General features: G+C 35.8%; 6 protein-coding genes across 6 annotated transcripts in view; 3 read left to right on the top strand and 3 right to left on the bottom strand.

Annotated features, from left to right (window-relative positions):
* Window positions 1–5,073, bottom strand: part of LOC123660781 (REST corepressor) — a 6,860-nt gene extending 1,787 nt beyond the window's left edge. The window contains exons 1-8 of the mRNA XM_045595816.1: window positions 4,788–5,073; window positions 4,330–4,482; window positions 4,043–4,257; window positions 3,778–3,966; window positions 3,306–3,389; window positions 2,183–2,295; window positions 1,183–1,417; window positions 384–537 (exon numbers count right to left, since the gene is read on the bottom strand). Of these exons, the coding sequence (XP_045451772.1) occupies window positions 384–537; window positions 1,183–1,417; window positions 2,183–2,295; window positions 3,306–3,389; window positions 3,778–3,966; window positions 4,043–4,257; window positions 4,330–4,482; window positions 4,788–4,893 (1,249 nt within the window). The 5' untranslated portion in view covers window positions 4,894–5,073. The remainder of the gene's footprint in view (window positions 1–383; window positions 538–1,182; window positions 1,418–2,182; window positions 2,296–3,305; window positions 3,390–3,777; window positions 3,967–4,042; window positions 4,258–4,329; window positions 4,483–4,787) is intronic.
* A 12,461-nt stretch (window positions 5,074–17,534) lies between these two features.
* Window positions 17,535–31,088, top strand: LOC123660776 (diphthine--ammonia ligase). The gene is made up of 14 exons (XM_045595811.1): window positions 17,535–17,956; window positions 18,232–18,416; window positions 19,007–19,080; window positions 20,293–20,398; window positions 21,253–21,422; window positions 21,564–22,051; window positions 25,309–25,493; window positions 25,967–26,098; window positions 27,684–27,845; window positions 28,160–28,325; window positions 28,739–28,840; window positions 28,981–29,162; window positions 29,480–29,637; window positions 30,929–31,088. The coding sequence occupies exons 1-13, from the start codon at window positions 17,842–17,844 to the stop codon at window positions 29,633–29,635; spliced, it is 2,223 nt and encodes a 740-aa protein (XP_045451767.1). The 5' UTR covers window positions 17,535–17,841; the 3' UTR covers window positions 29,636–29,637; window positions 30,929–31,088.
* Window positions 31,089–32,861: 1,773 nt separating this feature from the next.
* On the bottom strand, window positions 32,862–59,947 carry LOC123660798. Its single transcript, XM_045595834.1, has 14 exons — window positions 54,517–59,947; window positions 53,943–54,429; window positions 53,442–53,545; window positions 53,264–53,365; window positions 52,276–52,351; window positions 51,383–51,533; window positions 48,751–48,983; window positions 44,708–44,934; window positions 43,807–43,942; window positions 42,448–42,613; window positions 38,863–39,051; window positions 38,260–38,461; window positions 34,806–34,915; window positions 32,862–33,331 (listed from the first exon to the last, which is right to left on the bottom strand). The coding sequence occupies exons 1-14, from the start codon at window positions 59,439–59,441 to the stop codon at window positions 33,129–33,131; spliced, it is 7,311 nt and encodes a 2,436-aa protein (XP_045451790.1). The 5' UTR covers window positions 59,442–59,947; the 3' UTR covers window positions 32,862–33,128.
* Window positions 59,948–63,688: 3,741 nt separating this feature from the next.
* On the top strand, window positions 63,689–65,655 carry LOC123660803 (N-alpha-acetyltransferase 20). Its single transcript, XM_045595838.1, has 5 exons — window positions 63,689–63,917; window positions 63,988–64,103; window positions 64,658–64,787; window positions 65,279–65,415; window positions 65,525–65,655. Exons 1-5 carry the CDS (start codon window positions 63,865–63,867, stop codon window positions 65,608–65,610), a joined length of 522 nt encoding a protein of 173 aa, XP_045451794.1. The 5' UTR covers window positions 63,689–63,864; the 3' UTR covers window positions 65,611–65,655.
* LOC123660802 (protein crooked neck) lies at window positions 65,640–67,701 on the bottom strand. The gene is made up of 2 exons (XM_045595837.1): window positions 67,530–67,701; window positions 65,640–67,349 (listed from the first exon to the last, which is right to left on the bottom strand). The coding sequence occupies exons 1-2, from the start codon at window positions 67,668–67,670 to the stop codon at window positions 65,739–65,741; spliced, it is 1,752 nt and encodes a 583-aa protein (XP_045451793.1). The 5' UTR covers window positions 67,671–67,701; the 3' UTR covers window positions 65,640–65,738.
* A 1,342-nt stretch (window positions 67,702–69,043) lies between these two features.
* Window positions 69,044–72,089, top strand: part of LOC123660926 (mitochondrial ribonuclease P catalytic subunit) — a 3,071-nt gene continuing 25 nt past the window's right edge. The window contains exons 1-5 of the mRNA XM_045595945.1: window positions 69,044–69,077; window positions 69,187–69,976; window positions 70,242–70,622; window positions 70,923–71,112; window positions 71,877–72,089. The exon at window positions 71,877–72,089 is cut by the window's right edge and continues 25 nt beyond it. Coding sequence (XP_045451901.1) covers window positions 69,044–69,077; window positions 69,187–69,976; window positions 70,242–70,622; window positions 70,923–71,112; window positions 71,877–72,026 — 1,545 coding nt within the window. The 3' untranslated portion in view covers window positions 72,027–72,089. The remainder of the gene's footprint in view (window positions 69,078–69,186; window positions 69,977–70,241; window positions 70,623–70,922; window positions 71,113–71,876) is intronic.

The following is a 72,089-nucleotide window of genomic DNA, read 5'->3' as shown; positions in this document are numbered from 1 at the left end:
ACATAAGACTGTCTTATATTTTTTTAAGCTATTTCTAATATCTAATCTTGTTTTTTGTGTCCAAGTATAGGAAATGACATGAAAACAGTAACAATCCTAAATAAAAAATTAAGTTCAAAATATTTGCATTAATATTCTTGAAAAATCAATTTTAATTTTAGTTTACTAAAATGCTACATAGATGACGATTTTGAGGTTGTTTGATATCACAACTAATATGGTGTGGTGTGGTTTGATTCCCGGGAGGATATTTGTATTTCTAAAAATATCTTTTAACGGTCTGGTTTTCTTTCTTTGTGGCTCAGAGAGATGCTTCAGAGAGCCAATCAAAATCAAACATAGGATATATCAACAAAATAAAATTTTGAAATATTTGTACAAACCATATTTTCGAACAGCCGTGACTGCCATCAGTAATTCGTCATTAGTCCAGCGCGAATTAATTTTTGCGGGGGGCTCACCCGGTCGCAACTCTTCCACACCTGCGTCCCCTACTTTGCGCTTCATAGCACTTAGTTGCTGCTTATTTTGTTGAACCTAAACAAAAAAGTTCCTTAAATTTTTGTCCATGCATGCAAAAAGCAAGCAATTAAATTCATCATTATAAGCTAATGCTAGGCAGGATAAGGGTGTGCATATCTGGATTATCCAAAATAACATTAATCAATACTCGCAGGACTCTAACTGCTTCAAACAAGACAGATTTTTTTTAAACTACATAATAAACCAAATAATAAAGTATGAGGGCAAGTGTGCAGAATATATTGTTAAGTCGCCTAATGCAATCATTGAAAAAAATTGCTAAAACAATCGATCGTAATCAGTTTCAATCACATTCTCCACGTTACATCACACAATTAGTAACATCCAGGTTAGATTAATTTACAATAGTTGATTTATGCCTTTGCCAAACCGAATGAGTACTTAGCATTGCACTATGATGTTAAAATGGTACTCTAGAAGTCTAGAGTATGTTTCGATCAAAAGCGTCGTACTATTGTAATACAACTACAAGTCGCGATATAGCTTTAACACAGCATTAGAGCAGGTATACAGTTTGTGCCTCTACAGACGTGAAACGCACCCCATTTGACCAAGGCATCAAATCTCGGTCGCAAGCGTCGGTTGCAACGTAATGGTGAGAATGTGAACTACATAGCGTCATGGCGGGTTGCATCTTACTTGTCTCTTGAGCGAGATAATCTCCCTGTCCATGGCTCTGAGCATAGCTTCGCCCTGGTTGACCACCCCCGGCTGGTTGGTTGAAGGCTCGCCGGGTTGAGGGCCGGTCGCCATGGCCACGAGATCGTCGTGATTGATGTAAATACCGCGCGGCAGGCGGTGCTTGTACCGCTGCTGTTTGCCGGGCCCGCGCCGCCCCGCCGGCCCACACAGCGGCCTCATCGTGCCCGTGCGTCTGCCATATCACCAGGGGCGGATTTAGGGTCGTCCGGGGCTTCAATCCCGAGGCTCACAAAAGAGGGCCCCCCCATAAGAGTTGGGAAAGTCTCAAATTCGCACGAGTAAACAACTTATCCTTGGACATTTCTTTTTTCGCTGGTTTACCTACACCTGAATACTACTATACATAGTATTATACATACTACATACTATATATAGTACTTTGTACAAACATGAATATATTGTTAATAAATAAAATAAAATAAAAAAACGATTCTTTTATTATTTAAAAACTTGAATGAAAAGAAAATTTTTTGAGAAAATAATTTGTGCGGGGGGGCTCCATTCTTTTGTTGCCCCAAAACCTGCAGACCTCTAAATCCGGTACACCGCCAACTTCAATTTCCGATTTTTATCTTCCCTCTCGGGCATTTATTTCCCTTTGTACGAAAATTTCTCTAAGCTTACGCTCGAGTAATGCCAAAAAGTGACACTACATGAAGAGCTATCGTCGCTGTGCCTTTAAAATCGTAAGGTAAGCTTTTTTTTTACATTCTTTCATTGGTACGAAAACCTACGGTAATATCTTTATTATACGACTAAAAAACTAATTAAACGTATATTTTCAAAAAATATCGATTGCTTTTCGTTATATAGTTTAAAGAAATAAAAATAAATAGTCAAGCCACTTAATAAAAAAAATTTTTTTTTTTTTTTCGAATAACGAAAACGTTATTCGCGATAATGATGGATAGAGAATTCAAAGGGAATGTTTGTTTACCTGGCGTGCACGAGGCATGCCTGACACAACTTGTGCGAGTTGTGTTGCGTGGTCTGCGAACAGAGAATGCCGCACACGGTGCACCACTTGCCCGCCTCACCGCCTCCCTCGCCCTAAACCCCAATCAATATTTTACTCATCCTGATCAATCCTAGACCACCCTACGCTCAAAATTCTCACATACTTCTTTTAAAAACCCTTCGTTTATAACACTATATTCTGCACACATTTAAGACAAAGACCTTTGGGGCTATTAAAGGAAGCATGCGGGAATGCTGATTGGGTGAATCGGGAATGGATAGGAGTGCTAATTCAGTTTTTCTTATATAGCTAAAAATGAGCACCGAATGAAACCATGCTAGAACATTATCAAAATATTTGCCAATACTGTTTTTATTGATTTTTTATATATCAGTATTCTCCTGTTTTAAAGAGATATAAATATTGTTTTAAAGATATATTTATCTGATGATTTATTATCTCAGCAAATTTTTATCTTATTGTACTTGTTAAAACTTGTTATTATAATGACAGAAGATTATCCTTCTGTATCTAATGATACATTTTTAGGATGGATTTGTTAAAAATGGGCATGAATATGATAATAATAAGTTTGTAAATAAAAATGCAGAGCAGTTAAACTAAAAAAATAAGCATAGTAGAAAGCGGGCAAATAAAGTTTAATTATGAAAATAAAACAATATGTAGCTATTTGAACTGTTTTTATACATATAAATGATATAATATAAATTGTCATCCATCTATTTTACTAAGATGATACAAGTTTCGACAATTTTTTTTATTTATATTTATGGTTCAAATAACTTGTTATATATATGTAATGATGTAAATGAAAAATATTTTATGATATGTCAAGCAGACATGAAGCAGATGCTATCAAAATGAAATGCAAATATTTTAATTTCTATGACTAGTGCATCTATGAAACAGCGTGTAAAAGTAATTTTGGGAATTCGGGAATTACGAGAAACAATCTCAACAAGGTTTTCAGACATCGATTTATGAATGACAACACACCAATAACAGACAGTGGTAGAACGGAAGAAGACACTGAACATCCAATATTGTACCAACAATTTCATACGCTTTAAGACGAACCCACCTCGCCTTGCTGACCGGCACGGAGCGAGCCGCCGCCCGGCAGAGGCCTGCCTCCGCGGACTATACCACGGTGTAAAGTCCACTTCTGTCATTACCAACACATATTACATCCAACAATAGAGCTACCCACTCTACATAAAATACTTATATGGATTTGTTCAACTGCATTGGGACAAAATTGATTCTATTTCTCTATGTCTAGTAGGTTTTGTGTTTTCCTGTGTATTGTTTATGAATGTTTTCTATTCATAAAAAGGAATACACTCTGCATTTCTATTTACTAAGCCACCAAAGTTTTTTTCTAAAGTAATGGATAAAAGATAATCCAGATATGTATTGAATTTGCAAACCAAGAAGTTCTTCAAATTTATTGTCATGACCAAAATAATGATAAATCTGCATACTAAATGAGAAAGACCAAACATTTAACAAAAGCAATACAAACAATATTGATGAAATTACAACATACATACCTTCTCATCATTATCGGAATCTTTATCTGAACCACCTGGTTCAGAGCCAGCATTGGATTCTCTTTTCCCACTACCAGAGCCAGTTGGATTACGACCTTCACTTACAACATCCATTAGAGATGTACGAGCTCTGGTTTTTTTCCACGAGTAGTAATATTTTACCAGGGATGCAATAGACTTATCCGGCAGCTATAACCAAACATTCATATAATTATCAAAAATAATTATAATGGCTCAGCAATAACAAAATCTCAATTAAACAAACCATTTGTCTTATTCTGTGAAAACTTTTTCCATGAAACTGAAAAGCTTGTTCAAAGAGCACTTTATCCTCTACTGTCCATTCGTCAGGGAAAGGAGTAAAATTTGCAAGGTCGATTGACGCACGATTAAGATCATGTTTATGCCAGAATAGCATACCAAGAGCTTGTTCACCATTGTAACCATATTTTTCTTTAGCTATAGTTATGTACTCGTCCACTAAAATTAAATAGACATATGTTAGTAACATAAAGAACTCTTACTTAGCAGCTTGTAATAAAGATTACTTACATTTGATATCTGAAATATCAGACGTAGGCGACCACACAAGTAGAGCTCTATCAGATATTAGATCTGGTTTCCTTTGCTCCAAGGGTTCCAACTCAGGACACACTGCCTGGTAATCTCGGCCCACTCTAATTTTTTCAGCTGCAAATGGCACTACTGCTTGGTTTTGGATGTAACATTTGATGGGATGAACGCAGCATGAAGGCAGATGAAGGGAAGCATAAAAATAAAGCATGATATGAGTTTGTTAGTCATTAATTATCACGGCGATTAGACAAATATAAGCTGTTTATTAAATAACTTGACGTATAATCTTTAAGCGTATGTATGTGTAAACTGCAACATTTTGAAATTGGTAAACGTTGGTAACGTATGCTGAATAAAGCCCCATGTTATATTTATATTTAATAAAATACATAAATTATATTTAACCACCTATCTGAAAAATACTAAAGACTTACCGTTTTCATCTTCCGAACTCGAGTCAGGGCTACCATGACCATTCGGGCTTGGCCCTCTCGAACGCTTCCCGTTCCGTACATCATTACTCCTTTCAGCCAAAACCATGATTACTAATTTTACACACAATCACACCTTTTTCACTAATTATACACCTAACTTAAAGGTCCATTGGTTAATAATTATTACCGAACCTAATCAAGGATAAAAAAATTACACGCAAAGCTTCGCACTTCAATTCAAACGTGATTCAAACCACCGCATCAATAGTCTGACAAACCAGCCATAGGACGTACTAGTTCATTTAATGACGTCTGTACCTTGGGCATTCACTTTTAAACATATTTAAAGAAATATTCTCATTTTGGCAATAAAAGCCTAGAATTTTATTCAACAAAAGGCACTTAAATGAGATGGTAAAAAAATTAAATAAACCACTTAATTAAGTATTTTAGTGAAATATAAAATATTATTTACGTATATTATTTTCAGTTATAGCAACATTTTTACTACAGACTCTTAAAAATGAATTGTAAAACATCGATATGTTATCTATCATATTTTATTCTTTATATACTACGCTATCTTCCTTGTAATAATAGTTGTTCCTCTATTATTGTGTGCAATGTTTTTTTTTTTTAATATTTTTGTCTTAAATTGACTATTAATGTAGTGTTAATGTTAACATATTACGAAAGCAATATTATTGTATTCTTTCGAGTAAGAGATGGCGCTTTGAGCTACTTTAGTTTTTAAATAACTAGGCGTCCCACGTGGTTTCCCCACAGTCCATTGTTTTTTTTCTTTTTTTAATCTGCCATATTGTAGAATTTCTCGTTATTATTTCTCAACTCCAATGAGTAATTTCATGATTTATTATACCTTGTTATAATAATAATAATAATATAGCTATAGCATTTCTTACAGAAATATAAATTTATATATAATTTAGTAGTGCCTTTAATTAAACAAAGACCTCCCTAAATACCACGCAACTAAAAAGGCCTGCAGTCAACTTTCGCTCATGCTCCTACTTTGCTCCTAATGCTCTTATCATAAGTATGGTACTTAATACGTATATGGACTAGGTATACCGTTTCCGTTTTTCGCAAAGTAACTGTATTATTTGTTGTTTTTTGACAGCTTTTTTCTTTCAGGATTTTTTATTATTTCATTTAGGTACGTACCTAAGTTTTTTGAAATATAAATATAAATATTTTTGAACATAATATCGAGAAGCCTACGCTGCTAATGTTCTTGTGTCATTTACGTAGTTTTTCGCTTAGGGTGTGTTGTCCAAGAGGTAACCACGTAATTTTATGATCACAATAGCGCTTACCTAAGTAAATAATAATTCAAAATGTATCAAATCTGTCAAAGGTCAAAGTAGTGTTTTTTTGGGCACATTGCATTTAAGAAATGTTGAATTTACTTCAGGTTTTTTTGCAAATATAAGTTTTAAAAAAAGGGAATTGGCTAAGTTTCACATCATTAGTTATTTTCAAGAAATTCAAAATTAAACGATCTCAAATTAAATCAAATAAAAAATAACTTTATTCAAATAAGTAGGCTTCAAATCGTCATCTTAAAAATTAATATTTTAATTATCGTTAAAAGTGAAGCTACCACAAATTAATGTAGATTTGCAAAGAATCGGCAAAAATTTCGCAGTTAATTTAAAAAAAAAAATACTGTGTTTTAATACAAAAGTAGTAATATTTTGCATGAAATAGGTACAGCGTCACTTAATCCACCCATATTTATCATTAACATAATCCTGCACCGAATAATAAGTTTTAGCTATTAATTAATTTTTAATAAAAAAAAAACTTAGATCTACAATTTTGTTATTCCTTCTCGTGTTAATACTATAATTTTTACTATTTATACGAAAACAAACAATTTTGTGGATATAGGTACATAATATTGTTATAAATATACTCGTATTGTGACGCAATATTTAATGCATATGTCACAGCCTCAACTTAAAACTTATTCTAAAATTAGTAGTGTTACTACGTTTAGGTAAATATTTAAAATAATTATCAATATATACGTATTTTAAACATAAACTGAAGTATATTAACAAGAAATAAACAAATATCTGAATCTTTAACCTAACTTAGATTGTCACAGCATTAGTTATTCTCAGCATCATAATATTTAATCCTGAACTAGTAGGTAAGTACATAAAATTTCTAATGATTCCTATTATTGTGTACTCATCAAAAGGCTTACATTTTTTTTTCACAAGCTTTATTTCTATTTCCTCATAGCATCTTCAGTTTGTCCTTCTCATTTTTTAACTTGTTTTAATCTACCGTTTCATCTGTAGGTACCTGATTGAAATAAGCAGGGTAGCTTTTACCACCAGTTCCTACACAATTAGCCATGGTTTATTAAACATATGAATATGGCTAATTGTAGAACATCCCTCAACGTAAAGCGTTTGAACACTTTCACTTTAATATTATTCATACAATTGAAACCAAGCGTACCTATGATAATAAATGCACAAAAAGTATATTTACGGTCAACATATACCGATTTTTGTAATATACGTTTATACGTTGTACATACTTTTTTATGTTTTGGCACTGATTTTTAATAATTTGCCCATAACACAACCGTTAAACGTGATAACGCGCCGCAATTTGGGGAGCAGGGAAAGTGAAGGAGGCTGGCTTAAATGTCATTTACATACGTAGCGTGTTTTTGTCCGAATGGAACGGGACACGAAGTTTTGGAAATATCGTTTCCTAGAGAAAGTTTAGAGTGAAAGGGAATACGTCACGGAACCACAGACGGGACAGGGCACGCGCGAGACGGAACGTGCTAAACATCGTCGCCGACGATGTTTTTCACACCCCGTGCGTTTGTGTGTGATTTCGCTGTTTATGCAGTCGTCCGTCCGGAGTAGTAGGTAGGTAGGTAAAGTAGTGAAGCACGTGCATTCACCTAATGTTACTGATTATTGTCATGGTGCGTATCCAAAAAGACCGAGTATACTTTAGCCAACACTACTGAAGTAAAATTTACGAAAAGCAACTCTGTCTCTTTCTTTTTCCACTAACTAAAAACCTCTGTCTCCGTTCCGTTCACATTACAGATGCAGCGGCCTTTACTGTTTCGGCATCGAAATTTCCAGTACGCACAGGTCGGCACTGTCACATTAAAAAAAAACGAGTGTACTTTAGGGCACATGACTAAAGTAAAACTTCCATCTTCACAAACTTATATCTCCCTCTCAAAATCCGTTCGTCTCACCCAATCACACTTTTCGTAACATTCTCGAAACGCATTCAACAGCTTACTCCTCACCAAAATGGGCGTGAAAAACTGTGTACGGGTACGGCTAACATTTGGACCAACACAGTTTCAGTTTCTTCAAATCGAATAAGCTTAAAAAATAAAATAAACAAACGAACAATCTTTTCTCTTTATAACATTAGTACAGATAAACGCATAAATTATAAAATTTTCATGGTCACTGACACTTATTAAGACGCAAAAAGTTACAAGAACTTCCCATTCTAGTCTACGTCTTAATAATAAAAAAGATAAGTAAAGAAATAATTTTTTATAGATATAAACTAGTGACACGCCCCGGCTTTGCATGGTTACAAAAACCATCGGTGTTCCTCTACTATAATATGCATGTATTATACATACTTATAAACCTTCCTCTGGAATCACTCTATTTACAAAAGATAACCGCATAAAAATCCGCTGCATAGCGTTTTATATATCTAAGCATACAGACAGCGGGAAGCGACTTTGTTTTATACTATGTAATGATTACGCGACACGTTGTTTGTCCGCGATGGACTCCTAAACTACTTAACCGATTTTGCAGTGTGATCCAACTTGAAAAACAGGCTATGTTTTATTTTGATATATGTAATTATAATATTTAAGAAAAATAAAAAGGTGGCATGAAGTTCGCCAAGTCAGCTTGTATCAATATATAATAAAGAATTTAATATACATAAAAAGATAAATTAACACATTTTTTATAAACTTTTTATATCAGAATAATAATTAATCAAACCTCATTTTATGTTTTTATATTTTTTATAAAAATATTTTTGATATTTTCTTTAAAACGGTTTCTCGTTGAGTTTTAGATACCGTTATTAAATAGCTTAAATACCACAGTTAAGCTGGTGACCCCGACGTGATATGAGCACGGAACTTTATTGGATATTCTACCTATATTATTATTACATCTCGAGCACACTACCCCCGTGACCCCGTGGCCAAACTTCAAGAAGAACAATTTTCTCTTCGGAAGGCAAAAGAAAGACTCTGAAATTTACTGCGACGTCAGTACACCGACGCCCATGCCTCTCCTCCAAACAAGCAAATCGCAGCCAAAAATAAAAAATAGAGCATTTGGGCATCACTAACACTTTAAACTACAGGTTCATCTTCAGCAAGGCATGAGGCGAATATCGCGCTACCCCACGATAAAGACTGCACCTCAACAAGAAGGAGCGGAATAAATGCATTACAGCCAACAAATCAAGAGAGCATCTGGAGATCGTTAATATGTTGAACGACAGGTTCATCATCAGTAAAGGCATGAAGTGGACATCGTGCTGCCCTACAGCCAGGACATGCACCTCAATAGGAAGAATGCAACAAACGTATCACAGGTTAATAAAGAAAATAACACTTTTTATGCCCAACGGACATCCTGAATGAAGTAGGCGCTAACTCCCAGGTCCACTTATGAATATAAATCTTTCAGCGAACGGTCTTTAACGCTGACATCCACCAGGATACCACGCCAGAGGCGTGGCCCAGGAGTGTGGTAGTGCTGTTCTATAAAAGATGCAATAAGTATCTCTTTAAGAATCTCAAGATCAAAGATCGATCTCACTTCTGAGCCATGTCTATTAGCTGTTTACGAACCGTCTCGCCACAAGACTTGATGAATTTCAACCACTGGAGCAGGATGGATTTCGAAACGGCTATAGCACTGTTCGGCAGATTATACAAAACTCTGAAGAGTATAATCAGCCGGTGTGTATGGCATTTGTTGATTAGTTACAACAAAGCCTTTGACTCTGTCGAGACCTGAGCTATCCTGAATGCTTGAAGACAAAAGTCTTCGAGTGCGTGTCTGCGTCTTTTCTGTGTTAATGACATGGACACTGACGTAGGAACTGGTCCACAGGTTCAAAGTCGATCAACATGTAATGGAAAGGGCTATACTTGGGGTTTCTCTCAAAGATAGGAAGGATTAGAAATGAGACTATCTGCGTGAAACGAAAATAAATGGCATAGCCCATAGAATTGGCAAGTTGAAGTGGCAGTGGGCTGGTCACCTGTGTCGCAGGACCTACGGGCCATTAGAGCAGACGTGTCCTGGAATGGAGACCGCCTATTGGCAAACGCAGTATGGGACGTCCTCCGCCAGCTGGATCGACGATCTACGTAAGATTACCACTGTAAGCTGGATGAGGATTGCGGAAAACCGGGATGTCTGGCGCGAACTTGGGGAGGCCTGTGTCCAGCAGTGAACTGCAATAAGCTGAACTGACTAACTGACTGACAGCGAACACTCAATCAAGAAGTTTTCATCAAAATCAGTCCAACTCTTTAGGAATAGTTTAGTACAAATACAAGTACAGAAGAATTATATGTGGTACCTATAGTACCTATATAAGAACGCCTTATGTACGTACTTAATATCGTCTCAACGCTATTATAAGGATAGTTATATGAAAAATGTAAATATCGCATAATAATAAAAACAAAAGTATCTCTTGAATGTTTTGTTCCGTATTAAAAATCTGCATAACAAATTTTATGTTACCAAATAGTTAAAACATATTCATATTTCTACTTAGGTAGATAATATTTGTTTTCAAATCGAAATGCGTAAGCTTGAATTTTAACAGAAAAATTTAGGTATAGTAGCTAATAAACAACAAAAAAAACATACGTACTAAATATATAATGTTAGATAACAATGTAGGTATATACATGTACTGAAATACGAACCCGGCCCTGATTTTGAGTTACTGATATTCTGTTTCTTTTTTTATTTTTTATTCTACTAGCATTATTATTTATCAATCAATACTAATTACTAACCACGTGATTTATAAGCATAATAGATACCTATGTACAATGTACAAGACCTATGACAGTCCTGTGAATAGAAGTTATGAGTCGATAGGTACCAGATTATCATAATTTAATACCGAGGCTAACACCGTAGAGTTTTATTAAGTAGATTTTAAGTACTATTAAAATTCACTACGGCGGTAATAAAGTTGAATATTGTAGTTTGTAGTTGAATATTATAAAAGTAGTTTGAAAGAAAATCATAAGCGTCAATATCCATTAAACTTGATTAAACTGTAGTAGTGTAACTTGTACATACGTGGTGAACTGAACTCCAGTCCTTAGGGGAAAATTTGACTAATAATACCTATTTTAATTAATAATAAGTTTATAAGAATTGTGACTTTATTATGACTTGTAACGTTAGATCTTCACATAATTTACATGATTAGAGAGAGAGTTAGAGTTAGGAGAATATGGGACTGTAGTATGGAATTATATAATTATCCATGAGTTTATTGATGATGTCAGCTCAGTTGTATCCGTTCTTCCCAAACATTGACTACAATAAATATGTATTGATTTTCTTAGAAAATTAGCGTTTTATTTAATTTTGTAAACTGATAATAAAACAAGCTATTATCCTGCATACTTATTAAAATGATGACTTGTACTAGAAAAAAATACTTTTACGTCCGCAAAGTTAATTATTTAATATTTTGCAATATTTAATTAAAGTTATGTTGCAAGAAATGATTCTCAGTCAAAATCGTTTTAAATTTAATTTCGATGATTATACTATACTTATATATATATATATATATATATATATATATATATATATACTTTATTTAAAGTATTTTTTAGGAATTACAACAGTTATTACTGCCTTGGCTTGCCTGGCTAAAATGAAGTACTATCTATTTACTACATATAATAAAATGGTAGGAACGTCAAAACTGTACATTGAATATTTTTTTAAAAGAATACTTGGGGTGTGATCTACAATCGATACCGAAGCCAAAAATATTATATAATTATTAGATTTTTTGTCTGTTTGTCTGTTTCTCCGTTTGTCTGTATGTTCGGGATAAACTCAAAAAGTACTGCATGGATTTACTTCATATTATCACCCTATCACCTACGGGGAACGAGCAGTGAACCTTTATTTCTTTAACGCATTCTTTACTAGCGTGTAATCTAACGACGCATATTTGAATGTTGTTGTTATTATGTTAATAACCATGCTATAAGCCAGCTTCACACTATAAATAAAGACATTCTGTAGTATATTTAGTATCAGCATTGCACCCGTGCGAGCCGGGGCGAGCCACTAGTTATAGAAATAATATTGATACACTGTGCAAATTGTTCATGGGTTAAATATACCCGGCCGGGTTAAACGAAAGTTACTATTTGGCTACGAGTGCGACATGATTATGCCATCTAAAATATTTTGAAAATTTAGAAGAAAGGAGTTAACATTTAGGATATCTTCGAACTCCCTCATTCCGGGGTAGTTCAATGGGCGCGTTCCATCTAAAGCCTACAACGCCATTGATCACGACCGTTAAAATTGCCGTTCCACTAACGTAAACAACGCCGCGGGTGTTATAGGCGAATTTTATAACTCGAACGCATAGCGAGCACATGAGCGCTGTCAGGGATTAGCTGTGTGCTCGCAATATGGCGGCATGGTGAAAACATGCAGCTGTGAGGGTTGTGAGTGATCATTTCGCATGGATTGGAGTAAAACTTAATTCAACATGGATTCACGGTAATTTATCGTTGCGTTTTTGCAAAATCGAGATCGAGAGATAACATTCACAGTTTGATGTTGACAGTTGTTTTTTTAAAATTAGCGCCACGTTTTAATGAAAGCCAACTTTTATATCTACCAAATTTTTTGGGCTATGTGGTCGCGAATAGTGACGTCGTCTATGACATGGAGCAATCGCTCGCGAAGACCTCGAGCCTTAGGTGGAATTATATAATGGCCATATAAAATGGGTACCGTGGGCGTTGCGGACGCTTAATGGAACGTGGCCGATGTGTAGAATTTTTCACACTCTCATATTAAACATAATATTATTTATCATTTTGGCCAATTAATCTACGCAGTAACATCAAAAGAAAAAGTTCGCCTGAAAAATAAAATAATATATGCTTTTACATAAACTAAAACAATAATAATAATAATAATAATTAAAATTAAAATTTAAAGCCGTGTGGTTCCCGGCAGAGTAGAATAGGGCCACCCCTTCCTACGCCTAGGGTATCGTAAAAGGCGACTAATGGCAACAAAAGCTGCATAACACCTGCGCAGCCTCCTCGGAGAGCGTGAGTGCCTCTCCAAGTGAGTATATTAGCACTCATAAATAAATAATGATGGAGGATAATTTAGAAAGGCGCATAGGGCCGCTGCCTGGGGGACGCCAGGGCGCGTCTGGAGCTGGCGCTGGACGTGGCAGCATGCGGGCCGCCAGCCAACCCCGCCGACCGGCACCACCACCTGACCGGTCGGCTTATCCACCATCCCCACCAGTTGGCTTGGCGACGACAGAGTCCCAAGGGACTCAGCATTCGTTGCCCGCCGCTGGTGGAGTACGTCGCATGAGATGGACACCGAAAATGAATGAGAGTGTCATGCGTGCATACTATAGGGCTGTAGGACGGGAGACCGGGCGGACTGGCTACCGGGCAGTAATGCACCGCGAGTTCCTATTGCTTGAGCCTACGCTAACTGTTACGGAACAGAACCTGGCAGATCGAGCTCGGTACATCCAACGAAAGGGCCTATTTGACGCCGCCGAGCACGAACGATTTCGACGTGAGGCTGCTCCTGAAGTCGAACCCGTGTCCACGGTGCGCAACGAAGTGTCAACGCAACAAGAAGGCGTTCGTAGCGAAGCTCCTGTGGAGGTGATCACTGAGGGAGCAGTCGCCCAAAAAGTAGAACAGATGAGAGGGATCTTGCAAGAGGCGATTTCCGAGACTCGAGGCGCTCCTCTGGAAATGAGACCGCGACTCTCTCGCCTCCCCCTCAATGCCGCGACGCGGAATGCCATTGAGGCAGCCAACAGACTGTTGCCTCCCTATTTGGAAGGCAGCCTCAGCTTGGAGGATACGGGTTCTATTCTCTTCGGCGCCGCTCTAGCGGTGCACCGCCTTGTCGGAGCCAAGACCCAGAAGTCTGAACGCGCTACTCATAAGAATAGCGACGTACCAGCCTGGAAGAGGAGAATAGAACGCCGTATCAACCTGGCCAGGGCCCTCATTGGTAGGCTGCTAGCTTTCAGGTCGGGCAACACAAGGCCAAGGATTGTGCGCTCTGTTAGAATGGCCTTCAACGGGCTAGGCATCAGCCTCGATCAGCCTGACATAGCCGATAAACTAACGGAGCGTATCGACGGCCTGAAGCAGAGAATCGCGGCATGGGGAAAGCGCATTCGCAGGTACTCTGAGAGAGTTGAGCGCTTTCGACAAAATCGCCTCTTCGTGAGTGATCAGAAAAGGTTCTATAGAAAGCTGGAGAACCCGATATCGGGCTCTGCTTTCCTAAAACCGAGTACGGTTGACCTCGTCGCCTTCTGGCGCAACATATGGTCAGGGGAGGTGGAGCACGAGGAGGGCCCTTGGATTGCGGCGGTTCAGGACGCATGTGCTAAAATCGAACCGATGAACCCAATCGCCATCTCTACGGAGGACGTCAGTGGTGCGGTCCGGCGGGCTCCGAACTGGAAAAGTCCGGGGGCCGACGGTCTGCATCACTACTGGCTGAAAGGGCTCTCGGTCTGCCATGCGACCTTGGCTCGACAATACCAAGAGGCAATAGATCGAAAGACACTCCCGAACCTTTTCACTACCGGGATCACTCATTTAGCTCCTAAGTCCACCAACACCGCAGATCCCACCAATTACTGCCCCATAACGTGTCTGACCTCCATCTACAAGACACTGACGTCCGTTCTGAGCTGTAAGATCTCACGACATATTGGTGAGTTTAATATCTTGTCTGCAGCTCAGAATGGATGTCGTGGAGGCGGTCGCGGTACAAAGGAGCTCCTTCTCATTGACTCTGTGGCGGGCCAGCTTGTCAGACGCAACCGTCGGAACTTTTCGGCCGCCTGGATCGACTACAAAAAGGCTTTCGACTCGGTACCTCATTCATGGCTCCTGAGGGTCCTCGAGATGTACAAGATTGACCAGGCAGTTCAAGACTTCCTCGGAGTATGTATGGGGCAATGGAGCACGATCCTATGTCTCCAGGGCGAGCGACTGACGGGCACGGATGACCCAATCAGGATACGGAGGGGTATTTTCCAGGGTGATTGCCACAGTCCACTATGGTTCTGCTTGTCCTTGAACCCTCTAAGCACCCTGCTGGAGCGTTCGGGGACAGGCTTTCAGTTTCGGAGAGGAGGTACTAAAGTCTCCCACCTTCTCTACATGGACGACCTCAAATTGCTGGCACCTAACGCTGCACGCCTGCAGGAACTGCTGAAAATCACTACGGAGTTCAGCAGTTCCATCAGGATGCAGCTTGGAGTGGAAAAGTGTGCGGTCGTGCATGTGGACAGGGGTCAGGTGACTCAATCGTCGCAGCTTAGTCTCGAATTAACATCATTCAAGACCCTTTCCGAAGCTGAATCTTACCGGTATCTGGGTATGTCACAATGCATAGGGGTGAAGGAAGTGGACATGAAACAGGCAGTTTGTGAAATCTTTTTTGGACAGCTGACAAAAGTTCTTCGGAGCTACTTGTCTGGAGCCAACAAGGTCCGAGCCTATAACGCTTGGGTCATGCCCACTCTCTTGTACACCTTTGGCATACTCAGATGGACTCAGACCGAACTTGACGCCCTGGACAGAAGAGTCCGCACAACTATGACGTACCATCGCGTGCATCACCCTAAGTCGTCGGTCATGAGACTGTACATCCCGCGGAAGTGTGGTGGTCGAGGCATGTTAAGCGCTAAGACCATGCATAACCGCGAGGTGTGCGGCCTCAGGGCCTACTTTGAAACGAAACGGGACAGCGCTTTGCATGGTGACGTTTCAATGTGTGACAAAGGACTAACCCCCCTAGCCTTGGCCAAAGAGAACTGGCAGAAACCGGTCGTACTGAGCACCTCTGACCAGGAGACCGTATGGATGGAGAAGGAACTGCATGGACGGTTCTACAAGGCGCTTCACGCACCACACATTGACAGTAAGGCCTCCGTACAGTGGCTGCGATTCGGCGACCTCTTTGGGGAAACCGAAGGTTTTGTCTGTGCAATACAAGATCAGGTGGTCAAGACGAACAACTACCGAAAGCACGTCCTGAAGGATGGCACTCTCGACTTCTGTCGAGCCTGTCGTCATCCCGGTGAGTCGTCACTCAGTCACTCAGGCATGTGCTTTCGGGTTGTTCCGCGCTTGCTAATACTGAGTACTTGCACAGACACAACCAAGTGGCTAAGATTCTCCACCAAGAGCTTGCTCTTATGTACGGTCTCCTGGAACAAAGGATGCCGTATTACAAATACCCACCGGTGCCAGTACTCGAACGCGACGGAGTCCGGCTCTACTGGGACCTGCCGATCGCCACAGACAGGACGATACTGGCGAACAAGCCTGATATCGTGGTGATGGACAGGGCACGGTCGAGGGTATTTTTAGTGGACATCACCGTCCCGCATGACGAGAACCTCGTGAAAGCCGAGACTGAGAAAAAACGTAAATATCTGGATCTGGCGCACGAGATTGTCGACATGTGGGGTGTGGGGTCTGCTGAAATAATCCCTATCGTAATATCTGCCAACGGTTTGATCCTGGTTAGCCTCGCTCACCATCTGAGGCAACTGGGGATCCGGGACGGTTCGATCGCAGCCAGGATGCAGAAGGCGGTGTTACTTGACTCGGCTAGGATTGTCCGCCGGTTTCTCGGCCTACAGCCCTAACCCCCGACCGTTTGATCTCCCTGCCGGGGCGTATTCCTCCACCCGCTTATATTTATATATGTAAGTATAAGTAAATTTACTATATTATTTATATAAGTAGTTATTATAATATATGTATCTATTATGTATTGGGCGGGTGGAGTGACATTCAGTGAAATAATAATAATTATTATTATTATTATTACTATTGACTATGTTTTAAAATTGTATATTTTGATATTTTATTTTATTTGTATTAATTGCATTTTTATCAAGTATTTAATTGAATTTTAGTTATATTAACTAGGTTTTAAATCAAATTGAAATACAGGTGAGTATAATTAAAAATAGATTTAGTAAGTTAAAAAACAAACATAAACAGCAAACACAAAAATCACTTCTAATTAATTAATCCCTCAGCAATCCCAAGACAACTTTTTTGAATTTTATTTATTAAACTATTGTTTGCTCTGTATTACACTTCACGACTAATTGTGTAATTAAATATGGATTTCTAGAGGGTTTTCAGTTATCTTACTAGTTCAGATAACAGATGCACTTTAGTTGTGAATACATTTATTTATATCACCTTAATTGTAAAAGTGTGAATTGTACCTTTATTTGTTACCAAATAAAATACTTTTTTTTCTAATTGCCTCGTTTAAAATTATATTTTTTTCTTTTTAGCCTATAATTCTTATAACTCTAATCAAATAAGCAAGAATCAAGATCAACACAATCGCTCTTAACTTCATGAATGACATACTGCAGAAATGACGTTTCGTTGCACTTAAAGTGTAAATTTTTCATATTTCCTTTCTAATTAAATAATGTTATCTTTACTTTAGATAATGACTGTACTTTTATTTAGTTTTCTCACAAGCTTACTGTGAAGTGAGCTGTAGTGTGAGATGATTTTTTTTGTCTAAATAATGGTGCTGTTGTGAAGGATACCGCATTGTAAAATAATTATATTGTTTTCGCACAAATAACTAATATGATTATTATGTAATTATAATAAGTTTGTTACTCTTGATATTGTAATTGTACAAAGATGAGAGCTGTCGCGTTAATAAGTGGAGGAAAGGACAGCTGTTACAATATGATGCAGTGCGTCGGCGCCGGCCATACGATTGTAGCCCTGGCCAACCTCCAACCAATTTATAAAGGTTACTGTTGTCATATATACCGATTTAGATATATAATGTATATCTCAAATTTCATATGAGTATCGTATTGAGTTTTTTTTTAATCTGAATTTATGTTGTACATCAATTAAATTTCTTATAAAATTACAATGAATTTATTAACTCACGTAAACTATTACTTATAAATATAATTTGCAGTTACATTAATTATAATTGTTAATATGTTTGTATAAATGTATTCTGTACATTTTCGTTTTTAATTTGAACACTTTTATACTATGTAATTTGTTTTGTAGATGAGCTGGACAGTTATATGTATCAGACAGTAGGGCATCAGTGTATCGACCTGTATGCGGAAGCTATGGGTCTGCCTCTCTATAGGGATGTGATATCTGGGGTCCCTATTAATCAAGGACGTAACTATAATCCAACAGATAATGACGAAGTGGAGGATTTGTACAGGCTTTTGTCAAAAATTAAGGTATTTATATCTATCATCATCACTTCAGCCTATTACAGTCCACTGCTGGACATAGGCCTCCCCAAGTTCGTGCCAAAAATGGCACGAAATCATGTGTTTTGCCCATAGTATGGTTACTCTTATGTCTTGTGGGCTGTTGACCGCAGGGCTAGCTTTGTCGTACCGAAAATGCTGCTGCCCCTCTTCGGCCTATGTATTTGGAAGTAGGCAGTTGGATGGTTATACTGCCATTGGTCGACTTTTTAAGTTCCAAGGTGGTAGTGGGTCTGTGATATACCTTAATCGCCTCTTACGACATCCACGGGAAGAGTAAGGGTGGCTATAACTGCCATAACCACACAGCAAATGTCTATATGTAAAATAAAATAATTATATGTGTATCATAAAAATATTCAATAAAATTTATATAACTTACTTTCATATTCAAAACTAAACTTATATTTTTATTTAGTCACAAAACTAATAGTAACTTGGATTGGTTGTCCCTTGTACTAGTTTTTGGTACACAATAAAGTATAAATGAATAAATAACACTAAGATACCATGCTTTTATCAAAATCCAATATAACAGAAAAAAAAAATTGTTTCAGAGAGAATTAGACATAGAAGCTGTTGCTTGTGGGGCTATTCTATCAGATTACCAAAGAATTAGGGTTGAGAATGTGTAAGTTGGTTTTATTTTTATTTGTCTGTGTGTTAGTCGTATATCGTGCTTAGTGTATGTAATTGTTTTTAACTGACTTTCCTTAAAAGGAGAAGGTTCTCAATTTGTTTATATATTTTTTATGTGTTACCGCAGAACTTTTGACTGGGTAGACTGATTTGGTCTCATTTAAATTTAATTGATTGATATCTGACAAGTACTCTTTGAGTTATAATAATGATTGCTTAATTGTTTCATGGACCAAATTGTATTCTACCACATAACTTTTTACTGGTTGTTCTGATTTTGATGATTTTTATTTTAATCAAAAGCTGATTGCTTGTCTTGAGTTCCCATTCAATTTTGATTGAGACCTGATTGCTAATTTTTGAGTAATCTTTCAAAATGCATATTTACTTGACTATTTTTTATTAAAATACATTGTATTACTTATTGATGTAATTAAAGGTGATTTTTTCAACACAATTAATTATATATAATAAAAATTATTAGTAATTTTAAATTTGTACTCTATGTATAAATTTATAAATATTTATATTTTGTACTAAACAGTAATTATATGTGCCACGTAAAATCATGTTACCTTATTAGTGAATAAAAGATAAAATTATGCATTTGAGGATATTTCGGTATGCAACTACAGGTCATTCATAAAAAACGGAAAATTGAAATTATAATATTTATTTATTTCATTTTGAGGAGGAACAACACCTAAAATACTTTCACTAATACACAATTTACATAGAAACATAAAGCTAATAATAGTTCCCCACATATAGAAATAGAAATTACAACAGAAATACATCACTAACCACATATCACATTTTTTCTCTAAGATATATCAATGTATCTATAATAATCTTGTTAACACAATACCAACAAAATCAAAGAGAGTTAAAGAATGAGTCGCTAATCAACTTTCTAACAGACGCACAGCAAGTGTCAAAGAGATCTATATCAAATCTATTCGCAAACGTATTGAATTTGCTAACTGCTCGCCAAATGAAAGTATTTTGTTTATAGTCAGAGGAGACAGATGGTAGGTAAATTAAAGGGTTTTTCTGCAATGTTTTTGATGGAATATGTAGCACACTTAATAATATATTTTATAATTGGCCTTGAATGATATAAATATTTTATTATATGTTCTTTTACCATATGTTATATCCCATTTTCATATGTAACATACAAGTTATGGGTTAATTTTTTCAGGTGTCAAAGGCTCGGCTTGGTGTCACTTGCTTATTTGTGGCGTCGGAATCAGAAGGAATTGCTGCAAGAAATGATAGCAAGTGGGGTTGAAGCCATCATCATCAAGGTAACATTTTACTTTATATTGAAAAGTGCTATTAGAATTTAGTATATTTTCAAAATGCATATTCATTATTTTGTTTATGTTCTGCTCTTATGAATAAGTAGTACCTTAAAATTTTAATTTTATAGTAATTGTAAATTTTAATTAAGTAAGTGTTTAACGAAATTGTGTCTAATGACGGTTTATTAAAATTTTAGAATGGAAAAGTACTTATGTACAAACCACAAAATTTTTCAGACTAAAATTTTATAGTAAAAACAACAAAAATAAATTGATTTTCTAATTATGAAATAGCTAACTAATGTATTTGCTTTAAATGAATGATAATATAAATGATAGACTGATTTTTGTTTAATAATAGTTTCATAATTGTTGGTATTATCACCATTATCTTCATAGATAAGTAAATGTGTTTTTCTTCTTCTAATTTAGATAATGTCTGTGTTTCATGTTATTAATGTACATAGTACAATCAATATCTACTATCTTTCGTAATTGCTTCGTATGATGATTAATTTATAATTTACAAAATGTTACATATTTTCTTTACATTTTAATTAAAAGCTTTGGTTGATTTGTAATATTAAATATATGTTTTTTTTTTTTTCAGTGTATTTATCCAATCATGCATATTACTAAATCATATTTTATGTAAATTACTGTGTTGTGTGTGTCAAAGAAATCTTTAACAAAAAAAAAAATAATGATGTTGAGGAATACTTGATTGTAAATAATTTACACTTATCACTGAAAGTCCGTTAATCGCTTTATATTAGTTTTTGATGTTATATTAATATTCCTAAATTTGTTAGCTACTTAAAAAGGTGAGTGTGTATATTTTTTTTTAATTAATCTAGGTGGCAGCTTTAGGTCTAGATCCCAGGATACACTTGGGTATGACAATCAAAGAGATACAACCACACCTTCTAGTCATGCAAGAGAAATATGGACTCAATGTTTGTGGCGAAGGTGGGGAGTACGAAACTTTCACCCTGGACTGTCCACTATTTAGAAAGAAATTAGTTTTGTAAGTGTTATTCTTCACATATAAAAAAAAATTTTTTTATTACTGACAAACAGAGCATCCAATAAAAACAGGCCTTATGTTATATTTAGCTTAAATATATTTTTGAAACTATGCAATATAAAACAAAATGTTTGTTAACAGAGACGAAAAAGAATTAGTGATACATTCAGAAGACCCTGTGGCGTCGGTTGGATATTTAAATTTAAAACTACACCTAGAATCTAAAGATAATTTCGACGAATCAATGAAACTACCTCCAACAGTGAAAAGCTCATTAGACTTTGTAAAGGATCTGAACGATACGGTGTTTAGCGACATAAGTGATATAGAACTAAGTGAAACAGAGTTAGAATCTTTCGAGAAATTAGAAAAAGAGGAAAAAATTAAGCAAAACGAATTGAACCCATTGCTCACTTACTCCGGGGACAAAACAAATTTAGATACAACTGATAGTGATTTAGTTGACGGATACTACTACGATGATATGAGCGACTCGGCTGACATGCATCCAGTTTTAGATCATAGATCTATATATGGCAATACACAAGGATGGTATTTTATCGGAGGCATTGTGGGCGAAGGTGTCGATACAGCTGTAGCCACAGATGATGCTATGAAGAAACTCATTAGTAGGTAAACTTGTTCAGGAGCTTTATCTGGTAGTTCCCACTGTGTGTTATGCTAATGTCTCCTACTAAAGCCTCTTTAATTATAAAAATAAGACACACACTTTTCAAAATACATGCTTTTGCTTCAGCTTGTAATATCCCACTGTTGGGCATAGGTCTCTTACTCGATGTAGGAGAAGGAGGCTTAATCCACCACATTGCTCCCGGGTTGGCAGGTTGGCGGATATATTCCCTACTATGAGTAACGATCACTATCAGATGTACATGATAACCAAAGGGACCGATGGCTTAATGTGCTCTCCGAGGCACGGTGGGGAGAGCCACAAGGACTGCACAAACACCTTGACCATGGCAAATATCTGTATGGCCAATACAAATGTTTGTCATGTGCTGGGATCGAACCCGCAACCACCAGCGCAACAGCCACAAACAAGTACTGTGACCGTTGCGCCAACGCGGCGTCACAAGCTTCAGATTTATCAAAATAAATGTTTCAGAATTTATTCTAAAATATTAACGTTTCATCTCCATGTTAATCTAAACTCGTGATTAATTTTGAAGACAGATATACCTACAACTTGAAAACTCAGCGTTACTATTCCAATACCCACTGAGCCTGTGTCTGGTATAGCACGGACGCGGAGCACGAAGAATTTCGTACAATGACCTTTTTGCCTACTGCCAGTGGTTCTCAAAATTTTTATATAAAGTACGAAGCTTTAAAAAATCGGTAGAGTTTAGAATTTGGGATGTCTTAAAACTCGTTTTTTGCAAACTACACTAAATATTACTACGCTGTCTGTCCGTGGATCGGTCTAGTCACAATAAAATATTTTTTGTTTAATCATAGAAAAGAACTATATATATTACTACTAGCTGTGCCCGCGGCTTCGCCCGCGTTGTAATTAGTTTGTCACAAAGTTTTCCCGGCAAACTTCCAGTGAAACTCTCATCAAAATCGGCTTAGCCATTCCGTAAACCTTCCTATTGAAGCCCTCTCTCCATTGGTGAAACCGCATGAAAATCCGTTCAGTAGATTTTGAGGGAATCGATCACATACGCTTTTGGGGACATTGTTTTATAATACACTAACTGTTGCCCGCGACTACGTCCGCGTGGTTATAAAGATATGCATTACTATTAAGCTGCTTAACGCGAATTATTTTTTTATTTTAGTCACTTGAAATGCTTATCACTCCGAGTAATTTTTTCAAACGCACAATTTAGTATAATTTAATAGTTATTTTTATAAAACCTCTCTATACACCACATTTTTAGTTTTATTTTCAGGCTGCAGTATAAATAGCCTTTTAGGCGAACTTATAGCTGCTGTATATGTTTCATACAAACTATCAACCCCAATTAAACCCCCTAGACGATGGAATATCGCAAAATCCATTCTTAGCGGACGTCTACTAACTATAACTTATCTTCCTGCCAAATTTCATTTTAGTCCATCTTGGATGGATGGACCATCCAGCGGTTTTTGAGTTCTCGTGATGAGTGAGTCAGTGACCTTTCTCTTTTATATATATAGATTACGATGTATTATTTGGACACTTCGTCACCATCTATAGAGCATACATTTTAAATTTCAAGTCTCTTACTGCAAAAACATAGGACTTTCATATAAACTTCCAACCCCCGTTTTATCACCTTAAGGGTCAAGTTTCGTAAAATCCGTTCTCCGTGGATGTTTACGCCCTATAAGGAACATATTTGCCAAATTTCAAGTTAATAGCCGTTATAGTTTCGGAGATTTTGTGATGAGTGAGTCAACCTACCATCCCCCGTTTTAACCCGAAAAGGGAGTTTATTTCTAAAGTTACATTATTTGGACACCTTCTCACCATCTATAAAGTATAGATTTTAAATTTCAAGTCTCTTCCTTCAAAACCATAGGACTTTTAACTCCAAAAGAGAGTTAATTTCAAAAGATACATTATTTAGACACCTTCTCACTATCTATTGAGCATACATTTTAAGTTTCAAGTCTCTTGCTTCAAAAACATAGGACTTTCATAAAAACTTCCAACCCCCGTTTTACCCCCTTAGGGGTCGAGTTTCGTAAAATCCGTTCTTAGCGAATGTCTACGCTCTATAAGAAACCTACCTGCCAAAATTCAAGTTTCTAGGTGTTATAGTTTCGGAGATTTCGTGATGAGTGAGTCAAACTACCATCCCCCGTTTTAACCCAAAAAGGGAGTTTATTTCTAAATATACATTATTTGAACACCTTATCATCATTTATAGAGCATACATTTTAAATATCAAGCATCTTACTTCAGAAACATAGAACTTTCATACAAACTTCCAACCCCCGTTTTACCCCCTTAGGGGTTGAGTTTCATAAAATCCGTTCTTAGCGGATGTCTACGCTCTATAAGAAACTTACCTGCCAAATTTCAAGTTTGTAGGTGTTATAGTTTCGGAGATTTCGTGATGAATGACCTTTCGCGTTTATATATATTATAGATGTGTACAATTTGGTGGCTATACTTTGTATATGCAAAAAAAATCTTAGATCTGTTGCTGTGTGAAAAAAAGACACCAATAAACAAACATTCGCATTTAATATAAGTATTGTTAACTTTTGAGTTAAATTAAAAATAAAAAACGATGAATCTTGTGACTTAAATTTGGTAAAAAAAAATAAAAGTAAAAAGGTTGACAAGCTGTGAATACGGCTGTCACTACACCTGTGTGAGCGCAACGGCAATATGTTTATACGCGAGCGACAAAGACAAAACATGAGGGGTCAATGTACGAAATTCGTGCTCCGCGTCCGTGCTATATCACTTCACATGCTTTGTCCGGTAAATCATGGTTCTTCTGTTCAGTTGATCACTTATACTATTACATTTTGTTGTAATATTTGTGCATGGAATTTCATTATATTACGAAACTGATATGAGTATATTGTCAATGATTAGTCATTATGAATGTCACGATTGAATGTGGCTTTGAGTACGAAACACGTAGAAAATTAAATGTTAATAAAACAATGATTAAAAAGAAGAAGTTCATTAAAAAAAATGTACAATTAATTTTTTAAACACAAAAAAAAACAGAAATTCTGTAAAAAGTATGTACAAGTATAGATATTTCATTTTAAATTATAGTATGTTTACCTAGCTATACTCATTAGAACTACTGAATTTTACCTAAATATATAAAAATTTATTGAAATGTTATTTCTTAGAATAGCACGATAATAATACAAACATTATTTTCAATTTTTTTTTAAACTATTCTAGGTTTACTGGACTCTGAGGATTTAAGTTTAAAGGAAGTATGTTCTGTGAACATATATATGAGAGATATGGAACAATACTCGGCTCTCAATGCGATATATGTGGAAAAATTCTCATTTCCGAACCCTCCTACTAGAGTGTGCGTACAAGTTCCCTTGCCGAATAATGTTGGTCTCATAATGGATGCAGTAAGTACACAAGTACACAATATGGACCAAGCTTTGTTCACATAATTTAATTAGAAATTATGAATTCGCTCCTTTTACTTTTATTATTTTTGTTATGTACTAGCTGACCCGAAAGATGTTCTATCAAACGCGCGATATTTATATAATCGTTATGTTTTCTGAAATCCAATTTCCTGCGCTAGTTTCTTTATAGAAAATAAGGGGTCAATTTAAAATATATGATAATAGCATATTAAATCCTCTGACTCTCAGACTCCGGGAGTTCTTTCGTGTCTGGGATGCTGTAAAAGTGTAAAGTATCCGAAACGTCGGACATGTAAAAAACCTAAAACGCGATAAAGTTGTCATTGTCATGTCATTATAATAATTGAAATTAGCGTAAACATTAAAAAAACTATATGTAAGTTTTGTATTTGAGTTTTACTGATAAATAACAAGTAAATATTACTATTATAAAAATGTGCTTTTAACAGGTTGCATATAAACCATACCAGGATAAAGACCCGGACTCGGACCATGGCTCCAGGGAAAGAGTGACGATGCATGTGCAAGGTATATCTCATTGGGCGCCTGCCAACATTGGACCCTATAGCCAAGCTGTGAAGGTTAGTAATGGACACAATTGTCTAATATATTGATGGCTCCTAAGTATACTGAGTCAACTCTACTTTTAATAACTTTATTTTTTTTTTACATAGGTAGATAGGAAATCTTTTTTTTTTTTTTTTTTTTTTATGTCACTAGGTCGGCAAACAAGCGTACGGCTCACCTGATGGTAAGCGATTACCGCAGCTTATAGACGCCTGCAACACCAGAAGGATCGCAAGCGCGTTGCCGACCCAACCCCCAATCCCCCCAGGAGCTCTGGTCACCTTACTCACCAACAGGAACACAATACTGCTTGAAAACAGTATTATTTAGCTGTGATCTTCTGTAAGGTCGAGGTACTACCCCAGTCGGGCTGCTCCATATTTTGAGCAAAAAATCAAGTAAATGTTATTAATATCTTAAAAAATTAAATTATCAAAAGTTGTTAGTTGACTCAGTATACATAGGAGCCATCGATATATATCTTCCATAGCCTATAGACGCCTGCAACACTAAAAGTATTGCAAGATCGCTGCCGACCCTAGCCCCGATACCCATTAGCTCTGTCCACCTTACTTACCACAGGAACACGACACTGCTTGAGAGCAATAATATGGAGTTGTGACCTTCTGTAAGGTCGAGATACTACCCTGGTCGGGTTGCTCCAGATTTTGAGCAGGAAATTACCTGCTGTGCCCTTTTTTTACGTGGGGTGTTGGTTAAATCCATCATGGATACCCTCCGGCGCAGGGGCGCCAGAGGGTTATGTCGAACTCCTACTGACTAAAAAACCACCACGTGTGAGCAGTCGTCCGCCTTGGTGGAGCGAGATGGGGTCGCCCTAGCATTCGCCACCTCGCCCCGGCGGTAGGCCCGGACGAAACCTCCGGGCCCCGGCACAATGGTGGGGGTGGCCTCGCTCACAACAAGGCCACCCCTCAGACATGTGGGGTCGTGTCGTCCGGCCGGTTGAAGTCCCCCGACTATCGGCCGGCGACCCCACTATTACGAGGGGAAAGGAGGTGGGCACACCGTCTCCTCTTTGCCCCCGTACGTCTGCGCCGGAGTGGGTCAGCGGAGACGTTATTCTCCCTGGCCCGTTCCGCGGCCTTCTGTGTCATAACCTCTTCGCGGAAGGAGACCCCCGCCTGTCACGATCTCTCACTCTCGAGCATGGCTTTTACGACGCTCGGCAGTGAGAGATACCGTCCGAGGAGCGCCGAAAGCGTATCATCTGGCGCCCCACACTCGTGGCAGGCTGGAGTCGCCGAACCACCCACTTCCGAAGGAACGGCCTGACCGCGTCCACCGTCCACTGCCCGGGGACCGGCGGGCCAGGTCCTCCGTCCACCGCCGCAACAGGATGTCCTGCGCCTGCCTCCGCATGTGTGCGACCTCCTCCAACGTCGGGGGCTCCTCTCGGGATCTCCTCGCCGCCACGAAGTGGTAAACTTTTGCGCCATTTCGAAAAAAGGAACATTTATGGATCCAAACCAAAAATAACGGGACGGTCCCGTTCAAAACGGAACGTCTAGTCACGTTCTGTATAGGTGTAGGTGTTCTGTATGGTACTGGTATGACCGGCGTGTTGCCTGTGTGCAGGTGGGCGAGGTGGTGGGCACGTGCGGCCAGATCGCGCTGGTGCCGGGCTGCATGCGGCTGGCGGAAGGCGGCGCGCGCTCGCAGTGCGCGCTGGCGCTGCGCCACCTCACCCGCGTGCTGCGCGCCGCGCACCCGCGCGCCAACATCCGCAGCGTCGTGCAGGTGCGCTAGATTACGTAGTACTATTCGCACGCGGCCGGCGGAGGGCGGCGCGCGCTCGCAATTAAGTTTATTCGCTGTTCTACTTTTTTTCTATAATAAACTAAAAAACTTAATACTGTTTTAATTACCTTAAGTAGGTATTTTTATTTTATACAAGTGTTCAACACTTCAATACAAAAAAAAATATTAAATTTTGTTGTAATAAAGATGACTATTGCCGTTATTATAAAAAGGACATATACCTATGTATTATATAATAATTTATAAGAACACGCATACATAGTACCCTATAAAATGACGTCTCTTTATGGCAGAGCGTGTGCTACGTGACGTCGCGCGGCGCGGCCGTGGAGGCGCGGCGGCAGCTAGAGCGGCGCACGGCGGGCGCGATGGTGCAGTGCGCCGTCGTGTCTGCGCTGCCGCGCGCCGCCGCCGTCGAGTGGCACGCCTGGGCGCACACCGACAACAACCGCTTCGACTGTGAGTCGTACACTAACAAGCACACGCACTCGCACAACGTACATGTACATACGAATATAAGCGTACGCGCAATGTGATGTACATACGCGTACCCGGAACGTACATGTACACACACTAACAAGATATGCCTAACATACATGCACACATAGTAACAGACGCACATCCGCAACGTACATGCATACAGTCACCAACAGACGCACACGCGCAACGTATGTACGCATAATCATACGCGCAACGTCCATGCAACTAGCAGACGCACACGCGCCTCGTACAACGTACGTAGGCGTAAATATATACGCAAACTGATAGAGACCACAGACTCGTATCACGTAATGTATATTTCATAATTATATATTTATTATATGACCTAGTTATGTAATTAAGTTTTAATTTTTTTTATTTAAATTTTGCAGATGAAGAAACCGGCTGCAACGTCGGTGATTACAAGGTTGCCATAACGAGGAGATGGAATTACGAGAATACCGTCGCCGCTATTGTCTGCTATGTGGCTACCGGTTAGAAACTGAATATTTTCATTTTAAAAATGCTTCAATTTAATTGTCGAGTGACGGCTAATAATGAGGCAAATTTAATTATTTCTTATATATCGTTAGAACTTTCCGATTGTTTTAAACACTGTAACGTAACTGTGGAGGTTCGTCGCCGTCGACCAGCCAGGTGTCGTTCCCGGACGCGGCGGCGTGCGCGGCGCACCGGCGCAGCGCTGAGCGCGTGCCCGACGCCGAGCTGCAGCACGTGCTGCTGTACGCGCTGCGCAAGCTGCTCAACGACTGCGCCGGCCGCGACCCCGCGCTCTACGTGCGCGTCTTCTACCAGGTGACGACCGCCGCGCTAGCTGACCACTAGCTGCACCGAGCAGACTTACTAGTAGCGCCCTCTCAACAATAGAGGACGCTTTTTTAAATGTTTTTTTAATATAATTAGGACTATAGTACAAATTTAAATAATAAGCGCCCTCTAAAATTTCCACCTACGAAAAGTTTCCCCGTTTACCATCTCCTGAATTTAACTCAATTTGCAATTTAATATACTATGGCGCGCGTTTTTCCACCCGAATAGGGTGCCTGGCAGCTCACCACCTCCTAAAGTCAGGACGTGTATTAGAACATAGTTGAGCACAGCGTGTGGCGCAGGTGTGGGGCAGCCCGGCGCCGGCGCGGCTGGCGGCGGCGGCGCGCGCGGCGGCGGCCAGCGCGCGCGCGCGGCTGTGCCTGACGCTGGTGCCGGCGGCGGCGCTGCACAACGCCTTCACCTTCCTGTCCATCAGCGGCCTGCGCCTGCAGGAGTGACCGTACTCACCACTCCTATTCTTTTCTCTTTATACGACTAGCTCGGCAAACAAGCGTACGACCCACATTGTGGTGAGCGGTTCCCGTAGCCTATAGACGCCTGCAACACTAGAAACATCGCAAGCACGTTCCCGAACCTATCCCCTATTCCCCCCAGAAGCTCTGGTCACCTTACTCACCAACAGGAACACTACTACACTACTATACTGCTTGAAAACAGTATTATTTTGCTGTGATCTTCTGTAAGGTCGAGGTACTACCCCAGTCGGGCTGCTTCATATTTTGAGCAGGAAATTCCTGCTGTGCCCTACCTCAGTGAATTATATATATATTATATTATATCTTTGTAATCTCCACTAACTTTTTATAAGGGACTATTCACGTAGCAAAATATCGAATGAATAGATTGTAAAACATAAATTATAAAAGATTTTAAAATACAAATTCTTGACATCTATCAAAAACATTGTCACAGGTCATATTGAACGTATCAGGAACGTGTCAGGACTACAATACACATGAGAACAGTATAAAAAAAGTCGAACCAATGACTTTTACGTTACTTGTAGTAGTGTCGAGAGCACTGAACTATCGCGATTTTTGTTATTCCTGATTTACGAGGAGTTTTATTTTGTACAGCGATTATGATGGGCAGTGCTGATATATATTATTAAAAAAATGTTACCTTTCAAAATAAGGAACTATTTATTTAAATTTAGTAAGAACATGTACTGGAATCGTGACATTAACGGAACGAATGTCTGGAACTTACAAACATGTCCATGGTAGTAAAAGGTTGAAGGTTGCAAGACTGGTTTAGAATTCCATAATTGTACTATTAACTTCTTTTTATAATTAAATTCTAACCATTCACTTATATAATGGTTTTTCCTATTTATAGGCTAATTGTCCGTTTGAAATTCAGTTTCATTTATGACTTTATTTAAAAATTAGCTATGACCGCGACTTCATCCGCGTGGTATTAAAAAAAATTATTGTTCAGTTCGCAGTTACAAAATAAATAAATTTCTAGCCAGTGAGTCTCGTCCAAATCGGTCCAACAAACAGACAGACAGATAGACAAAAATTGTAAAAAACCGTGTATACATCCATAAAAAGCGGTTATTTTAATATTACAAACAGACACTCCAATTTTATTTATTTGTATAGATAATAATGAAATTTTAAATCAATGTAAACAAAAACCGCTTCTTAAGCTTTCATAGAAGGGAGCTAAACTTTCATATTTATTTATTATATTCGTAAATAAATAAATAATTTCCTTTCTTGCAGGTAACCAGCTCGTGGACTATAAACGCAGATGCTTTATTGCCGTTTTAAAAATATATTTGCTGGATATTTTTCAGTGTTTATAAAGTTTTGTTAATAATGCTACCGAGTTTAACATATTTTAAGTCAAATTATATAAATTATATTATTTTTATTGGATAAATTTTGTGTTTGATTTAGTCAAAATAATAAAACCAAAGGGTCAAATTAAATTTACTTTATTTTTTTACAAAATTGACCGAACAGTGCGAGATTTCTAGAACGTTTACACTTGCATTAAGTAGACATAAAAGTTATAATTATTTCTCTTACAAGTAAGTCTTATTCACCTGTGTCAATAAAGCAATGCGGATTTATGGTGTGGAGACACACCGAAACCAGTCGTGTATATCGTACAAAAGTTACATGATTTGATGAAATAATCAGTTGACATAATTTTTATCTTATAATTGTCACTAAGTAAATTATGATTAATAATAAAGAAAGCATAATTATAAACTAAACTCGATACATTACACTTAATCAGTATTAGTTGAAGTTACTGATTACACTTCTAATACAAGTTATAATACACAACAAACTGGGATAGATTGCACTCAGCAGAGGTTAAAGACGATAGCGCGCAGAAAGTATCGTAAGTACAGAGAACGCATAAACGGTCGAAATGCTCTACGAACTGGGTTTATGTTTCTATATTCGTCGAATGGTGACGTCACTCCGTCTTACAGAATTGTCTTCACTCATAAATCGCTTATATACATTCGAAGACAAAAGCCAACGATATTTTGTTTAATTATCGTACTTAAAAATAACAACATAAAAGAAACCAATTAACTTTATACAAATGTCGAGAAACGTTTAGCGTTGGCATAAGTTCTAAAGTTCGATAATAGTCTTTGTTAAGAGTAAAAGGACAATTCTATAAAACATCGTAACTAACAACCGTACTATAGGATCGTAATATTAACCCTTACATATATTACAACAACGCAGTTTCACATGACATCGTTTCGAAAATATTTGTAGTAGTCTTGATAAATCTTGAGCATCGCCCGGGAAATTAACAATGCCTAATTCGTCTATTTAATACTATAGAAATGGTTTGAATAAATAATTTTCTCATACTCAAAATAAACATACTATAACTCTGCTATATAATTTATTTTATACTAATCTTTTATCATCGGGCTTGGACAATTTCCAGGGCGAATGTTAATAAATTAGGAGATAAAGGTAGCCTATGTTTTGTACTTTGAAATTAAGTCAAAATGCTAGCTCGGAACTGGCGCTGAAATAAAAAAGATTTCGATTAAGATTTATTTCTATAAGTCTTATAACTATAATTTTATTAACGTTACTTTTATTATTTAAAACCTTATTTCAGAGCCGAAGAAACAGCTTCTCGTTAACAACTAGCATTTTGTCTTAAGTGAGTAAATTAAATTGTCACTTGGAAGAAGAGCTGCTGGATTTCATTCATATAATAAAACTTAAAAAAACCTAACAATCTAGTAACATAGTTTTAGTCAACAATGTTATAAACAGTAAAAATTAATCATTATTGGAGAATCGGATAAATTCTGAAATTTTTATTAATAAGTAAAGTAAATAAATTTATTTTGGACATCACAGTCACTCACCCTCGAGTGAATATTTTCATATTTTTCATTTATTCTCGAATATAGAATATAATAATACATAATATATATGAATATTGATTATCGGGTATAAATTGTATACAGATGTATCCATACAAAAGTAATAACTAAAATAAATACCTTATTAAGCAAAATTAACAATACGCTATATAATTAACCTATAAATCGAAAAGAAAATGCGCACTGTCTTCTTTTTAGATCATTTTTTGTAACGATGTGCCATCATCAGCCAATCCTCTAAACGCAGAATTTGCATTACAAATGCATTAAAAGGCAGATTTTTTTTTAATATACAGTTTATTTACCAGTTTTCGAGTAATCATTCGCAGAGAAAACATTCTAATTAAGATACTCTCCCTCACTTAAACCACACACACATAAACGTCAGAGTCTACGAAATCATCCCGCGACGGAACGGCACATTCGATCTCCTAACCTTCGACATAAATAACACGGGGACGCGTACACGGTTTCGCTAACTTTACAAAAAAAAAAAAAAAAGAATATTGAAGTAGTACGATCGGCCAGCTAGCCGCCGCGGTCGCCTAGTCGGCGTCGTCGCTGCGGCGGCTCTGCAGGTACTGGCGGTGCGCGTACTTGTTGAAGCGGCGCTTGGCCATGAAGAGCGTGGCGATGGTGCGCGGCGCCAGGCGCACGGCGGCGGCGCGCGACGTGATGCCGCCGCGCCGGCACTCGGCGCACGTGTAGTCCAGCACGTGCAGCGCCGCGCCCGTCCGCCTAACGCACTCTGCGACAGCGCCGCCCGTCACTCGCGAGCCCGAGCGGCGGCCGACTCGCGCGACACTGCTGCCATCTCTTACCGCGGCGCGCCGACCCGGCCGACGTTTTACAAACTTGACCGAGCGAAACGCGTGTATTATCGTGGCTTCGAGTAAAACCCACTCGTATCAATTTTATTGGAAAACTTTGAGATTGATTGATCGATTTAGACTGATATATCACAGGTCTCCCTTCTCTCAGGTCACTCTTTCTCGATGTAGAAGGGTGAAAAGATACAAAATTTAATATATAGGATTATAAAAGTTTGAATATTAAATTAATCCGAAAATGTGTTTTATCTTGTCCTCGAAATAAATTTAAATATTACCCAAAGGTAAGAGTTCGATTTCGTCACGCTTTGGCATAAGTGATGGCAGCCCGCACTCGACTCGTCCGCCGCTTACATTATCGAATGCAATGCACACACATATCGGCTTATGATTCGATTTACATTTACGAAAAATTGAAGCGAAATTTTTCAACGAAACTGTAAATAGCACAATTACCTTGATGTCGATTCGTATAACGGCAAAACTTGATAAACCGTAGCTAGTGAAATTTCCAATGTGCAGTTTTTCGTATAAATTTAATGTATGCGCATGTACGTTATATAATCGACAAAAAGTGAATTAAATTGTGAACAATTTCATTACAAATATTCACTCGCATTGTTTTTCGCAACATGTAAATTAAACCTCACTAATCTATAAAAATATGACCTTCTTAAAGGTCCTAGGCCCTCAATGTCTAGTTGCGATTCACAGAGACAGCTATCATCTAACGAGGCAAATATATATTTTTGCTGTGTTTATTTGTCATGCTTTTGCCTATGTTTTCATTCTAAACAAATCTAACACGAGACTTAAGCTTCCTACGTCGTGACCTTGAGTTTATGAAACCTCATCGGATTCAGACTGTGATCGGCGAAATTTAAATCGACATTGACATCGAGATTTAAAAAGCAAATATATGGTAAAGCTTAAAAATATAAACGTACATATCAATCGATAAAAAAAAAACTGTATAAAGAATGGATCAATGTAACCATGCGGATGCATTAAAATCGAAGCGTAAAGCTCGGACGCGAGAACACAGCCGACATTTTGTAACGGTCGGAGCCGTGATCTCGCGTCCGTCGAAAGAGAAAAGCTTAGCCCGAGGCCGGGTATAACGGCCGGGAAAGACGACGTCCTGGAAACGATCAAATAGTTTGTCAAACATTACGCGCTTCATCTAATATTAGCAAGGTTTTCTAATCACTTTTAATAGCTTAATGTTTCACGCGTTTGTCAAAAAAAAAAAATTGCTTGGTCAACTTTTTTTCACCTTTGGTTTAAGAGTGCGGTTAGTCATCCCGCATGGTCGTCAAACACATTCGATCGTTTCCAAGGGCGCCGGGGGGTGGGGGTGGTGAGGGTGAGGGCGGCGCTACCGTGACGTACCTTGATGCAGTTGCCTATCGCAGAGCTTACAAATGACGAGCTGCATGGTCCCCTTGGGCCCGATGAAGGAGCGATCGCACAGCGGGCAGTAGCGACCGATGCGATACGCCCTACGTACGCACACACACATACGGACCGTACGCGCACAAGCACCGGAACACAGAAACACGCCATTAGTATCAGTCGAGACCTCGCCGCCTCCACTTTGTTACTTCTCATCCGATGGCTCGTTTTATTTTACTTTTAACACACGGGTTACGTTGTCGATTTTAGAGGTGAAGTGCTCTAGTGGCAGGAGGAATTTCGATTATAGAGCTCGTAGTACGGAAAGATACTAGCGAGAGTCGAATTTCAGACACGGTTCGAAACTGATGTCTCATACGACGAATATTAATATATTTTACAAAGAAAACTCAACATATACGTGTTGAACAACCAAATGTTAAACACTACTAAACGTACGAATATTCGAAAAAAGAAAAGAACATTATTTTAATCAGTATAAAGAGCCAGAAAAACAAGTAACAAAGTCAACAGTTAGTGATCGCTTCAATAATGATATTGATAATATTACGCCCGGTGTTAGTTTAAAAAGTATGGAATGAAGTTAGTCGGTTGTACAACGGCTGATGAGATGTCGACATCCATTGTCTAATGATGGAAACATTAATTGAGGCAACATTGTAAAAATCTAAAGTACTAAAAATAAATAAAGACAACAAAAAAAAAATTGTTGCATCAATTAGATCGAAAGATTGAATTAAATGATCAATAATTATAAAAAGAATACCGGACAGTAAAGTAGGTTGGTAAGCGCATAATATCGTTACAAATTTTGTAGTAACAATATAACATAATTATGTACTTAAATTACACTTAATTAAAAAAATTAATAAAGATAATAACTACTATAATATTTCCCTCTTTACTGACCTACAGAGATTGTTTGTTAAAACTGTCAGTAACTCAAGTACTATAAAAGGTTTCTATTTTATATAGAAAGTACAAACAATCTCTACTTACTTAAGTAATTATTGAAATAACTTATATGGAGAGATGTAGAGCATGCAACTTATTACTATTACTGAATTCTTTAAATAATCCTTTTATAATAACATTAATTACAATTTTTACTGACAAAATTCTACCTTCCAATACAATGAATTCGTTTATTATTGAACATAACAAGAAACTATCTTCGTCATGTAGATCTGTGATTACAGTTATTTTTTTCTGGCATATAAATTATTCAGAAGAATTCAGTAAGTAGATGTGCTGAGTAAGAACGCTGCTTAGGGTCATTAAGAACATTATGCGGGGTCCAAAATGCTACAATATACCAGAGACAAAGCACCGGGGAAGTTGTTAAAAACCGTCGCTATCGTAAAAAAAAACTATCACTATCAAGTTGTCAGTAACAAAGTGAATAATAGTGTTACCAACGTTAAGAAAACTACCAATATAATTATATTTTTGTCATTTAAATCTTTTTCTTTGTTTAAAATGACATAATGACAATACGCGATAACGACGGAATTTTTTGTCAATAGCGATAGTTTAAAACAATCGAGCCCCGGGTATAGAGTGAGACAGGGATGGGACAGCTTGTGTTAGTCAACATTGAACACGCATGAAATGACGTGAATACACAATGTCTACCAAGACCAGTTAAACAAAATTACACATAAATCATCGAAAATTTGGTAAAAAATCTTTGTACTTTTCGTCTGCGTCCTTCGATGTTTATGCAACTATGGGTTCACGTTTTGTTGATGCCCCTCTTGATTTTACTTGAAAAATAATATCGAGTAACTTTAGGTATTATTATTATTTTTAATTATTAATTAATAAGGGGGTTCTGTTCTTCGTCTATGTAAAAAATGTGCTTGGTGGATCTCACGTTAATATATCCAGAACCACAAAATATTACTAGTTTTGCAGAAGTTATTTGCATTGTTAATACATAGCTACCTATTATATTATATTAATCATAAGGTAAATACTTGACACCAAAAAAAATAAATAATACATGGCATAGAAAATATATTCAATAACCCGATTTTCTACACAATAAACCTAAATGTTTAACTAAAACATCATCTTTCATTGATGACAGCCCTTGGCTTTGTTCGGTTAAACATTTTAATAATTCGGAATGTGAGATAACACAAAAGTATTAAAAGGGATTATGTCTTAAGGGACTTTCAGAAGTCAGATCTTAATAGGACTCCTGAATTTATATTATTATATTTACCTATATATTATTTGCATCTTATATTCTTATATGGCAAAAAAAATTCCAACAATAATTATTAAAATAAATAAACTTTGCTAAAATGTCAATTTCCAATACAATAATGAAATTGTTAAAATCTTTTGCCAAATAACTTATATAAGCTTATATCGTACGAGACTATGTGTTATTTTCATAACAATAAACTTAAAAGAGACTTTGCTAATTCAATTAACTTATAGTTACTATTTAATAGCGACCCCACATAGTTTCGTATGAAGGATTATATTGGTTCACTATACAACTACTTAATACAGACACATTAGCTCTAACTGCGCAATTTGACGGTCATATTGATATCACTCGGCTCAACAAATTTTATAAAAATTAAATTACTAATATTCGAGTTCAATATAATTCAAAATAAACAGTTCAAACCTTGATGAACAAAAATGGAAAACCAAATTTCTGACAAAAATTAAAGTGATAAATTAATACTCGATAATTTTAGTATTTCCTGAAACAGGCTTTTTTTATATATTACATTTTTTTTTATAATAGTTGCAAATATTAGAAAAACGTACATAAAAATTAAATCAGTTTTGTTCACCAAGCTCAAATCAAAACGGCTCTACTGCTGACTAGTGTACCGATCCAAACTATTTTACTGATTACCATTTATTCTTTATCCTGTAACTGATAAACAAATTAAGACATCTAAAGTGTTGTCAGGCTGGATTTCGACGACTAGCCATAGTATAAATATCAATATTAATAATATTGTTATGATTCTCGAGCGTGCCCATTCTTTCGATACTTATTTAAATTAATGTAGCGGGTACTCGATATTCCTAGACCTAGTCTTTTTCTATGATAGAAATTGGTGCCATAGAGTCACGCTATACCAACCATCTACTATGTCACCGATGTTATGTCAGAGGAAAACCACGCTAGAAAAACGCTGGTATTATATAGACGGTTCAAGTTATATTGGGGCTTGCTTTTAATGTGTGTTTTTATTACTATTTTCATTAAATTACAGGGACGTGTAACTCGGGAGAAATTTTTCGGGGTCCTGTCGCAACGACACGAGCACACACAAACTAGCCATATTTACAAATGCACGCGCACACGCGCCAATACGAGCCGAACGACGTCACTCGCGTCACACGTCACACGTCAAGCGCGTCAGTTAGAGCGTCACGTGGCGGGCATAGAGACCTGGCGCAGGGCGTGCACAGCGAGTGCGAGTAGAGCTTGTGTCCGCCGGGCCCGCGCCGCGTCTGGTGGTGCCACTCGGCGTCGGCCGCGCCCGCCCCGCCGGCGCCCTCCGCCCCGCCCGCCCCGCCCGCGCCGCCCGCCCCGCCCGGCTCGCGCGCGCCGCACGACTTGCACACGGCGCACTCCACGCAGTGCCAGCGACCTGTAACACACAAATAAGTTAATGTAGGTCAAAGGTCATTTCTAACGTAAAATGCATCAGCGTTTTTGACAGTGGTGATTTTAGTTAAATTTTCAATAGATTTTACGTCGATCTCTACTAGATAAAAAATAGTAATGACTGTATTAGCCTATTTTAATAATAATAATGAATAAATTAGCGCTTCTCATTCAACGGCCGGCAGTAGCATTTTCTCCTGTGTCTGAAGTCCGGAAACACACACAATACACGAGCGCAAACGCCCCGATATTTCTGTAGGTTATTAAGATGCTAATCGAAGTTATGTAGAAATCTGTATGGAGACAATCGATACACTAGAAAGACATACAAAAGTCAATTAAGTGAATTGGGTAGCATGTGTAGCAGAGTGCACACACACTGACCGGTGGGCACGGCGGGCAGGCCCACGCAGTAGATGTGGAAGCCGCGGTCGCACAGGTCGCAGAACAGCATCTTGTCGTCGTCGGCGGGGCGCGCGCAGGCGCCGCACGTCTTGCACTCGGCGCACTGCCACGCGTACTCGCGCGCCTTGCGGATCGTGTCCGGGCCCAGCTCCACGCACGACGGGTGCACTGCGGCCGTCCATTCATATCATATATTCGTTATTGCACTTACATAAACATATTTACAATTTCTGATCACAAAGTAATAATACCAAAACCGATATTTTCCAGTCCATACCCTATATCATACTATCATTATGTAAGAGTAAAAAAACTATGAAACCTCGAACAAAACTATGAAGTCACGAATCACTAAATAGCTTTTCTAAGCTCACAAGTTGTAGCTTAAAAGCGGAAGTAAACGCTTTTGATGAGGGGACATCTAATAAAATCTCACCAAATCTCATTTACACCGAGGGGGTATTAGTCAAAAATCTCACATCTACTTCAAAAAATATAAAATATTACAGATATTAAAAAAATATTTTGAGTGTTCATTTTGCCAGCTATAATAAATCTCAAATCACTAAAATCATTTATTTTTTGCTTTGAATTTTATTTAATATAAATAAATTAACTACAATATACTTGACCAGTTTATTATTTCCCGTCAATCTCTATTATATTCAGCGTCAATATCACGTAAGGGGAAGGGAAAGGGATCCAGGTAAATCTTACTAAATATCACCTAGGGGGGGGGGGATCTAAACTGGTCGAAAGCTCAAATTAATGAATAAATAAAACACAAACGACATACTCATAATCCGTTTTTTACCGACTCGGCACAAGGACACACGGAACGAGGTTTACAAATTCTCAATTCAACTGTATTTTCTTTTTTTTACCTCATTGCTTTTTACTGAGTATACTGATTTTGACGATTCCTTTTTATTCTAAATCTGGTGCTATTCATGGCATCAAATCTGACAAGACAAGGAGTTTAAGTTATTTCTATTAGATAATGCGTATTTAACTTCTAATTTTACTATTTGTCTAAGTAAATTGAAGTTGGTTTATTTCGTTTCTGAGCAAACACAATTGTTAACATTGATAACTTATTACAATGAAACAACTTTTTCGGATTTTATCGCGGCTTACTAAGTTTTTTAGTTTAGTAGTCCTGCCGTGACCATGGTTTTGCTGTAAAGTATCCGAAACGTCGGGAATCTAAAATACTGAATAAACCGCGATGAAATCCGAAAAAGTTGTTTCATTGTAATGAGTGAAATTCGCGTAAACAGGAGAAATCAATATTGATAACTTTTAAAATGTTACAAATAAATCCCAGATATTGATCATCATTAACACGATGGGTTTTACATGGATATCTGTTTAAAATACTCATTTGACTACCCAAATTCAATGGCGTGCATAAAGTTTTTAGACAGGGTAGGCAGTCAAAAAAAATATGAACAGCCACGCTGCACTTACTTTCTCGCAATTTATTCCTAATTTATTTCAATTTTGTTGAGAATAGAGGCTTTTAGAAAATTTGAAGAACAGACAAGTAAATTATTGGACACGTAAAGTGCATTTATGTTAATAATACAGGCATACACATACAGCAGTAAATAAAATAAACTTAACTATGGATACCATGCTTATTGATTTATCCGGCTTTTTTTGGCATATGATACAACTCGTGCCGAATCTTTTAAGCGCCACTGATATATATACAGCAACCAAGAAGCTTATACAGCAACCAACTGATACTTATGAACTTATCAAACAAATCAGTTACTGGATAGACATAGTGGCCTCATAAGGCCGGCACTCTGATAATTTCGTTTGTGTCAAACAACATGTGTCGAATAACAAGCAAAAAAAGAAAAACAATATAATTTGTTAGTATAAGAACGCTCCCAGTTAACCAGCTATATTCTTTTATTGGGTTCACATACTGAATGATACACTATAAAAAAAAAAGGTTTTTGTGTGTAACAATTTGAAAAGTGTACAATGTTCATTCGTATTACAGTGAACACAGCATGCAATTTAGACATGTTCAGCTTAAACTAATCACAGAATATTAAAAACTATTTAACCAATCTATGGACAATATTCTTGACCGCGGCCAAGGAGCAATTGAAAATATCAAAGTTTTGGACATAAATTATTATAGGATGACAGAATTCTATATAAAACCGAATGATGTCCAATATTAGTACGAAAATGTGGCAATTGAAAGCTATACATATTTTTCATAATATTTATTGCAAAATTTCCTAGTTACTGTTCCGTTTGTAGATTTCTGTTTTATATCTAAGCTGGGTATGGGCCTACAAAGAACGATTTTTTAATTTATCTGTAAAATCGTACGTGTTGAATTTGGATGCACTATTTACTTTCATCAAAACACATCTCCGTTACATATTTCATATATAAACCTATCCATCACTAATATATTAATATGTTCACTAATAACAAGAACGCACAAACGAAAAATTCAAAGTGAATTGTCATAATATTACTGTGGAAGTGTGAAATGATTTGGATGGTGGATGCGATTATGTGACCGTGTCAAAAATCATAATGATTGGTATAAACGGTATCGAATTCAAGACAATTTGATTTGACAGGTTATTCTTAGGCTGTGCCTACTGTCATTGTTAAACCGACCACTGTTAAAAACACAATACTTTTTTCGTTTGTGCCAAGAATGCTGGCAGCATTACCCCGTTGAATCGCTATGTCGATTCTCTGGGCAAAAAATGCACAAGCCTTCTTGTGTTGGAGTTATCTCATTTTAAAATTTTTTTGCACTGCTACTCCAAGGTCCAAGTGTTTCGCCTGTAAACGGCACAAAGATGTAATTTGGAATTAGTGACGAATATTTGTGCCGTTTAGTCGTTTCACCTTTTTCGCTGCGGCTCCCGCTTTTAAGGCTGTTTCCCTGACATGAGACGGAGCAAGTGTGTCAACGCAGGTTGCGTCCCACAAAAGCGCCCATCCCCTTTCCCAGGGAATCAACGTCAATCCATCAGGTCTCTTTCCATCATCGCGACTAATTCCAGTAGGCTCGATAAGAGCAGGAACGTCGATGGTGGCAAGAGCTCGTTTTATGGTATCATTTAGGGAACCGTGGCAGGAAAACCTACCTGAACTCTTGTTGCAGAAAAGACCGTTTTCGTATTCCATATGACGCGCGACATTATAAAATTGTAAGACTATATTTATGTCCTACTGTCATTGCTAACATTTGTTAGAGATTGTAGGCAGAAGTTTCATAGAAGGCCCGTTGTCGATTGCGCGAAGCGCTGATATCGCATATATGACGACGGATTTTTCAAATTGAAGCGGATTTAAATCGAATTATTGTTTGTCTTTTTCAAAAATATGTAATGTTCATGTTTTATATATCATTATTAGTAACATGCCAAGGTAAGCAGTGCCTTTCTGCCTATATGAAATGCACGCTACGACCCAAATTGGACCAAATCTTGGAGAACCTGGACGAAAGGCAGACCTAGCTCGGGTCGGCTAGTACGGAGACGGCTCGTATGAGCAGCAGAGTGAAGTACTCACGCTTGGCGTTGCAGTTGGCGCAGACGAGGAAGCGCTCGTGCGTGTACTTGCGGTTGGCCTCGAGGCGCAGCTTGCAGACGCGGCACGTGTCCACCGCCTCGTCCTCCTTGCTCGCCGTCGAGCCCTCCGCCTGGCTGTTGCGCTTGCTCTTCGTAAGCTTTTTTCTCTGGAAGTAAAGTACGGTGTTTTCACGATTAATTCAGTAAATACTTATATTAATTCGAATTTGAAACGATTTTTTGACGACGTTAAATAAAATAGTAGCTTGAGCAAAGAGGTCCGCACTTTTAATCAGCAGATTTTTTTAATAATCTAAAAAAGGATTTTTTTTTTTTTTTTTTTTTACTATTATTGATATATATGTATTTGTGTATGTATGTGTATGTATATGTATGTGTATGTATGTATATATGTATATGTATATATCTGAATGTATGTATATGTAAGTAAGTATTATGTATATGTAAGTAAATGTATGTGGTGTACATGTACGTTTGTGACTATGTACATATGTATGTTACATAACATTTTTGCGCCCTATCCCACACTTCTTATTTAGTCCTCTGCCCAAAGGTTGCCTGGAAGAGATCGCTGTAATAGCGATAAGGCCGCCTGTTGCAGCTGATGCAAACTTTATTTTTTATATTTCATTTGTTATGCTGTTAAAACCTTGTATTAGTGTGCGAAAGTGTAAATAAATAAATAAATAAAGGACGATCCTTGCAGCATTTTTTTTTATGTTAAAGGATGTATGTTAGAGTATGTTTTTTTTAAGGGATAACAAGGTTCCACTACCGCCTTGGAACTTAAAAAGCCGACCGATGGCGGGATAACCATCCAACTGCTGGCTTTGGAAAAACACAGGCCGAAGACGAGCAGCAGCGTCTTCGGTGCGACAAAGCCAGTCCTGCGGTCACAAACCCGCCCAGCGTGGTGACTATGGGCAAAACACATGAGTTCACGCATTTTTTGTGCGAACTTGTGGAGGCCTATGTTCAGCAGTGGACTGCAATAGGCTGGAATGATGATGATGATGATAATGTTTTTTTAGATAAATTTGACATGATATTGAGAGAACTAACTGAATTACTGTTTACTGAGTTATTATGTTTTTAATCCTGAACTACTACTAAATCGTATATACTAGTATATAACCTATAATCGAACGACAATAATAATGTTGCAGTCATTGCTGTCATATAGCAATCAACAATCGGTGAACTAAAATATTAGGCTCAACTGGCCCTGCGCGGCACGCATCGACGCTAGTAACTACAAGCACTGAGACATTATAGGGCAATAGTTCCAATTCTACTGGCTACAAGCCGCACGGTCGCGGCGCGACGGTCGCTCGCCCACCTTAGCTCCGCGCAGCGCGTCGGTGTCGCAGTCGGAGGAGGAGCTGCTGCCCCACTCGCCGTCCGACTCCGAGCTGGACTCCGGAGGCGACGCGACCGCCGGCGGCGCCGCCAGCGCCGTGTTCAGCGGGAAGTACCTGCGAGACTCGGCCCTATATTATACTTGCATTTACTGTGTTACGAGTATGTGACGTCACTATTTGTCATAGGACGTCACCAGTCGATGAGGAGCGCGCCCGAGAAAATGGAATCTTGACCGTTGCTGTTTGTATCTCTGTAATATGTGTCTAAATACAAATAAATCCAAGTTTAATTAAAGTCTAGCATTATCATTTGTATAATGCACTGACCGATAAAAACTGGTGATGATAAATAAAATATGTTTAACGAAAAATTTTAAGAAGTGACATTATCATTATACAAAATTGTATAAAACTATGGACCAAAGTGATTAGGTATGGGCCAATGGTAATAAAATAGCAAGCACAAGAAAAAAGCGATGAAAAGAAACTTGCTTGTGTTATTCAAGTTCTTCTTCACAAACAAATTTATATTTTTATTTTTTGGTAATTTTTTATAGACAGTAAATATATAGGGAACAGCAGGGAATATTCTGCTCAAATGTTAAGCAACTCGAGTGGGGATGTGTCTAAACCTTACAGAAGATCACACTCCTCTCAAGTAGTGTCGTGTACCCGTGGTAAGCGGTTACCGTAGACTTAGACTATGGACGCCTGCAATACAAAAGTATCGCAAGCGCGTCGCCGACCCAACCTCCTATCCTCCCCAGGAGCCGTGGCCACCTTACTCACCACAGGAACACAACACATAATATATAAAAAGTGCCGTAAAATTGAGTACATCCACCTTCTTTGAAGTCGCTTATATATTCGTAGGTGTACCTGAGGTGTTGCGGCGCGTACTGGCGGTAGGCGTGCGCGTACTGGCCGGGCAGCAGCGCGTGCGGGTAGAAGCCGGCGGGCGGGCGCACGCGCAGGCGCGGCGGCGGCGGCGGCGCGCGCCGGCGCTGCACCGCCAGCGACTGCAAGTCCGCGCACGCCGGCCGCCGCATCGCGTTCAGCCGCGCGTTCCACTCGCTCGCCGACGCCACTGCGGCCGCCGCCATGTCCTACACACACACACACACACATATATATATATATCAAACTCATCACTCAGCGCAGCTCACGCACACTCCACCGACGAGCCCCGTCATGTCCAACACACACATGTCAATCTCATCACAACTCGTACACACACACATACACATACCCTCGACCGAAGAGCCAGCGAACACAACAACTTCTTTCCGAGAGCGGAAGTAAACGCTTTTTTGCAATCACTTCTTGCTACAAGTATCGGTTCGTACGGATATTGAGCGCTCGGCGAGTGGGTGGAAATCGCTTTACACATAAAGAGATAATAGTTTTGTTGAGTACAAAAATAAAATGTAAAAGTAAATAATGTTTAAGTAAAGTTACTACTCTAAATAATTCTACGATATCATTTCGCGTTTTTGTATGTGTCTCCTAAAGCCTTTTAGCGTAAATAATATAAAAAAATTAGATAATATCATATGTATTTAGCTTTTAAATTTACACAAAACTATTAACATCATTTTCTTTTACACTAACTGCTAACACTAATTACATAGAACTATCATATGGGGATTGTCTACGTTGCATTTCATTCAATTTATATTTACTGAATAAAAGTGTCAATACAGCAACGGCGTAATGTTCCCACGGATTGAGTTTTAATTATTATTTTTGTAAAAGCGATCATTCCATATTCCCATATCGAAGTGGAATCATCGTTTATAGGCTTAAATTGTTTTAATTAAAATATTAATAAAGTTAGTTTTAAAATAATTTCGGTTTTTTTCGATCTTCTGTCTGTCGCAAACGTAACTCACTATTTATAAATGTTTCTCAATAACACAAAACAAACAAAAACTACAACAGAGTCGTCTATTTGTCACTTTGACTTCGATCGCATCGGAAACGATCGGAAACGAGATAAAAGTTTAAGTGACCATTTTTTTACCTTGCAGACAATATGTGAAATGAAAATTAGCATATCTTATCAAGGAAAAATGAGATCCGTATCCGGCACTTTTCTCGCGGTTCTTTTACGGATCTTTTATTAATATTCAATTTGAAAAAAAAAATATTTTGAATTTCTAATTGAACAAATACTGTAAAATAAAATAAATCAAACAAAATAATAATAATAATTCAAACTATTAAGTGAAATAAAAAAACAAGTGTCTTTATTTATTTTTTTCAACAGTAAAAAATTACATAAATAATTTTAAAAAAGTTTACTAGTAATATTTTAGTTTTATAAATGTCATATTATACAGTCGTGTGACTGATATTACGTCACTTCCGTTATATATTTTTCTTACGGTTATCACATTTTTTTCAGTTCGGTCGCCCAGCCAAATGTTAAGCCTGCCGTAAGGAACTTCGTTCCAATAAATAACATTATTCAATTTCGTTGATTCTTGATAACATGATAATATATTATGTAATGAGAAGAACAATTTTCTGTTTTTTTTTTTTAGTATTTATTTATATAGACGATTGTATCGGCAGCGGACGATGTAATAATAACGTTAAATGTTGTTTGTTTTTTTTTAAATATATTATATATGAACTTTAATTTAGTTTTATTTTTGTTTCTCCCGACCAAAGTCCCAATATTCCGAAAAATTGTTTTTTCTCCCGATAATAGGGTATTTCGATCTGGCAACCCTAGTCCTGCACGTCGTTGCGACAGGCGTGACATCAACTATATTTCTAAGGTCACGCACTGACACCGATTGAGTGAGTAAATAAAGATCCGTATCCGTATCCGCGGATCTTGACACTAAATATCCGTATTCGGATCCGTATCCGCAGATATACATTTTTGACGATCCGGCACATCACTAATATCATTTACTTATTACAAATATATTTATTTCCAAACAAAACAAATTTATAATGAAAAATACTAACATCGATTTTATATTTTATATAATTGATCACTACAAAAAAAAAGACATTTAATATATTATTTTGTTGAATGACCGAATACTTCATACTATTGATACATAGTACTGATACTGTTTGTTTCCCAAATATAAAATAAACAGGTAAACGTTTAATTTGTTAAAAAGATTTTTAATATGTAATCAAAAGTCATGTTACTAATTGACACACATTTTTCCTTTTATTTAGTTGTAATAAAAGAACTTCTTTTTATTTACATCGACATTTCGTAATAAGACTTGTAAATCTTAAAGCGCAGACAAGGTAAATCAGACATATTGTTTACACTATTATTATGCAAACAAACGTCATTATTAGAAAGAGAAAAGTATAATAACAAACTGTATATATTACTTATACTCGTATTATATAAGTAATATACGACTCCTTATTGTTGTATATATTCTGTTAATCAAAATATATGTGTTGATTAATCTTCTTATCCTATTTTTAATAATACTGTTATAGAAATAATTGTGTTTGCTCGCAAACGAAAAAAAACCGACTTCAATTACATCGACGAGTAATACAATGTAGATCGACGAAAAAATACTCAAGTAACTGCGCGTTATCAAAGATTACTCAAAAAGTAGTTATCAGATCTCAATAAAATTTATTTGTGACCACATGACAAACCTCAGCTTTCGATTAAATTAAAAATTACTAAAATCGGTACACCCAGTAAAAAGTTATTGCGGATTTTTGAAAGTTTCCCTCGATTTCTCTGAGATCCCATCATCAGATCCTGGTTTCCTTATCATGGTACCAAACTAGGGATATCCCCAGTCCAACAAAAAAAGAATTATCAAAATCGGTACACCCAGTAAAAAGTTATTGCGGATTTTCAAGAGTTTCCCTCGATTTCTCTAGGATCCCATCATCAGATCCTGGTTTCCATATCATGGTACTAAACTAGGTATATCCCCTTTCTAACAAAAAAAGAATTATTCAAATCGATACATCCAGTAGAAAGTTATGCGGTATAATACAACGCAGGTCAACGAAAAAAGCGTCAAGTAAAAACGCATTATTAGATATAGCTCGAAAAGTAGTTGTTAGATCTCAAATAAATTTAAATGGGACCAATTGGCACACACCACCTTTCGATTAAAAGAAAATTTGTCGAAATCGCTCCACCCAGTCAAAAGTTCTGATGTAACATACATAAAAAAAAATACAGTCGAATTGAGAACCTCCTCCTTTTTTGGAAGTCGGTTAAAAATATATTATAATATGATAGCGAGACTGTCTTCTCGTGAGTAGGCAGACATATTGTACAATTATTTTTTTTAGAACACCAATTTTAAGGCCAAAGCTATTTTAAGAATATTTTTAACCGACTTCAAAAAAGAAGGTTACTCAATTCGACCGTATATAAATATATTTTTAATGTATGTTCGGGGATAACTCCGTTGTATATGAACCGATGTTGATAATTCTTTTTTTTTGTTAGAAAGGAGATATTCTAAATGTGGTACCATGATAAGGAAACCAGGATCTGATGATGGGTTCCCAGAGAAATCGAGGGAAAGCCTCGAGACTCCGCATAACTTTTTACTGGGTTTACCGATTTTGATGATTTTTAATTTAATCAAAAGCTGATGTTATCATGTGGTCACATTTAAATTTCATCGAGATCTAATTACAACTTTAGGAGTAACCTTTGATAATGCGTTTATACTTGACTATTTTTTGTCTACCTATGTTGTATTACTTGTCGATGTAATTGTAGTCGGTTTTTTTTTTTCGTTTTCCAGCAAACACAATTATACATCATAGCTTAAATATAATCAGGTCAAATGACTCAAACTTATGCTAAAATGTCTCGAGTCTCCTACTGTAACAATTTTCGAATACAACATACAAACAAAATAAACAGAAGCTGAATCGAAGATATAATAACATACCTGTCTTGTCTTCTCTGGATCAACTTTTGGTGGTTCAAGTTTTTGTTCAACAACTTTTTGCTCCTTACTTTCCACCTTTTCCACTTTAACTTCAGCCTTTGTTTCTTCAATTTCCTCTACGACTGGTTCAGCGAGTTGCCTCTCCCGCTGATGACACCTGAACTCTTCATACTTGTGCGGGTAGTCGGAAAGCATGATGTCTAGCACCTCACTGGCATCCACTGCGGTTATACCTGAGAAATATGAATAAATGGTGCTTATATTACTTGTTTCTAAAGTTATTTACATACAGCAAGATGTTTGACTGTACTTTGATACTACATGAATACAACAATGTACCAATTTAATTATTTTTTACTAGCTGTGCCCTGTTTCCCCGTTATTTTCACCTGCGTTAATTTCAGTTAACATCGTATTAAAATATTAGGTCGGGGAAAGAGTTTTTTCGTATTTTGTATAGAAATTAAAAGAAAGATTTCACATTGTCGCGCGTTAAAAAAACGACAACGCTTAGCAAAAGAATATTTACATTAATTATTATAATTTATTTACATTAATTATACTATATGAACCATTTTATTCGATATCTTGCAGCCATCCCATAGTAGGTAGTGACAGGATTCTGTTGCTGTAGAAATGTTGAGACTTCTCATTAAAAAACCACGACACGTAATTTTGAGTCTTCTCTTGATGTTAACTTTACACTGACTAAATAATTCTGAAGAGACCGAAACAATTTGAAATCTGAGGTTGCAAGATCGGGACTATATGGTGGATGCATTAAGACTTCTAGTCAAACTCTCTCAATTTTTGTTGAGTGGCTAAAGACGTATGTGGTCGGGCGTTGTCGTGATGAAAGACTTTTTCTGTTGATCAAGTCTGGCCGCTAATTCTCAATTTCTTGCTTAAATCTCATCAGCTGTTGACAGGTAAAAGCTCATAATAAATGATGGGCTACCAATCCTACGATACATTCAAGATCGCCCTATTGGGTGTCAACCCGGATTTCGCAATAGTCTGTGCAGGTTGACTGACCTTTGACTACGATCTCTTTCATACATTCTTATCGTAGGTGATCCACTTTTCGTCACCAGTGATCAGTCTCTTCAAAAATGGCTAGATATCATTTACGCCTTATAAGAAAATCGCAAATGAGTACATCGCAAATGAGTACATCGCAAATGAGTACATTAGGTCTTTTTCAATGAGTTCATGTGGCACCCATATATGGAGCTTTTTTGTATAGCCAGCCCTTTTCAAATGGGTCAAAAATGTTTTATGGTCAATTCTCAGATCTTTAGCTATATCGTACTCACTTAACTCCACTTTTGCAAAAATGTCATCAAGTTTATCCCTAACTGGGCGACCGAAGCGAAATTAATTTTTAACATGCAAATTTCCTGACTGAAAACGCTTACATCAATTTCGTACTACTCTCACTGACACAGCATAAGATCAATAAACGTCGAAAAAAAATCCGCTGTTTGAGTCACCCTTTTTTAAAGTAAAACTTTAACACTTTAAACCGAATTTTTTCGATTTTTTGGGTTCACTCATTTTGGCGGACAGAAAAACAATTGAAAAGTGGTGAGAAACTGTTTTTTAATTTTTAATTGCATTTTTAAAATGTCACTTTTTTATGGTATCAAATCCAGCCAGTTACAAACAATACAACCAATAACATTTTATTGCAACTTTTTACTAGAAAATACGAAAAGACTTCCCGACCTATTATTATATAGCCTAAGTCTTCTTGGGTAAATGGACTGACTCTCCAACAAAAATAGAATTTTTTCAACTCGAACAAGTAACTCCTGAGATTAGAGTGATCAAAAAAATTCTTCAGCTTTATAATATTAAATTTGATAATTATTAATTACTTATATACTTATAATACAAACCAAAATAGTGATAGTGTAGACAAAAATCAATTTAATTGTTAATAACAGTGCCTTTTTTACAAATTTCATTATATTTCACTTTTTATCTTTCCTTTGTTAAATTATAATGATAATATTAAAACTATTAATCTAGTTGATAGAAGTACATTTCATAAAAGTATTATAAACAACTAAAACATTATGTTTACAAAACACGTAACATAAACACACCAAGATAACAAAATCAAACATTATTTTGTCTATCTAGAGATTGCTTATATATATATACAGGGATCGAACCTGTGACTATTAGCAAAAAAGGAAACAAATTGACAAACAAGCAGTTTGTTCACGCAATGACATTAGCAATAACAATAAAATTGTGAAATAATCAAACAAAATGAATGATGTAAATCTTTTTCTTTTTTTTTCATATTTTATTTCTTTTTTTTTTACAAGCCACATGATATTTTTTATATTCTGTATAATAAAATTAAAGTCTAAATTTATTATTTTATTTAAAAACAAACCAAATTTAAATAATTCTTTCATGTTAGATATTACAAAGTATTTATATTGCTGCAGATTACATACTAATCTAACTGGTAACTCAATATCAAGCTATGCAAAGAAGGAACGATAACCATAAAAAAGAACTAAGCGCGAGGGTTATCTAATTTAGTGACAGTATACAATTATGATATTATGTAATTAAATCGACTTTTCATATAAAATACAGGTACATTACTAACCGAGGTCACAGAGAGCTTCCGTGACTAATCCTTTACTAAGAACATAGTCCCTCTCTTCTCCAGTGATTGTCCGCCGTTTTAACTCAGGGTAACGTCTTTTGAAACTTTTAACACCAAGGAACATTGCTACTTGTTCTTGTATCATCATTACCTGACAATTATAAAGTTTATCATAAATTAATCTGTACAAATGATAAAGCAAAAAGTTTGTTTAGGGAATATGTATTGTAATGATCTTATAATAATATTATATCTTATATATAAATAGAAATGAATGTTGCTAAGCTCATAACTCGAGAATGGCTCGACCAATCTGGCTAATTTATTTTTTTGTATGATCCTTAAGGCCACGGAAGGTTTTATTAATACAAAAAAAAAAAAAACAATTTAAAAAAATAATTTCTACTATTAACTTGAGACAGAACGAAGTCTGTCCCAGCAGGTAGTAGGAAATATAAACAACATTTTGCAAACTATACTAACCATATACTTGAAAAAGTAAATAATTAGAAAATTTTGACACACTTGTGATGAATAATAGCAGCTGTTTGCTTGTCTTATTTTGTTCTGTTCATTGGCGATAAATATGTATTAGTACAATGCTTATTTGATTGATTTTATAATAATGAACAAATATCATATATCACTATAAATTTTCTACTGGTTAGGTTATTAATTACCTGATTGAATATATGTATTCTAATTCTGTCAGTGTTTATAAAAAAAAATCATTTATAAGAAAAAAAGGTATTATAGTTTGCCTATGCCGCATTGTGTATTTATTTATACATAGTTTTATTTGTGGCATCAAATAGTACTACTATTTATTTATGAATACATCACTATAATACTTTTTCTAATACAATGTACAGACATCTGTGAAATTATTTTACCTGATGTTCTCTTTCAGATTTTTCAGGTGGTGGCCATGTGTATTCTTTAACGTCTGCAGCAGTCCATACTTTACTACTGTAAATAATAATTAGTAGCATGTATAATAATTACTCAATAAATTATGCTAGTAGACATATAGGTCAACCTATACATTAAATTCATTGAAATTTGTAACATATTATAATACTAGCGACCCGCCCCGGTTTCGCACGGGTGCAATGCTGATACTAAATATAATGTAGTCTTTATTTATAGTGTGAAGCTAGCTTATATAGCATGGTTATTAACATAATAACAACAACATTCAAATATGCGTCGTTAGATTACACGTTTTTACAGAATGTGTTGAAGAAATAAAGGTTCACTGCTTGTTTCCCGTAGGTGATAGCGTGATAATATGTAGCCTATGTAACCCGACTTCTTAATAATATTATATAATATTCGTGCCAAATTTGAAGTGCCAAATTTTAACTGAGGTAGGGCACAGCAGGAATTTCCTGTTCAAAATATGGAGCAGCCCGACTGGGGTAGTACCTCGACCTTACAGAATATCACAGCAAAATAGTACTGTTTTCAAGCAGTATTGTGTTCCTGTTGGTGAGTAAAGTGACCAGAGCTCCTGGGGGGATTGGGGATTAGGTCGGTAACGCACTTGCGATGCTTCTGGTATTGCAGGCGTCTATAAGCTACGGTAATCGCTTACCATCAGGTGAGCCGTACACTTGTTTACCAACCTAGTGACATAAAAAAAAAAAAAAAAGTAAATCCATGCAGTACTTTTTGAGTTTATCCCGGACATACATACAGACAAAAATTCTAAAAATTATATTTTTGGCTCCGGTATCGATTGTAGACTACACACCAAGTATTCTTAAAAAAAAATATTCAATGTACAGTTTTGACTTTCCTACCATTTTATTATATGTAATATAGATAACAAAACATCTATAAATGTATTTGTTTCTAAGTATTCAAACTTTTTCTTACCTATCAAACAAATCTGCAAATTTTGACTTCCTCATTTTGTTACTATCATTGGTTAAACTTTTTACAGAACTTTGAGAGTCTTCGTCTAACAAATGGGAAGGTCTGCAAATATAGTATTATTTTATTATTTATCTGATATAATGAAATAAAGGTAAGTACAGTTATTATTATTACTTACTTAGCGGGAGTAGCGTTGTCGTCCATCATGCAAGTTTCCTCCTCAAATAACTGAACAGTGGTAGTTGCAGGACCACACACCCTTCCATAAATACCCATAGTTTCCTGTAAAAGATTAAGTTATTCATTTTTACACATATACTTACGTACGCATACAGATAATTGGAACTATGTTCTACAAAATGATTAATCCTAATAAGACTTAATGAGCAGTGGTTAAAATTAAGTCCATGTGATTGCAAGATAACATTTAGTCCAGCCCTGTTACGTTTTTAAGAGATAAAATTTATTTTAAAATTCGTAGCGTTTCGACAACGACGAAGAAACAAATCATATGAAAACCTTTATGTTTCGAGAGAAATTCTGAAACCGAATTACTGAATGTATGATTATTAACCCAGTAGAGTATTATAATGGATTAAGCTATTACTTCATTGGAGAAAAAAAAGCAGTGCTGTTACTGCTTGGCTTTAAGTGAAAAAGAATAATGTACAAAGATCACCTTCATGTACATCGCGCCCCGGCCCCCGCCCCGGCCCCGGCCGCGCCCGCGCGGGCTGCGAGCGGGCGCGCGTCCTCTTCCCCCGCGGCTGCCCCGGCCGCCTCTGCTCCCTCGACCTCTCGTTTCGCTTATCATTTCGGGCGATTTCAAAAACGGATCCTCCATTTTCGGAAGCGTCGTCTCCAGAACGACTTTAATATCTGGACTGCTACCGAAAAGCTGTAAATCCGTCGAGGAATTTCGCCCCCTACTCGTCAGGGGCGTCGAGCACATTGAGGGCATTTTGTCGAGCGCCTCCGTCATGCGTGGCAACTTAATACGCGAGCTCGTCGGATCTATTTCTTCCTCTGGCTTTTGGTCGACAAAAAACTTGTTGGCAGTATCCACGACGGGCTCGGCGAGCGGGGCCGGATTCGCTTCTGTGTCGAGTCGGCGGCCTCTCCCTCGGCCCCTGCCTCTCGGTTTCACCAGTATAACCGGACGATCCCTTTAAATTGGAATTTTAGTATATTAAATAATGTTGAAAATATTTTAATTTTTAAAACAACAATAGTGTAAATAAATTATGTAGTACCTTGACAATCGAAGTGATCGCTGCGGTCGTTCTTCAAGTGCCGTGGCAGGCAGACTGATGGCCGTTTTCGCGCCTTCTGAAACTGGTATTTTTCGTGGTCGTCCACGCTTTTTGGGCTGAGGCGTCATTTCTACAGGTTTAGGAATGTCATGTATGATGTCATTGGGTTTAACATTATCAACTTCTAGGGGATCCCGAACTGTTTCTTCTGTCCCTATATTAAAATCTCGAGATTCAGAGTTATCATTAAAAATCATTTGTACCTCAGGTCTACTCTTTTCGTTTGACACACTGTCAGATACCAAGTCTGGACTGCAAGTTGAAGTACTTGACATTAAATCGGGGCTCAGACTTTGATTATTTTCAGAATGGTTATGATCAGTAAAAGGCATAGTTTGTAATTGCTTTGCTTGTAAATTTGTTAAAATGTTATGTAATTTAGAGCTTCCATTTTTTGCACAATTTTCATTGTTTAAAAGTGAATGATTTCTGCCCCCTTGCTTTATTTCTAAGGGTTTCACAGGTGCTGAAACTGCAGATGCTTTTGAAACCACGGGTGTGATTGTCAAAGATTTATTAGACAGCAGTTGACCAAGTTTTAATTTCTTTGTCTCTAAAACAGACAATTCTGATTCATTACTTTGTGGAGAACTTGTTTCAGTCGTTGAAGGTCTTTTACCCATGTTTCTACGTGCAATTGGAGACTTATCTGAAGTTTGTAAAACTCTTGAACTTCTCAATCTTTTACCCATCGGCATTGGAGTATCTGTATGAGGTTTTCTTCTGGTGTTAATAAGATTTTTTCTTTGATGTGCATCATTATTTGTTTCATGAGTGTTTTCAGGTGAATATTGCACTTCAGATTTTTTTGTTTCTTCAGTGATAATTTTTGCAGATGCTCCTTGATCAGTTTTGTTAATTTTTAATATTATTCTAGGAGAGTCTTGATCTGGACTTTGATGTGAAATTTTATCAGAAATATTTATTTCAAGAGGTTTTGTAACATTTTCATTCGCTTCTTTACACAACTCTTGCATAGAACGAACTTTTAAAGGTGGTAAACTTGAACTTACATCATTTATTTTTATTTCTTTTGTTTGGGAGCAATCAGGTGTATCGTTTTTAATTTCTAGCTTTGTTCTTTCTATGAGTAGATCGCTTTTAACATTCACATTTTTGGATGGTGATTTAGGTGGGTCTATAATAAGTGGTGAAGGAAACTTTGTAGTATTTATTTTATTTCCTACTTCCCCATCCAAACTTTTATCTTTCCTTGTTTCAAGTAATTTTTTAAGTAATGTACAATTTTGTCTTGGAGGCATGTTCTTTTGTTTTGTTTTATCACTTGATATATTTGCCATTGAGACTAAATCTGATTGGAAGTTAGTTGCTTCTTCATATGTGTTCCTGTCTGTACGCTCATTCTCAGAAGTTACATTAGAATGTAGTATCTCTTTGTAAGAGGAAAAATCAGCATGAGATATTTTTTCTTTTTGTAAAATCGGATCTGATATTGATTCTGTCACAGGTGTACTGTCGCTTAATAGTGTTGATAAAACTTGTACTTTAGTACAAGACATATTTTCATCATCTTTTTGCAAAGCAGTTACACAGTTCTCCTTTATTTGAGATTTTTCTAAGGAATTCTGATTTGTAGAGTCTTCTTTTGATTCACTATTACTTGATGTTAATTTATAATTTACATCAGGCTCTTTGAACTCAACATTTGCTTGTTCTGATGGTTCCATATTGGTGTATTTAGTAGGTTTTATATTAATTTTGGAAACAGCAGGAGCTAAGCTGCTAATGTTATTACAATGTTCATGATCACTTTTCTTATCAATACTATATTGACTTTCATTCACAACTGATTTTCTGTTTATTTTCATTACTATTGGTGGATTTTTTGCAGGAGTTTCTTCAACTTCATTTGATATTGGTGACTCTTTTTCTTTTGTTTCTTCAGGCTTAATTACAGGTTTTATATTTAGTTTTGTTATATTACTTGTTGTAGAAGTAACTTTTGAGATTTCTTTCTTAGGCGACTGAGGAGATATGTTTTCGTCAGGCTTAATTATTGGCTTAATATTTAATTTAGTAATTACTGGAATATTTTCTTCCTTTTTAATGCTTGGTCCTGACTCTTCCACATCATTTGGTTTAAATATAGGCTTAATATTAATTTTTGTAACTATAGGTATTTGATCAGCATTATCATCACTTGAGTTTCCTGTTTCAGATGATTGATTTTCGATATCCTTTAGAGAATCTTCATGTAATGGCTTAATAATAGGCTTAATATTAAGTTTAGTAATAACAGGTATACTATTTTCATCTACATCAGTTTTTAAAACATCACAGTCTTTTTCTTCAGAATTTGTTTCAGGGCTTTTTATGGGCTTAATATTCAATTTTGTAATCTTAGGTACATCATCTTTACTACAATCAATTTCGCTATCCTTAGGTTTTATTATAGGTTTAATATTTAATTTTGAAACTACAGGAACTTTTTCTTCCAAGCCCTCAGATAATGAAGTATTGTCAGAATGTTTTACTACAGGCTTAATATTTAACTTTGTCACAACAGGAATATGCTGCTCAATGTTTTCATAAGGTGTCAATTTTTTACTCTTAGTAACATCAGTTTCAGGTTTAGATATTGGCTTGATTGTTATTTTAGGTATATGGCCTAGATCTTTACCTTCAATGCTTGTTGAGATAGTCTCTGTTGAAATTTTTAGCTTCGGTACATCAGGAGATTGGGTATTTTCAACACCACTTTCTATTTCCTTTTCATCAGGAGGTTTAATGGGTTTTATTATCAGTTTTGGACTAAGTGGTTGACTCTCACTTTTAGCTAATGTCTTGATAGTTAATTTTGGTACTTTATCAATATGTGTATCTTCTGATTGACTCAAAATGACCTTCAATTTTGTTGGAGACATTTGCTCTTGAAGCTCACAATTCTGTACCGCTTTTATGGTAAGTTTTGGTACATTTTTCTCTGTGTAAAATTGACCCTCAGATTCAGTACCTGGTTTTCCAAGTTTTATTGTTACTTTGGGCACTATTTCTGATGATCCTTGATCTGATGCGGATGCATGGTCTGACGTACTAGTACTCTCATCATTTTCAGAATACTCAGATTCTGATATTTCACTACTGCTGGATTTTCGATGTATCTCATTTATTTTTTCTGGTTGTCTAGTCAAAGGTTTAATATTTAGCTTAGTTACATGAGGTATTTGTTCCTTAACATCTGATTCACTGTTGTATTCTAATGGAGGCTTTATAGGCTTTATTGTGAGTTTTGGTACAGGAGGTTTGATTTCTTCTGTATGTTTATTACTCAATTTAATTGTCAATTTTGGTACTTGTTTTAATTCATCAGTTTCACCTAAATTTACAATGGAATCATCATTAACAATATTTTCTATTTCTTTACTATTTGATTCAGTAGGTTCTGGAGCATTTGTAGCAGTAAGATTAAGATTTAAGGGTGATAATCTATGCTCATTTTCTAAACTATCTTTTTCGGGTACTGCGTCCATGTGAGTAATGCATTCTTTTGTTTTTTCGGTGTTTTGAGGTGTCTCTTTTGTGCTTTCTGGCAATATTTCTTGTGCCCATTCAGGTGATTTGTTAGGTACATTTTCAGAAATTTTATCACAAGAAATATTTGTTTCTAATGGCTTCACCTCTATCTCAGGCTTATCAGAAGACTCCGTAGAAATAACTGAGGTCTCAGAGGATGTTGATTGACATTGATCGGTTTGTGCCTGCGTTTGCTTTAGTGTATCACTTTTTTGATCAGTCTGAGTATTACTTGTTTGGGGAATAATTTTTTGTCTAATAAGCTTAACTTTTTTAGTAGGACCTCTCGATGTTTCTGCTTTGCAGATACTAATTTCACTTACACTTCTAATCTCTTCTGGCTTAATATTACCATGTACAGAGGGCACAGCATCCGAAGAGCTAGATACATCTTTAATTATAGATTCACTTGCCTGTTCAGATGTGTGAACATTAATACTTGAGTCTGCCGTGGATGACACAGTAGAATCTGGCCTATTAGGCAAGGGACGCACAAGTCTACGTCGCAATGGTGATCTTGTTAAAGACTCCACTACAGGGACTCTTCCCTCACTAATACTATTGTCACTTGACGTTGATTCAGCACTTTCTACAATAACATTGTCTTTATTATCACTAGACGTCACACTTTTCACTGTCCTTTCACAAGGTGAACTCTCAGTTTCTGCAACACTTTGAACAATCTGTACAACACTGCTGGAAGGAATATTTAAAACAGAACTGTCCTGGGGCTCTTCTGAACATGATACTGTGTCTTTTTGAGTATCAATTGACACTTCCAAGTCATTACTAGCGAGTACGGATGAACTTGTTTGTCGCAACTCAGCACAATCCACTTTTACGTCTGCCAAATTTTCACTTTGAGATGTCAGATCATTAGACGAATTTGATTTTAAACTTTGTTCTTCTTCGATTTTGGCACTTGTGGCAGGGGCTGCATTTTGTGATTTTAATGAACTGTCATCACTGTTTATAATATCTACACTTATAGTGGACTCTCCCCCACCGGCAAATCTGCTGTCGGTATCGTTTTCCAGGGATAAAGGTAAACGCTTCGGTGCTCCGGGTCCGTCTACGATCTCGTCTATCATATCCAAAATCGCTTCTGTGCTTGTGTTGACATCTTGCGTCGACGGAGACGGAACGCTGTCTCCATCGAAATTTTCTTCCGACATTGCGGGAGTTTCACATGATGTTCTTGGTTCAGATGAGTCCTGCTGTAAACTACTAGTTGCATTGACGTCCTCAATCTGTCCAACGTCCTTTTCCCGCGCCGATACACGGCGGGAAGCGTTCGTCGCGGCGCCCGCATCGTCTTCGGAACTCTCCATTATCTACTATTTTGCGACGCTGTCATATCTGAAATATAAAACGCCCGCTAGATGATATTTACGTTTCAAACGGGTAACCTGTCGACGTGCGAGCTTGACAAACCACAGGCACCATTCTAATTCACCATAACGCTAAAAAAATATGTTCACGGATCCATGGTGTGGATTATTGTATCTACACATGTACTTTATTCTCATATTCACGTTAACGTGTCGTTCAATTACGCACAGGGTCTCGCAAACTAATCATTCAACAGCGTAAACCGGCAAACAAAAAGCTTGTATACGCCATTTTTAAAACCAAAGACATGGCAGGTTTAGATGTATGAGCCAATAAAAAATATCTTATACGGACAATTCGGCCATTGTCGTGTTGGTAAACTGCAAGAAGCCCATAGATCGCTCCACTTGAGCTTTTAGCTTGTAAAAGAGTAATAAATATGCGTTTCGACATGTGGTAAAACGAGTAGGATAATAGTTATTTGAGAGTAGACAAAAATATTTCGTATGGCAACAAAACATTGTATTCACATATTTAGTTTCAAAAGTTTATTCTTTTTAAATCAAATAAGTTATGATAAGAGAAACTTTATTGACATTTTTTTTTAATAAACGCATTCACATAATTTAACTTAATTATTAAACCTGTTTATTGGGTAATCAAACAGACCAAATCTCATAACCTAATCTGGATATCGTACTAAAAATACTGCTGTTAACGGTCGGTTACTATTATTTATCTATCTCTGGTTTTGCCTCTTACGATACGATACATTTTTGACACTATTTATAAATTTGTATACAGCTTACGTCAAAATTCTATCTCTAGTAAGAAAATTCAGAGATAGAGAAAATAGGTGTTGATAGGATATACATAAATTATATAATATATTTATATTAAATAGTGCAGTCAGTACTGTGTAGAATCTAAAATATTCACAAATAAATTTAACTGGAATACTTTAAGAGACACTGAAACAGACTTTATAAAAAAAGTTACAAAAAATTCAAATTTTAGGTATCTTATTTATTGTACATCAGAATTTTTTAAAGCCAAAAGATTGATTATAATTAAATAGTTGTTAGTAGTCTATTTCGAAGAGACACTTTAGTCTATAAGCGACTCCTTAATTTAAATATTGTTATTTCACATGTAAAATATTACCCATTTAGTTGACTCCATAGAGCAACACGGAGGGGAGTAGCCATTGCGTTTTTTACCGATACAAAACTGTCTGTCATTTTTTGCGGGGGGAAATTACACAAATGCACACTTTATCTAATTCCCACACAAAAATAATCGTCTGTCACTACGAAACTCACACATACTAAATTACAAACACACTTACATTTGTCACACACCATAGATAGCTTCTGTGTCATTACAGTATAATGACACGCCGCAACTACACTGACAAGTTGCTTACAGTCGTGGTTGTACCAACTGTCGATATGCATTATCGATAAATTCAAGTACTCGGTTAGGGAAATAAGGTTTTTAAAGTGATACAAAGGTAAGATGTTATTATATAAATAGACTTAATTTATTATATACTACAAATCAAACATCTTCATGTAAAATAAACGATTATAAAGAGTAAAGATTTGATTGTTTGTTTGTTAGCATTGAATAGGCTCCGAAACTACTGGACCGATTCAAAAAATTATTTCACCATTGAGAAGCTACACTATCCTTGAGCCACATAGGTTATACTATATTTTCAAAAATATTAGGGATCCTTACTAAAATTCCTTACATTGCGTGCGCTGCAAAAACTAATGATAATAGAAATATATAATGTAGTAAGACTTTGTAGAACACATCATTATCTACAATAATTGTATTTGCTCGCAAACGAAAAAAAAAAAACTAACTTCAATTACATCGACAAGTAATACAATATACGTAATATATACGCGTTATCAAAGGTTACTCAAAATGTTGTTATCAGATCTCGATGAAATTTGAACGCGACCACATGATAAATATCAGCTTTCTATTAAATTAAAAATCATCAAAATCGGTCCACCCAGTCAAAAGTTCTGAAGTAACATACATAAAAAAATACAGTCGAATTGAGAACCTCCTCCCTTTTTGGATGTCGGTTAAAAAGTGTCGCGACAGCATATGTCTAACTATTATAATTATTTATTTAGTGAAACACTTTTTTCGGATTTTATCGCGGTTTATTATTAACTTTTGATTCCCGACGTTTCGGATACTTTACAGCAACCATGGTCACGGGAGGACTGAGGTGTCAGACGTCCTAACGTTACAAAGTTATTCGAAACTACCCGACATACATCAATATTTTATTTAGTCCTATCTACGCAGAATGTGCTAATTGAGTCTTTAATCTGTGGTAAATTATGCTTGGTTTTTGATATAATTATATTAATAATGGGGTCCCAAGCAGGTGGTAATTGCCAGCCATCTTCTCTATTGAAATTTGGATGTTTTTTAATTTCAATAGCCTCACGGATCATCCTTGGTTGGAATCGGTGTTCTTTTGCGAGGATCTGTGGTTTATCGAATCTAATATAATGGCTAGCTGTGTCTAGACTGTGTTCACAGATTGCAGACTTAGTATAGCGACGATGTTTCAAGTCAGCTATATGTTCTTTAACGCGAGTTTTGATTGATCGTTTTGTTTGTCCTATATAAGAGAGACCACAGTCACAATCAACAACGAATGTTTGGGACCCCATTATTAATATAATTAAATAAAAAACCAAGCATAATTTACCACAGATTAAAGACTCAATTAGCACATTCTGCGGAGATAGGACTAAATAAAATATTGATGTATGTCAGGTAGTTTCGAATAACTTTGTAACGTTAGGACGTCTGACACCTCAGTCCTCCCGTGACCCTGGTTGCTGTAAAGTGTTCGAAACGTCGGGAATCAAAAGTTAATAATAAACCACGATAAAATCCGAAAAAAGTGTTTCATTAATTGAGTAAAATTCGCGTAAACATTAGAAAACAATATTATAATTATGTCACAATACGTTTGGTGCAACGTTGTTGTGCCAAACAATGCCAGTCTACAATAAACGATTTAAAGTTAACATACATTTTGAGGAGTTGATGATGTACACGGTGATGTCAACGAATCGGGAATATGGAGCGTAGCACTAATGGCATCATAAGATTATAGCTTATCATCTGCTAGATTGAATGATTTGTTGATGACTCTGAAAGGATGGACATTGTTAATTTTCAAAGTTGATAAATCTAAGCTTCATTTCACTACTATGACTAAGGTGAACCATATCTTGATTACCTTGTACATGAGACAAAAAAAAAAACTTACGGGACAAAAACAGTGTGGTGTTAGTGTTGGTTTGGTGCCCTCGACTAATCCTTCTATTGTTTGCCAACACTTGAAAGTTAGTGGTATTGATATGATCTGAACAAATTACACTATTTTTTGTGGGAGACCAGGTTAATCTGTTATTACAATTTTTTCCCACGTATCCCTTAAACTTGGATTTTTAGAAAACCTACCAAATTTTTGTATAAAACATTATAGTCGAAGTTCAAATTAATTAATTCTAGTAAAATGTATTAATACTCATAATACGCGTATTATATTTAATTTAATGCAATTTTATTATATAACTATTTTTATTAAAATAAGCTAGCAATATAATATTTTAAATAAATCAAAATCTCAAAAATGTCAGTCGCCTCTTTTGCCTTTGCCGTTTTTATCGATAGCCATCTACAAACAAACCGGTTACAACACTATCGCTCGGCGACAGTGACTTCTCAGAAATAGACTCCGATCAGTTGCTCGACCGATCCGCATATTGTATGAGGGCGAGCAGCCTGTGTTGGTAAACAAATCGAGTCAACACGACCGATAATATTTGTAATTTTTAAGTTTAAAAAAGGTTTAAAAGAAGTATACAAGTAATAATGTGATTAAAAAATACTTAAGTATGAAAGGTAACGCCGTGTTTTAGTAAATTTGACGTGGTAAATCTTTTTTTGCAGCAAAAAACAGAACAATTTGGCATTTTTTGAAGGATGTTAATTCAATCGCGCAACTAGATTTAGTCTAGTGATCAGTGCGGCTGCAACTAGTTTTATTGTATGCATATGGCCATTTGGCCTTATACATTGACAGAGGGGAACGCCTGTACATGGCTACTCCCCTCCGTGTTGCTCTTTGGTTGACTCCATTGAGCAAACTCTAATAATAGCTACGTCAAAGTTACCTGTGCCATGTTTTATTCTAAATCTGTAATATTGTTGTCTATGTATGGTTTATGTCTAATGCCTGATGTCTATACCTACTTTGTGTCAAGAAGTGAAAGTATTTTTTTTTTTGTAAATCTGAAGTCATTTATTTAAGCTAAATATCTATTAATTATTAAAATAATTTTCAAAGTAACAAATACCAGAACTGTCGATATGACGACGATTAGGCCTTTTACGTGTGAAGACATGTTATATTTTAACAACGTGTCAGTAATAATTGAATTATTGAGTAGGCAATGTTGGTAAATAAAGATCTAATTGTAACTTTACTTTTAGGAATCTTGATCCCTTAACAGAAACATATGGTCTGTCTTTCTATACACAATATTTGGCACACTGGCCTGAATTTTTCCTTGTCGCTGAATCGCCAAGTGGAGAAATAATGGGATACAGTAAGAAATAAATGTTGATTTCTGATAAAATTTTGTAATTACAGCTTGATTTTACTCTGAATAATTGTGTTTGCAGACAAATGAAGAAAAACTGACTTCAATTATATCGACAAGTAATACAGCGTAGGTAGACAAAAAAATAGTCAAGTAAATAGGCATTATCAAAGATTACTCCTAAAGTTGTATTCAGATCTCAATGAAATTTAAATGAGAGCACATGATAAAGATCGTCTTTCGATTAAATTAAAAATCATCAAAATTGGTACACCCAGTAAAAAGTTATGCAGATTTTTGAGAGTTTCCCTCGATTTCTCTGGGATCTCGATTTATCATCAGATCCTAGTTTCCTTATCATGGTACCAAACTAGGGATATCTCCTTTCCAACAAAAATAGAATTATCAAAATCAACTCATTAATGACGGAGTTATCCCTGAACATACATAAAAAAACATATACGGTGGAATTGAGTAACCTCCTCCTTTTTTTGAAGTCGGTTAAAAAATATGGCTTTTATTAAATATAATCTAATGAATTGAGTTTCTTAACTTTTTAGTCATGGGTAAAGCTGAAGGTCATGGTGAGAACTGGCATGGTCATGTTACAGCTTTAACGGTTAGCCCTGATTATAGACGATTGGGCTTAGCAGCTACTTTAATGAATATTTTGGAAGAAGTCTCTGAAAAGTAAGTCTTGAGATAAAAAAATGTGTCTGATTGTTTTATTGAATCATATTTTTATTTGTGTACTACACATACTGTGTGTGCAGTTCCAACCTCAGTCAGGTTGGTTGATTGACGCTGCTTCGAAAAATATACAAATTTGCTACATTAGGTCAAGGAATAGGATATTTATTTAAAACAATATTTTATTTTGTACCTCACTTAATATACACTAATGGTGGGTTAGTGATTCTAATATTTTATACTCCAAATGGATATGAAATTTGTGGTCTAAGCTTTGTTTTTGTTTACATTCTTCTGATAATCTCATCTCAATAGTGACTATTAAGCACTAAGCAGGAAAGGCGGGATTGGATGCTATGTCTTGTATCTCCATTTTTTAATTATATTCATCTAAAAATAAAGGAGTGTTCATAAATTTGTAGTGAAATCATACATGCCATCGTTATTTTTCATAAACAAAGTATAAAAAATAATTTTAATTTTTTTTACAGGAAAAAAGCTTATTTTGTTGACCTGTTTGTGAGAGTAAGCAATAAAGTAGCAATAAATATGTACAAAAACTTGGGATATATAGTGTATAGAACTGTGTTAGAATACTATTCAGGAGATCCTGATGAAGATGCTTATGGTGATTTTATTTTTAATATAAATTTTAAAAATATACTTTTATAGCAAATACTATTTTATGTAAATATTTCAAGTATATTGTTAAATACTATTTAAATTTTTTTTTGCAGATATGCGAAAAGCATGTTCAAGAGATATCAATAAAAAATCAGTTATACCTCTGACACATCCAGTTCGTCCTGAAGATGTTGATTGATTTCTTTAAAAACATATAAAAAATAAATATTTTGTTTAAATTTTATCTTTATTATAATTTACGTGTCCCTGACAATTAGGTAAAATAGCAACTAAGATGATTAAATTTCGTCTTCAAGTATCATCAATTTATTGTGATACATTTTCAAAATTTTTGTCATTTTCTTCTGATGGAGGAGTGTTGGGTGTATTTACTTTCTCCTCTTGGTTTTCATTTGTTTCTGTATTTTCTGGTAGCACTTGCTTTTTCCGCCATTGTTTTGCAGCTGCAAGGAGTTTCAAGTTGGGTCTGACCATTTCATCTTCAGGGAAAATATAATCAAATACTTCTTCCCATCCTTCTTCCACACCACCTTCGCTGACAACCTTTTGTCTCTTTTTCACTCGTCGAGGCATCTTTGACAAAACTTTTTCAAGTTTTTCTTCATCACCTATTTCAGTTTCAAAATCTCTCCATGCCTCCAAAAGTAGAACTCTAGACTCTTTCTCACCAGCACTACGAAGGCTATCATTTGCTCGCTCATATACACGACGTGCTAAATCAACATTGATGTTGTCAGCGTTTTCTGAGTTTAACTCAAATTTTGCATAAGAGAGCCATACTTTTACATGCACAGTTCTTTCCAAAAGTCTTTCATAGAGTTGTCTTGCTTTGTCAGTTTCACCTTGAGAAACTTCAAAGTCAATGTAACTTTTCCATAATAATTCAGGCATATCTAGTCTTGCTTGTTTCACTGCAATCTCATATATGGCTCTGGCTCTGTCTATATCACCAAGTAAGGTTTCGAGTTCTGCAAATTTTATCCAGGTAACGCAATTTTCAGGACCATACTCTAGAAATTTCTGGTACAAAATTCTACATCTATCAAATTCTCTTAACTGTATCTCTAGATCAATATAACCCCTGTAAAGTTTATCTCTGGGACACATTCCAAGTGCCATTCCTAACGTTTTTCTGGCTTGTTTTAAATTTTTGCATCTAACTTCAAATTGGGCATACATTAACCAGATTTTTGAAAAAGTAAATATTTTGTGTGGTATTAGTTCCAAACAAGTTTTATATACTTGTCTTGCACGATCAACATCTTCTGCTTCCAATTCTTCATATAAAGCATAATTGATCCACAAGTAAATGTATCTCCTCCAGAACTGTTTATCTTTTGAAGGTGGAACATTTGCAATTGCTCTCTCGTATGTGTCCCTTATGTCATCTACATTTCCTTCATTTTCAACTAGTCTTATATAATCAAACCAAGCATCATAGTTAGTAGGATTCTCAATTACTTCTTGTTCGTACATGTATTTTCTTTTATTGACAATAACATCTTCAATACCAGATCTATCACCATATTTCTTTTCATGTATTGTATAAGCTTTATATAATTCTTTGTTCCTGTCCTTAGAAATGTGATCCAAAGCATATTTGTAAATAACTCGGGCTCTATCATGTTCTTTCTGGTTTTCTTCAAATTTTGCAAAGGCGATAAAAAGTCTTTCGTCTAATTCTTCATCTCCAAAGAATTCTACAGCTCTCTCATATATTTTCCTTGCACTATTTATAAATCCATGGTTTTCTTCAAATTTTGCATATTTAATCCAATGTTTAACATCAGGATGAACCATGACAAATCTTTCATATATCTGTCTAGCTCTGTCCAGCTCTTTGTATCTTAATTCAAAATTAATGTATGTTTGCCATGCTTGTTCATCTGGTTGCCACTCCATCCACCTTTCAAAAACCTTTAACAAAGTTAAAAAAAAATACTTTATTGCACATATGAATAAAAAACAAAATTTGCATTACAAGCAATTATAGTCACAAATTGTACAACCAGGCAAAACTACTAAAAAGCAATCTCTTCCAGACAACCTTTAAGCAGAGGACTAACATACGGAATAATAAACAAGTTAACAGGTTACCTGTCTTGCTCCAGCAACATTCTCCAACATTTCTTCCATATAAGTGTACTTGTACCAAAACTGAGACACTCTTGGGAGTATTGTCACGGCTCTATCCCATAAATTGCGAGCATGATTGACTTGTCTGTTACGCATTTCCATTTCAGTATATTTCAGCCTGGAAATAAAACCAGAAAAATTAATAATGAATTAGTTTTGTATATGTTAAAGATTTTAAATAGGGAAATTATAAATTGTTATTGAGAGTACAATACCATAGGGTAACATTTCTATGGTCCACGTCCAAAGCTCTCTCATAAATTGAACGAGCCCTTTGCACTTGTTTCTGTGACTCTTCCCATTGGGCATATTTAAGCCAATTGCCTATAACCTGAAAACAAATAAATTCATTTGTTTTTGTAATTGCATTTTAGTTACAGAGGTGAGAATATTATAGAATGAAAGACACATACAAGTCTGTTCTTACGAATATTGTCCTCAAATGCTTTCCTTTTACGATGTTGATAATCTCTAAGTTCTTCGGGATCAGAAATCTTTTGTTTTGGTGGTGGTGGCAAAATTTCTAAATCTCTCTCTTTAGCTTCACGTAAAAGCTGTTCAGCTGTGATTTGAATTTCAGCAGGTGCTTTATTTTTTACCTGGAATATTAAGAATAAATTGAGGTTATATAGTTTATATATACACTAGCACTAGTCTAATATTTAAAATACTAGATATAGATTTTACCTTTGCCACTTTGGGCATTTTTGTAGTTTTTCCGTCCATTGTTTCGATTTTTATTTATCTTTATACAGTATCTTAAGTAATTATTAAACTATTTAATTTTGATATAAAAACACCCTTTTTGTTTGTAAATAAATTAGTTCTAATTGTAATTTAGTAAACTTATGAAATAAAAAATGCTTAAATGTCATTTGACAGCAAAGAGCAAAGAATAATAGAGTAGGTATATTATAAACACGGTCAGTCTTAAAGTATTTGTCAATTGACAGTTTAAACGTGCTGAATAGATCACCTACTCCACACCAGCCTGCAAAATAATGATATTTGTAATCAAAAAAATACTAACTGATAGATTTTGAATAGTTTTATTCAACTACGTTGTCCTTTTAAATTGCTCACCTCAAATTATATAAATAAAAATCAATTTTTTTTTTTTAAATCAAATATTTTCAAACTTATATATTTTGATGTATACAATATTTTAAATTGCTCAAAGTGTTAAAAAACTGCTCAAGTTGCATTTATAATTACTCAAGTATAGTTTGGAACAGATCCACTTCCCTTAATTTTTAAATAAATATAAATAGTTTAAACACTTATATACCAGTATATAAGTGTATAATCTATGATAGTAATACTTACAGTTTCTGTAAGTATTACTATACTCTGTGACTTACAGAAATAAGTTAACCTCTAAATTCAAATATAAATATTGATGATTTTTTTCTTCTTAAATTAATTAATTATTCAATTATTAAATTAATAACAAAAATATAACAATTATAGGAAACATGAGTTTGATACTTAAGAATTTAAATTTATGCCGTAAAAGTTTTCAATTTGGAAATTCATGTATGTATTGTGTTGTTATAATGTATTTTTTTGTGTACCTGATACAATTGTATGTATAATTAAAAGTTTCCTTACTTTTTAGATGTAAATTTCGTATCGCGTTTTGTACATCAACAAGACGTAAACCATAATGAGCAAATAGAATTTATGAAAACAATTATAGAAAATCAAAAAAGTGATTGGACTAAAATAAAAGATGATGTTTTGTGCAAGCCGGGCTTGTTAAACTCAAAGAATATCGATGCTGTTATGTTAAAGGTGTTAGTAACTGACAAAAAATTTGATATGGCTTTATCTTTTGCTAAATATTTAAAATCCTCTCACAATGAAATGTCATTAGGTGCAATTAATGCTATATTAAATCTTTATTACGAATATGCAAAGGAGAATAAACTTTCAGATGATGAAACACAGTTTATATTAGATACCCATAAAAGTTTGTATGAAAAATACAAAATATTAGATTCTACTACTTGCGAAAAACTGCTGCATGCACTTTGCTCAATAAATGAATGGAAACTAGGTATAAAAGTTCTTGATGATATCAATCTAACTAATACTCCTAGTCATTCAGCTTATAGTTTTTTGATAGCTACATTATTTAAGAACAATAAAAGAGCGGAAGCTTTGAAAATGATAGAGAAAAGTGTACAAAACAGAAGGCCTCTACAAGATATAGTTTATGACGAATGGATGAAATACATTCTTAGAAAATATAAAGATAAGAAAATTTTATTGAAACATTTAAATGAGATATGTCAACACGTATCTAACAACTCTGCTGTTGTGTCTGCAGTGACTGCTAAGAGGTTGAAAGAATCTTACGAATCTTTGAATTGGAATGGAAATTTTACACAAATAACACAACAAAGGTAAAAATATTGTATAGTTTGCTTTCTTATTAAATTTCAGGCAAACTAAGTAATTGCTTTGTATAAAACCTTAAAAATTAATTAATAAAAAAACAAAGAGTATTTAGTTTAAAAAATTTTGCAAAATCAAAACTAGCAATATTCATTATTAAAATGATTTAAAATACAAGGAAATGTATAATAAAATTGGCTTATATAAAAACTAATATTATTCATCCAAAAGCAAAAATAAAAAATAAGTATAACATGTACTTCTTAATTTCAGTGGCCAATGCATGTGTTGTAACCAAACTTTGGATTGCTTAACATTATCTGAAGAAGAATTTAGTATATTACAGAAGAATGTCAAAGAAAAACTAATAGTTGGTTCAGATTTATTTTTAAAAACATCACCCGATGAATTAAAAAGGTTTTTAGATTTTGTAAATAGAACGTCACCATATGATATAGTTTTAGATGCTTTGAACATAGCCTATTCTGTGGGAAAATCAGAAATTCACAATAGGATAAAAATTCTTGGAACTGTAATAGATTATTTTCTTCAAAAGAAGAAAAGAATATTACTTCTCGGTAGGAAACATATGCTTAAATGGAGACAGATACATAATTTAACAAGCAGAACAGAGAGCTTCTTTATTGATGATATGTGAGTGCACCCTATATAATTTAGCGTTGTCATAAATATGTGTATATTTTGTTTACATTTTTTCATACGTTTGAATTGTATTATAAGTTGTTATATTGAAAAGCATAATATTAAAAAAGAATTAATTAATATTTTTAACAAATTTTTCAGTATATAACAAAAAAAAGTTATTATTTATAAGATTATTTCTGTGTGTCTAACTTTTTATTGCTTCTGTAATAAAACATTTGTAACATAAATAAAATTTATTTTAAATGTAAGCTATGTTTAGTTTCATTTTATTTTATTTTGGCATTTTAGTTCACAGGATGATCCATATTTCATAACAGCGGCAATATTAAGTGGTGCTCATACAGATATAGTCTCCAGAGATTTGCTTCGAGGTCACAGATTCTTGATGCAGAAAGAGCAGTTAAAACGATTATTTCAACGGTGGCAATGGCAACATCAGTGGATGGTTTTTGTGCCTACATATAAACCAGTTATTCAGGTAATTTTATTATTTTGGTATTAAATTGAATTGCTAAAATGTATTTTATTTTGTTATACAATAAATTCGTCAATGAATTTCATAATTAATGAGACTATTAATAAAAAATTATAAACTAGCGACTCGCCCCGGCTTCGCACAGGTGCAATGCTGATACTAAATATACTACAGAATGTCTTTATTTATAGTGTGAAGCTAGCTTATAGCATGGTTATTAACATAATAATAACATTAAAATATGCGTCGTTAGATTACACGTTGTTACAGAATGCATTGAAGAAATAAAGGTACACTGCTCGTTCCCCGTAGGTGATAGCGTGATAATATGTAGCCTATGTAACCCGACTTCATAATAATATTATATAATATTCATGTCAAATTTGAAGTAAATCCATGCAGTACTTTTTGAGTTTATCCCGGACATACATACAGACAAACAGACAAAAATTCTAAAAACTATATTTTTGGCTTCGGTATCGATTGTAGATCACACCCCAAGTATTCTTTTAAAAAAACATTCAATGTACGGTTTTGACTTTCCTACCATTTTATTATACATATGTATAGATAGATACAGCACAATACATAACTAAGTTTTTGTAGATGAATGATGTCAAAATTTTATTAGTCTTTGCCGTTTCGAAAATAGAAGAAAATGTGGTACATTACTAGAAATAGATAAATAATTAGACCTTTGTTAAAAAAAAAAACAAAAATTCTCAAATCATATGTGTTTAAATGTATAATTATTGTTTTTATTTTAGCCACCATTAAAGTTCACACCTATCGCTCAAAGTAATAAAAGTGGATGGCATCTACCTTATTTATCAGAAAAGAGTTCAACTATAGGACAAGTTAATACTGGTATTCCTGATTGTTCTTCATGGCTTTGCTTAAGACAAAATTCGAAATAATGAGTTGCTTTAGTCTAAAATTATTACAAACAAAATGTAAATGAAGTGTATGTATGTGTGAAG

Source organism: Melitaea cinxia, chromosome 16, assembly GCF_905220565.1.
Source record: "Melitaea cinxia chromosome 16, ilMelCinx1.1, whole genome shotgun sequence".
In the NCBI taxonomy this organism is placed as follows: domain Eukaryota; kingdom Metazoa; phylum Arthropoda; class Insecta; order Lepidoptera; family Nymphalidae; genus Melitaea; species Melitaea cinxia.
This window is presented reverse-complemented; position numbering and strand designations above follow the sequence as displayed.

Excerpts from the sequence above, each read along its gene's own strand:
- LOC123660803 (XM_045595838.1), top strand. The coding sequence starts at position 63,865 with ATGACGACGATTAGGCCTTTTACGTGTGAAGACATGTTATATTTTAAC. Across the intron at positions 63,918-63,987 it reads ATGTTATATTTTAACAACGT|GAATCTTGATCCCTTAACAG; the intron begins GTCAGTAATAAT and ends CTTTACTTTTAG. Across the intron at positions 64,104-64,657 it reads TGGAGAAATAATGGGATACA|TCATGGGTAAAGCTGAAGGT; the intron begins GTAAGAAATAAA and ends TTAACTTTTTAG.
- LOC123660776 (XM_045595811.1), top strand. The coding sequence starts at position 17,842 with ATGAGAGCTGTCGCGTTAATAAGTGGAGGAAAGGACAGCTGTTACAAT. Across the intron at positions 18,417-19,006 it reads GGCTTTTGTCAAAAATTAAG|AGAGAATTAGACATAGAAGC; the intron begins GTATTTATATCT and ends AAATTGTTTCAG. Across the intron at positions 29,163-29,479 it reads ACGTGCGCGTCTTCTACCAG|GTGTGGGGCAGCCCGGCGCC; the intron begins GTGACGACCGCC and ends CGTGTGGCGCAG.
- LOC123660798 (XM_045595834.1), bottom strand. The coding sequence starts at position 59,441 with ATGGAGAGTTCCGAAGACGATGCGGGCGCCGCGACGAACGCTTCCCGC. Across the intron at positions 42,614-43,806 it reads ACGCGCTGCGCGGAGCTAAG|AGAAAAAAGCTTACGAAGAG; the intron begins GTGGGCGAGCGA and ends CTTTACTTCCAG. Across the intron at positions 39,052-42,447 it reads CGCCAACTGCAACGCCAAGC|TGCACCCGTCGTGCGTGGAG; the intron begins GTGAGTACTTCA and ends GGACGGCCGCAG.
- LOC123660802 (XM_045595837.1), bottom strand. The coding sequence starts at position 67,670 with ATGGAAATGCGTAACAGACAAGTCAATCATGCTCGCAATTTATGGGAT. Across the intron at positions 67,350-67,529 it reads ATGTTGCTGGAGCAAGACAG|GTTTTTGAAAGGTGGATGGA; the intron begins GTAACCTGTTAA and ends ACTTTGTTAAAG.